At 33.9% G+C, this 72,089-nt stretch overlaps 8 protein-coding genes across 8 annotated transcripts; 6 read left to right on the forward strand and 2 right to left on the reverse strand.

Annotated features, from left to right (window-relative positions):
- The first annotated feature begins 15,555 nt into the window (after positions 1-15,555).
- On the forward strand, positions 15,556-17,777 carry LOC141684931 (serine carboxypeptidase 1-like). The gene is made up of 7 exons (XM_074490066.1): positions 15,556-15,919; positions 16,068-16,175; positions 16,278-16,549; positions 16,649-16,885; positions 16,995-17,107; positions 17,339-17,540; positions 17,628-17,777. The coding sequence occupies exons 1-7, from the start codon at positions 15,556-15,558 to the stop codon at positions 17,775-17,777; spliced, it is 1,446 nt and encodes a 481-aa protein (XP_074346167.1).
- Positions 17,778-23,702: 5,925 nt separating this feature from the next.
- Positions 23,703-24,422, forward strand: LOC141684932 (uncharacterized). The gene has a single exon (XM_074490067.1). It carries the CDS (start codon positions 23,703-23,705, stop codon positions 24,420-24,422), a length of 720 nt encoding a protein of 239 aa, XP_074346168.1.
- A 6,951-nt stretch (positions 24,423-31,373) lies between these two features.
- On the reverse strand, positions 31,374-33,599 carry LOC141683086 (uncharacterized). Its single transcript, XM_074487785.1, has 2 exons — positions 32,789-33,599; positions 31,374-32,683 (listed from the first exon to the last, which is right to left on the reverse strand). The coding sequence occupies exons 1-2, from the start codon at positions 33,580-33,582 to the stop codon at positions 31,618-31,620; spliced, it is 1,860 nt and encodes a 619-aa protein (XP_074343886.1). The 5' UTR covers positions 33,583-33,599; the 3' UTR covers positions 31,374-31,617.
- Positions 33,600-34,088: 489 nt separating this feature from the next.
- On the forward strand, positions 34,089-35,408 carry LOC141686951 (uncharacterized). Its single transcript, XM_074492062.1, has 2 exons — positions 34,089-34,693; positions 35,005-35,408. Exons 1-2 carry the CDS (start codon positions 34,291-34,293, stop codon positions 35,262-35,264), a joined length of 663 nt encoding a protein of 220 aa, XP_074348163.1. The 5' UTR covers positions 34,089-34,290; the 3' UTR covers positions 35,265-35,408.
- A 5,768-nt stretch (positions 35,409-41,176) lies between these two features.
- Positions 41,177-43,557, reverse strand: LOC141687344 (uncharacterized). Its single transcript, XM_074492586.1, has 2 exons — positions 42,767-43,557; positions 41,177-42,626 (listed from the first exon to the last, which is right to left on the reverse strand). The coding sequence occupies exons 1-2, from the start codon at positions 43,543-43,545 to the stop codon at positions 41,474-41,476; spliced, it is 1,932 nt and encodes a 643-aa protein (XP_074348687.1). The 5' UTR covers positions 43,546-43,557; the 3' UTR covers positions 41,177-41,473.
- Positions 43,558-45,692: 2,135 nt separating this feature from the next.
- Positions 45,693-47,738, forward strand: LOC141687345 (geraniol 8-hydroxylase-like). The gene is made up of 2 exons (XM_074492587.1): positions 45,693-46,717; positions 46,969-47,738. Exons 1-2 carry the CDS (start codon positions 45,716-45,718, stop codon positions 47,581-47,583), a joined length of 1,617 nt encoding a protein of 538 aa, XP_074348688.1. The 5' UTR covers positions 45,693-45,715; the 3' UTR covers positions 47,584-47,738.
- Positions 47,739-47,893: 155 nt separating this feature from the next.
- LOC141687347 (serine carboxypeptidase 1-like) lies at positions 47,894-50,244 on the forward strand. The gene is made up of 8 exons (XM_074492588.1): positions 47,894-48,337; positions 48,403-48,510; positions 48,586-48,857; positions 48,935-49,171; positions 49,271-49,383; positions 49,558-49,647; positions 49,736-49,841; positions 49,935-50,244. The coding sequence occupies exons 1-8, from the start codon at positions 47,959-47,961 to the stop codon at positions 50,082-50,084; spliced, it is 1,455 nt and encodes a 484-aa protein (XP_074348689.1). The 5' UTR covers positions 47,894-47,958; the 3' UTR covers positions 50,085-50,244.
- Positions 50,245-51,448: 1,204 nt separating this feature from the next.
- Positions 51,449-53,640, forward strand: LOC141684933 (serine carboxypeptidase 1-like). The gene is made up of 8 exons (XM_074490068.1): positions 51,449-51,827; positions 51,985-52,092; positions 52,199-52,470; positions 52,564-52,800; positions 52,901-53,013; positions 53,120-53,209; positions 53,292-53,397; positions 53,491-53,640. Exons 1-8 carry the CDS (start codon positions 51,449-51,451, stop codon positions 53,638-53,640), a joined length of 1,455 nt encoding a protein of 484 aa, XP_074346169.1.
- The last annotated feature ends 18,449 nt before the right edge of the window (positions 53,641-72,089 follow it).

Raw genomic sequence — 72,089 nt, forward strand, 5'->3', positions numbered from 1 at the left:
ACCAAGATTTTTGGTTAGAATTAATTTCTTGACCGAATTAGCTTCTTTTATCAGCCCTGGTCGAGGGAAATTCGACCTCAAACCATTCGACCAGGATTTCTCTGTGTTTTCTATTCGAAAGGGTCAAGAATATATACATATATTTTTTTTTGTATATACTTGGATTTAAGCTCTTAATTCTGGGCTAAGACTTGGGCCCATTTTAACTGGGCCTATTTTCTTATTTGGCCTACCCTTTTTTCTGGGCTTCAATAGAAAAACCTTGGGCCCATTTTTCTTGATCCAACTAGGTTTTTGCAATTGGCCCATTGTTTTAACTGGGCTCCCTTTCCACTCTTTTTTCTTAAACATCATTTGGGCCTCAAACAGGGCTTTTTAAACACTTGGGCCCTTAACCGGGCTTGATTTTTTCTAAAATTAGGCCCTTTTCTGAGATGGGCTTTTATTTTCTAAGCCCAAATTCCAAATCCTTCTAGGGTTTTTCTGGATTCTTCCAGATTCTTCAAAAACTCAAGTTTTCTTCTGATTTTTGCTAGAATTCTCTTGAATTTTCCAGGAACTTCCTGGATAATTCCAGAACCTTCTAAGTTTTGGGCCCAAATGGGCTTTTTTAAGGCCCATTATCCCCCTTCCTTGGCTATATAAAGGTGGGGTGAGAGTTTGATTTCTCCACACCTCTCACTTCACCTCTCTACTCATTCTACAACTTCTCCTCATCTTCCTCCAACTTTCTAACCTTTCCTCTCTCAAATCCCCTCCTTTAGTTTTCCAACCTCTCCTTCCTAGCTTCACTAATGGCTGACAAGAGTTCTGAGAGGGCGGCCAAGATAGCCTCGGCTTCAAAATGAGGTAAGGATATCGATATCCGTTCTTCATATATGTCTTTAATCGATATGATTAACACTAGGGGGGATGAATATCCCTCCACTGCACATCTCGACTCTTTTAATCATTGTAATACTTGGCACAACATAGATTTCAATAAAATAAATGCTCGTTATAACGTCCTTCCTCCCCTTAGATTAGTTCCAGTCTCTGGTGGTGATCGTACTTGCCACTGGAGACCCGATACTCTCTTCATTTACACAGATGCCCTTAATGCTGGGCTTAGGTTTCCTTTTCACCCCTTTATTCCTCATCTTTTGGATGATTTACAAATCAACCCGTGTCAGCTTCCTCCAAACGCCTGGAGGAACATTCTATGTTTTATGGTCTGCTGTCTTAGGGAGGGCTTTCCTCTTTCTGTAGCTGTTTTTAGGAAAGTCTTTCAGTGTTACAATAGTTCTTCCAGCATCTGCGGCTGGGTCTATGTCAAGCAAAGGCCCAAAAGCAAACATATTTTTAACAGTGCCTCTATTCCTGATAATAATCAAAATTGGAGGAATAGTTTCGTCGGGTTACGTTGGGAGAATGGTGACTGGGGCACACTTTTTCGATCTTCCTTTGGGAAGGTCAGTGATGGTAGCCTCAAATCCATTCACTTAACTCCTGAAGAAACTATTATTTATAATGGGCTTACTCAGGATGATGGCACGACCACCAGCTGGACTCTCTTAGAGGAGTTTTCCCTGATTCATGTGGGACTATCCTCTGTTTCTCAACAGGGTATTTTTCTTCCCTTCTCAATTTTACTTCATTTCATGCATTATTAACTTCACTTATTTTGTCCTTTGCTTTGTTTCAGCTGCTAAGGAGATTAACGAGGACAATGTTCCTTTGGTTGAGGAAATAGCTAGGATGAAGAAAGCTCGGCTCGCAGGCCTAGACACCCGGGGAAAGGCCACGGAGCCTATCTTTTTGAAGAAGCAGAAAGAGCCTATAGGGGAGGCTTCAACTGAAGGAGCTGGGGGCCATAGTGCTCCTATTAGTGCTGCTGCCCCTACTGCTGCTGCCACAGGAGCCTTCCAGCCTCTCTGGGGATTCCGCCGAGGGGACACCGTGGTTGGTTCCACGAAACATGCTTGGGATTGGTCCTACCATAGCGTGACTCCAAAGGACTTTACTGATGTGGTGGCCACCCCTGACCTTGAGAGGATTAAGCTCATGGGAGCCCAATCTCTGGCTTCGGTATGCCTTCTCTCTTTTAAATTTATCTTTCATTCTTGTAGCATTTTCTTTCCTTATACTTCGTTGGTTGCTTTGTTTCAGTCTAACGCCTATTTTCAAGGCGCCGTGAGGCAAGCCGAATCATGGAAGCGGGCTTCTGATAAGGCCGATAATGCCCTCAGGAGGCAACAGAAGAAGTATGCTACCCTGGAGAAGAAGCTCAAGTGCAAGGAGGAAGAACTCGGAGAGTCTAACGCCGAGCTGGTGGTACTTCGGGCGGAGAAGGATAAAGCTATAGACAACTATCTGGACTCGGAGGAGTTTGCCCAATCCATGAGGATTAGGGATGATTCAGTCTTTCCCGGGTTTTTTAGGACTGGTTGGGATACGGCCCTTGGGACCGTGAACGAGGCTTGTCCTGACATTAACCCGACGGACTATATCTGCCCTGATGACGAGGCTTTGCTACAGAGGTTTCGTACCCGAGTAGTTGTCTCGGATCATGTTCCTCAGGATCCACTCCTTCCTCCTCCCGAGTCTTCTTCCAGACCTGCTGAGGACGACAGCTCTTCCTCCTCCTCCAAGACGACGGAGACATCTAGCGAGAGCGGAGAGGATGATGATATGGACGCCGAGGGCACCTCAGCTCCTTAGAGCTTTTTCAGCCCTGCATGGCTTGTTTTATTGTATTGACTTAATTGTATTCAAAACTTATTACCCTTCGGGGCTTATATTTTATATGTTGCTTTTCTTGCCTCTTTCTGTTTAATATGCATTTGAGCCTTAAACATCCTTGGATTGAAATAATTTCAAACTCTTTAATATGAAGTCTAGTTTTTCAAAACCTTACATAGCATGGGTTCGACCCTAATCAATAATAACTAGACAATGTAAATTCTACTGGAATATAAAATCCTACGCAAGCAAAGCTTCCAGGTGCTTTTAAACCTACTTGTCACAATGACAAGTGAGAATCGTACTTCGCCTATCTTACACGTAGTAAACCTTCAGGTTTTGTGCGTGCCAGGTCCTCGGGACTTCAAAACCATCCATAGTCTCGAGCTTGTAGGTTCCTCTACCTTGAACACTCTTGACTCTGTACGGCCCTTCCCAATTTGGGGCAAGCTTCCCTTTTTGTCCTACACCAGATGCTTCTATCTTCCTCAAGACTAGATCGCCTTGTTTAAAAAACCTTTCTTTAACCCTTAGGTTGTAGTAGAATGAAGCTTTTTTCTGATATTCTACTATCTTTGCATGTGCTTTATCTCGCACTTCATCAATTAAATCCAGGGCTAATCTCTGCCCTTCCTCATTTTCTTTCTCATCGAAAGCCTGAATCCTTGGAGAGGAATGTGATATCTCCACGGGAACTACTGCTTCCGCCCCATATGCCAACATGAAAGGAGTTGCATCTGTCGTGACTCTACAAGTAGTCCTATAGGCCCATAATATGGAAAGTATCTCATCCACCCAATTATTTCTCGACTTTTCGATCCTCTTCTTTAGTCCATCCAGGATTATCCGATTTGCTACCTCCGCTTGCCCATTGGCTTGCGGGTGAGCCACAGAGGTGAACCGCAACTCAATTTCATTTTCTTCGCAATACTTCTTGAATTCCTCATTGTTGAATTGTGTTCCATTGTCAGTGACGAGGATACGGGGAATTCCATATCGGCACATGATGTTTTCCCACAGGAATTGTGCAACTTGCTTAGTTGTGATTTTGGCCAAAGGTTTGGCTTCGATCCACTTGGTGAAATAATCAATGGCTACAATCAGAAATTTCCTTTGTGCCGTGGCCATAGGAAAAGGCCCTAGAATATCCATCCCCCACATGGCAAAGGGAATAGGCGAGTTGATAGAGGTCAGCATTTCAGGGGGTTGTCTAACAATTGGTGCATGCTTCTGACAGCGGTCACACTTCTTTACATATTCTTTGGCATCAGCCATCATTTCTGGCCAATAGAAGCCTAAACGAGTTATCTTATGAGCCAAGGCCCTGCCCCCCAAGTGTTGCCCACAAATACCTCCATGCACTTCCTCAAGAGCTAAGCGTGCCTCATCGGGCCTGAGACACCTCAAGTAAGGAACCACGAAAGATCTTTTATATAGAATCCCATCTATCAAAGAGTACCTTAGTGCTCGAACAGTTAACTTCCGTGCCTCAATTGCATCGCTTGGCAACCAACCGGTCTGAATGTGAGCCTTGATGGGATCAATCCATGACGTCCCCAAGCCTACGGGAGCCACAAGCTTAACATCTATGCTTCGTGTCTTCAAAACACGGAAGTACACACTTCCTGAACTTTCTTCAATCTTAGATGAAGCAAACTTTGATAGCGCATCTGCTTTAGCATTTTCTTCCCTTGGAATGTGTTCAACATGGCATTCATTAAATTGGGTCATCACAGCCCTTACTAGGCGAACATACTTAGCCATCGTATCATCCCTTGCTTCAAATTCTCCCTTTACCTGGGATATGATCAACTTCGAGTCTCCACGGACCTTTAAGTTTTTGACTCTAAGTGTCCCAGCTAGACCAAGGCCAGCAATCAGGGCTTCATACTCTGCCTCATTGTTTGTGGTTGGGAAGTCTAGCTTCATGGCATACTCAATTAAGAATCCATCAGGGCTTTGCAAAACCAACCCTGCTCCACTGGAATTTGTTTTTGATGCTCCATCAAAATAGAGAACCCAATATTCTTTCTCCTTGTCCCCATTGTCGACTCCCTTGTCTTGAGGTATGGTATCTTCCTGCCCCCCGACTTCTTGGTTGGGTATGGTACATTCCACCACGAAGTCAGCTAGTGCCTGGGCTTTTATGGCCATACGTGGCTTATACTTGAGATCGAACTCTCCCAACTCTATTGCCCACTTAATCAGTCTCCCACTTGCCTTGGGACTGTGAATGATATTTCTCAGTGGCTGATTTGTTAGCACTTCATTTTGGTGAGCTTGAAAATAAGGACGCAGCTTTCTTGAAGCCATTACCAAGGCTAAAGCGAATTTCTCAATGGCTGAATAATTCAACTCAGCACCATGCAAAATTTTGCTGACATAGTATACGGGTTTCTGGACTTTCAGTTCCTCCTTAACCAACACCGCGCTCAAGGCGCTTTCTGAAACAGCCAAGTACAAGAATAAAACTTCACCCAGAACTGGCTTGGCCAACAACGGGGCCTGGCCCATATACTTATTTAACTCTTCAAATGCCTTCTGATTTTCCTCACTCCATACAAAGTCTTTAATGTTCTTTAATGACTTGAAGAATGACAAGCACTTGTCTCCTGACTTGGAGATGAATCGTCCTAGCGCAGCAACCCTTCCTGTGAGTTTCTGAACATCCTTGACAGTTTTTGGGGGTTCCATGTCCAGGATTGCCTTTATTTTATCGGGGTTAGCCTCAATTCCCCTCTTTGAGACCATCAATCCCAAGAATTTTCCAGATCCTACTCCGAAAGCACACTTCGTAGGATTCAACATCATCTTGTGGTACCTCAGGACCTCAAAAGCTTCCCTCAAATGGGTTATATGATCAGTCTTTACTAGACTCTTGACTAGCATGTCATCAACATAGACTTCCATAGTCTTCCCAATAAGATCCTTAAAAATTTTATTCACCAACCTTTGATAGGTGGCTCCTGCATTCTTGAGACCAAACGCCATAACAAGATAACAATAAACACCAAAGTCAGTGATAAATGATACCTTTGGAATGTCATCCTTATGCATTTTGATCTGGTTGTATCCGCTAAACCCATCCATGAAACTCAGCATCTCATGTCCAGCGGTGGCATCAATCAAAGTATCAATTCTAGGCAGCGGAAAACAGTCTTTGGGGCATGCATCATTCAGATCGGTGAAGTCTATACACATCCTCCACTTTCCATTAGCCTTCTTCACCATTACAGGGTTTGCTAACCACTCCGGAAATTGAATCTCCTCAATGAAACCAGCCTCTAAGAGCTTTTCCACTTCCTGCTTTATAGCCTCTTGTCTTTCCGGGGCAAAATTTCTTTTCTTTTGTTTCACTGTCTTCCGGCTTGGATCCACGTTTAACTTGTGAGTAATTAACTCCGGGTCTATGCCTGGCATATCAGCTGCTGACCATGCAAACACATCACTATTTTCTTGCAAAAATTTCACTAACTTCCCTCTAAGGGGCTCCTCTAATGTGGCTCCAATGAAAGCCATCCTCTCAGGATTCTTGGGATCTAAAGGAACCGAAACCAATTCTTCTGCTGGCCTTCCTCTATTCTCATCATTTTCTCGAACATCCATATCTTCAATAGGAAGAACCTGCCCCCCGACTCCATCTGCCCTCAAAGAGGCCACATAACAGCTTCTAGCCATTTTTTGATCCCCTCTCTCTTCTCCAATCCCGTTTCGGGTGGGAAACTTCATGACTAAATGGTAGGAAGAGGGGACTGCCTTGAAGGCATGTATCCCTGTTCTCCCCATGATAGCATTATAAGTTGAACTAGCCTTTACCACTACGAAATCCAGCATCTGCGTTGCTTGCCTTGGCTCCGTACCTATGGTGGTTGGCAACTTGATTATCCCTTCCACAGGACATTCTACTCCAACAAATCCATATATCGGCATGTCGGTTGGTGTTAACTGGGAGTCGTTATACCCCATCCTTAGAAAGGTGTCATGGAGCAAGATATCCACAGAAGCACCATTATCCACAAGGACCCTCTTAACCGGGCTATTTCCTATTATCGGCGTTATGACCAGCGGGTCGTCATGGGGAAACTTCACACCCTCTAGGTCGGAATCATCAAAAGCCAATGTTACTTCTGTCCTGGCCCTCTTCGGGGCTTCTCCAACAATATGCATAACCTCTCTAGTATATGCCTTTCTGGAATTTTTGGACAATCCAGCAGCAGTTGGACCTCCAAAGATCGTGTTTATCACAGGCCCTCGAGGTCTCGGCCCTCCATAAATGGTGTTTATAACTGGTCCTCTAGGTTGGGGATTCCGCCCCTGATCATCTTGGTCCCTCCTACGATCTTCAAAGTTCTTCCTTCCATTATTATTTCTGTCTCCTCCATCTCCAGTATACTTGTTCAATCTTCCTTTTCGAATCAAAAACTCAATTTCATCTTTCAACTGTCTACACTCATCGGTGTCATGACCAACATCTTTGTGAAACCTGCAATACTTGCCTTTATCTAGCTTGGCGGGATCAGCCTTCAAGGGCTTAGGCCAGCGAATATCTCTGTCTTTCTCAATCTCCATCAAAATCTGACTTCTGGGAGCATTCAGCTTAGCGTATTCAGTGAACTTTTGCCCAGGTCCTCCCTTCTTGGGGGTTGAATCAGGGTTTTGTTCAGTTCTAGGATATTTATCCTTAGCGATATACTCTAAATCAGTTTTTCGTTTCTTGCCTCCAGTGGGCTCATTACTTACTACGGTCTTCCTCATACTTTCTTCAACCTTGATATACTTCCCTGCCCTCTCTTGGAGCTGCAACATGCTCTCAGGGGGTCGTTTGGCCAAAGACATCTTGAAAAACTCATCCCTAGTTCCTTGTTGCAGTGCTATCATGGCTACCTTATCATCAAGGTCTGGGACTTTTAAAGCCTCCTTTGTAAAACGATTCAGGTAATCTCTTAAGGATTCCTTAGCTCCCTGCACAAGACTCATAAGAGATGCTGAACTTTTCTCATGGACTCTTCCACTGATGAATTGCTTAATAAAAGCCTGACTTAATTCTCTGAATGATCCAATAGAATTTGGGGGTAGGCGACTGTACCATCTTTGAGCCATACCCGACAGGGTTTGAGGAAAGGCCCGACATTTTATAGCATCGTTCACGGGTTGCAGCAGCAGTGCATTAGAGAATGTCCTAACATGATTAGCGGGGTCTCCCGTGCCATCATAGGCTTTGATAGTGGGCATCTTGAATTTCCTTGAGATATGGGCATTCATTATCTCTTCTGTGAAGGGTGGAGTTGGATCATCAGGATCTCCAAGGGGAAGGAGATTGCTTGGATCAGTTCTTGGGACAGCAGCCCTTCTTCTTACCGGACCATCCAGGTCTATGATAGGAGGAGGATTTCTCCCCCTAGGAGGTATGTGGGTTCTGGTGGCTTGGTGAGCCTCCAAGTCACGCCTCAGCCTTTGGATTTCAGCCTCATGAGCCCTGATCTTTTCCTGCACTTCTTGGGGATTCGCCCCTGGGGTGCTTTGGGGGCGTTGCCTTCCATCGGCCATTGGCTCTTTTCCAGGACGCCTCCTTCTCGGGGCCACTTCATCATCCGAAGATTCGGAGTCTCTCTCAGTGTATGGACCAGAAAATTCCCGATCCTCAGGGATAGGATCCAAACCTCGTATATAGGGGGGCGACCGCCCTCGTGCTTCACTTCGCCCAGCATATCCGCTTCCTCCAACCTCAGGGTGAAGGGTCATCCCATAAGGGGGTTAGTAGTAACAACAGTTGAATATTCATACCCGACGGGTCGAGAATTCACAGGTATATGTACTTGTTGAACTTGAGGATTCGTACCTTGAATAGTCGGGGGAGTTGTCCCTTGTGGCTGAGGTTGAGTTGCCCCTGTCTGGGCTTCCCCCTGAGTAGATGCATAAGTTGAATGGGGAGGAACCTCCACGGTTGATGAAATCACCTGGGTTGTCTCTGATGGTGTTCCTTCCTCTAGAGCTCCAATTGTTCTCCGTGTTCTCGCCATGGTTGTTGTTTTTCCCACAGACGGCGCCAAATGTTATGGATAAAAAGCTAAGGTTATTACTTGCTGTATTTATTACTAAGATTCGGGAGCTCAAGGCCTTTAATGGCTGCTCTCGTGTTTCGTAGCTTAATTCTGCCTTTACGAGATGCCTACGTATCTCTGTGAGTTAGAGAATCAAGCCAAAAAACGTAGTTCTGATTTGTGGGGTGAGGCCCCTTATATAGATGTGGGAGTCCTTGAATTGGACTTGGTATAGGAGACTTGGTGGACAAGCCTCTGAATTAGGATAGACTTAGGAGTCCTAGGAAGTAGGAAGCTGATCCCTTATCCTTTTAGGTCCCCTTGAGGCTAATCTATAAGGATTTATATCCTTATCGGGACTCTTCTCAATAGCTGATTTTTCCCTTATTAATTAATTACGAAATTAATTAATAATTAGGGCTTTTGGGCCTTTTTTATTCCATCAGGCCTGATCTGGTCCATCAGGCTTAACCTTTCTGGTCTGAGTTTCATATATCTTTTTATTGGGCCTAGCAGCCCACAGCTTGTACAATTAATGCAGTATTTAATTATACAATCATAATTTATTTATCCCTATCAGCTCTTAAGGGTCTAAATTAAGTTTCTAGTTTATATTTTAAATTTGATTTCTATTTGATCATTTTCCTATACAAACATATATATATAGGCCTATACAAACATATATATATATATATATAGGCCTTTACTCCGTGGGGAACCATCTTATATGGAGAACCGTGGAGAACCGTGGAGAACCATTGTTTTAATTATAAAATCCCATCACAAATTGTAAAATTTTACTTTAAAAAATATAAAATTCGATGTTTATCTAGAATAATAAATATAATAGAAAATTTAGCAATTAAAATTTGAAAAAATTAATTGATTTTAAATTTGATTATACAGTGGAATAATTTTTAATAAGTGTGATTCTACTATAGAGCCAATTTAAACTTTTTCAATAATTTCAATGATTTTTTAAAATAAAAAATTGTGTAACTTCGATTATTAATTAGATAATTAAAATTTATAAGTATATATGATATGATGAAAAATAAAATAAATTATATATTTTATATTTTTAAATAATGGTTCTCCACGATTCTCTATACAAAAGGGTGCTCCATGGAGTGCTACCCTAAATATATGGATGAGCTATTTTAATAGAAACCATTTTAGAATATAAACTAGAAACCAAATAATTTTTTTTAAAAAAATAATTTGAAACATAGCACATATGGTATGTAAATCGATCGTTGAGAGATGAAGAAAAATACAGTGAAGTCGAATTTAAAAAAAAACTTACCACTTGACGGGAAAAATCAAATTAAAAATGGAGGGGAAAAGTTGAGATTGGGTGTGGGAGGGTGTAGATTATTTGGGTGTTGTAATTTTAGGGGGTCCATTAGATTAGATTGATCTATAGTTTAGATTAGTTTGTAGTTTGTAGTTCCACACGGAGTAAAGGCATATATATATATATAGGGGAATGATCAAATAGAAACCAAAATTAAAATACGGAGAACCATCTTATACGGAGAACCGTGGAGAACCATTGTTTTAATTATGGAATCCCATCACAAATTGTAAAATTTTACTTTAAAAAATATTAAATTCGATGCTAATCCAGAATAATAAATATAATAGAAAATTTAGAAATTAAAATTTGAAAAAATTAATTGATTTTAAATTTGATTCTATAGTGGAATAATTTTTAATAAGTGTGATTCTTAATGTGATTTAGTTATAGAACCAATTTAAACTTTTTTAATAATTTCAATGATTTTTAAATAAAAAATTGTATAACTTCGATTTGTAACAATATATGATGAAAAATAAAATAAATTATATATATATATATATATTATATTTTTTAAATAATGGTTCTCCACGATTCTCTATATAAGAGGGTACTCCATGAAGTGCTACCCTATATATATATATATATAATCCATATTTGGTACGCGTTCGATTTAATTTTCGGATCCAGTTCGATTCGGGTAATACAAAACCCATATCCAACCCGAAATTTATTCGAATTTCTAAATTAATTCCAAACTCAGACCCAAAATTCAAATATCGGATTAGATTACACCATCCAAAATCCTTTAGCATGGTGTTTTGTGCGGGTGATTTGTGTAACTGTTTTTTAATTTTAATTTTAATGGGCAAACTTAAAGGAGCTGTTTTTGTTTTGGGTTGGGCTGGTTATTTTGTATTGGGTTGAGCTGTTTCTAGTTTTTATTTTAAGGCAGTTTATATTTAAACATCCCCTATATATACACACATATATAGGGGCTACATGCTATGCTCCTGAGTTAAAATTAAGAGAAAAAAGAAAAGAACGGAAAAGAAACTTTTATAATTTCCCTTCATAGACGTACTCCCGAGTTTTTTCAGGAGAGAAAAGAAGAGATTGAGGGAGAAAGTTTTCAAAATTTTTCACCCAAAAGTTTCTGCCCAAAAATGGGATGATTTGGGCAGAAACTCTCACGTACTTTTTAATATATTTCCCTCCAAATTAATATTTTCAAATTTTCTCTTTTTTACAAGAAATAACTTGGGAACATCTTAAAGAAATTTTTTTGTTTCTCTTTTTTCCTTTCTCTTCTCTTCCGTTCTTTTTTTTCATAAAAAATTCGGGAACACAACGTAATAGAAACCATTTTAAATTCAATTTTCGGGTCCAGTTCGATTCGGATAATACAAAACCCAAATCCAACACGAAATTTATTCGGATTTATAAATTAATTCCAAACCGAGACCCAAAATTCAAAATATCCGACATCCATACATATATATTTTTAAGTCACACGGCCATCAGGCACATTGAGGCGATTTGAGACGATTTCAATCACAACCACTCCGCTCATTTTCTTGTCCATCAGGTATATAAACGATTTATAGCTATACACACACTTATACACACGATTATACCAACACACACGATTATACAATGAGTTTGAGTGCAATAAACAGAAAAACACTTCATCTGGTTTTATTTTGAACGCACTGGATTTTGTGCAATTTTGTTCGATTACTATTCAAATTTTTTATATGAATGTGATCGTTGTTCGAAATTGTGTTGATTATGTGATAATTAGGGTTCGAATGAGGGGTAAATTAGTTAATAATTAGGTTAAATTAGGGTAATACTTGTTTCGAGTCCTGTTCTTTGTTTGTTTTTAGAATTATTGCCATTGATGAATATTGTAACTTCCGAGGAATGTGTCTGTTGTTTATATTGCGGAATTGAATCGCTTGTTTGTGGACTTGTGTATATTGGCGGTATTGCAGGTATTTACCATGGTTAATACTAGAGCAATGTCCGGAACAACTAAGAAAACAGATACCATGTAAGCTTTTCTCAATTTTATTTTGATGAACATAAGAAAATTTGTGCTTGTCTGAAATGAAGAGAACTGTGCTTGTTGTTTTGAGTACATAGGCTTCCAAAATGAGTAAATCATGAGTACAGTACTGTTGTAGCATAAACATTTGGTAACTTTTAAACTTCCTGTCATGAGAATAACAAAATATATAATTACACAGGACAGGACGCCCCCCACGTAACGCCCCCGTAGGGGAGAACGGAGGCTGTAACCATATGGAAGGCCTTAGGCCGTAACCATGGGGAAAGAAAGCGTTAGGTTGTGCTGATGGCCTTAGGCCTTATCCATACCGCCGTATCTAAGTCAAGACCATAACAATGAAACTGATGATACTACGATCAGTTTAAAAATTGTTCTTTGTTTAAGGCGTGAGTGTATTTTAGGATCTATCAGTTATATATTATTACATTGCATGAATATTATATTGTATTGCATGAATATTATATTTTACATTGTATTTTCTTTAACAAACAAATGCATATGCTGTGAAACACAAAGTTGTTGAAAGAGTAATATCAATTTATTATGATTTAGGGGAGGCACAGCTCTACGTCGCTGGACAGTGAGGGACGATGCTTATTGCTTTTTCATGTAACTTCTTACCTCATTTTTTTCTCTTTGTAGTCTATGCATTGTATATTTTGTCGTGATTTTGTTTGTTTAATTATAGGAAGGACTCTAAGGTAAAATATTTTGAGAAGCATGCAAAATATTATGAGACGCATCAACGAGGCCCACTAGTACGATCTCCATTTTTCTTGTTAGCATTTAAGTATACCTTTCTAAATCAGTATTAATTCGTCTTTTCGTGCTTTTTTCATCATAGATACCTGAGAAGCTCCGACAAGCTATCAGGCTAGAATGGAGGGATATGAGTGATACTGTAAGTATTTTGCTGAAAAATGATATAGATATGGTGGGACACGAGATCTTAAAATTTTCCTCCTATTTCAATTTTTGCAGGACAAAGCTCCGTATGTTGAACTTGCTGAGGAATTGAGGGCTCAAGGACGTACCTATCTGTAAGTTATCTCTTCCTTGTTTCTTGCATTTAGTAGTAGTATTGGCATTTTATGCTCCATCCAGTGTATTAAAGGATGAGCCTCTGATATGCAACTTAGTTTTCAGTCATTGTCCTCTGATATGTATTCTGCACATCCTCAAAAACAATTTAGAGAGTACCCAAAAGAGGTCAATGGCTAGAATTATAATTGGACGAGTCATGTGATGTCTTGGTTTTAGTTTGTGCCCCTTAAAAGCATGATTCTGTATGATTTCTTACTGGCCATTTAAAGTGCCCAACTCAAAAGCCAATTTTTGCTGGTCATTGTATCAATTCTCAGAGACATTGTTTACAAATAGGTAATGTCTTATGTTGTTTTGTTTTATCTTCTTGGATCTTGTTTCTAATAGTGTAAAACTTTTCTAGTTTCCTGTCAGTGCAGATATTATGTATTTATCTGCTCTACCAACTATAAAATTATCTGTCAGAAGTCACAGGGAAAATTTTTTTAGTTCTTTTTTTTGGTAGTTTCGAATTTAATAGTTATCCAGCTGTAATAACAGTGTTCTTTATCCAGCTTATTATAAAATTGTTAATAATATGCATGTTATGCTTGGTGAGCTATATGGCAGACTATAGTGATTCATGGAATGAGTTCATGCAGTTTTGAGTCATTTTGACTTGCCAAAACAGTGACATTCTTTATTTCGAACATTTAGTTCGTTATTTATGATTGTTTTTTATACATTTGTGTTTTGACCGCTACTGGTTTAATCTTTAATAGCATCTAATTTTATCATCTTCTGTGCAGGGACTAAGAAGACTTTTGTGGGATAAGAAGACTTTTGTACCAAGACTGATATGATTGTGGAATTATTTTAAAATTAAAGTGAATAAATTGGACAAAATGTTAGCTAAATATGAAATTATTTGGTTGTAAATATGCAACTAGCATTGGAATGCAAGTGCAATTTTATCACAAAAAATCACTTTTTAGTTCTATATTATATTAATGGCTATAGTCGTTTTTCATCTAGTATTGGACTTACTCTCGATATCTATGGTTGTTACTACAATATTGTTTATGCTAATGCTTAGCATGCATGGACCAAAGAGAGATCATGAGTCTAAGAACAACTCCAGTAGAGCTGCCAAAAGGGGGTGCCATGTCACATAATATGCTAATACTTTGCATGCATGGATCAAAGAGAGATCATAACTCGTCAATATAGGCAATCCTTGGGGTGCCTATATTATGCTTTGCGTTTGTTTATATGAACAAGAGCTTTAATTTCTATTTAAAAGATAATTTAAATTCTATAAAATGTTTGTGAAACTTAAAAGTGACGTGTTAGTCAATAGTTGTGGTACTATTTTAAGGGTGATGACCCCAAATGTCACTTTTGGAGGACAAATGACCCTCAATGTCATTTTTTGAATAATTGGCCCCAAATGTCATTCCAAAACAGAGTTTCGGGTGAAGTTTTCCTTTTTAATGAAAAACGGAGTTGCGTGTTCTGTTTTGATTTTTTTTTCAAAAAAAATTTGAAAACGCAACTTCAATTCGTGTTTATGGGGGCAAAACGGAATCTCAGAATGTGTTTCTCATATTAACTCATTTTGGATCTGCATTTTGAATTTTTTTTTTTGCATCCTGAGAAAAACTCGGTTATAGACTGCGTTTTTATGAAAAACTCATTTTGAAACGCCGTTTTTATATCCATAAACTCAAAACGAGACTGCGTTTTTTACCGAAACAATTTCTGAAATTGCGTTTTCAGCAAAAACTCGGTTTGAAACCTCGTTTTTACACAAAAACACAAAACGAAACTACGTTTTTCTTTTATTTAAAAAAAATAAAAAAAATTGTTATAGAAAAACTCAACACGAGACTGCGTTTTTCGTCTATTTTTAAAAACTTCACCCGAAACGCCGTTTTCAAGTGACATTTGAGGCCAAAAATTCAAAAAATGACATCGAGGATCATTTGACCCCAAATAGGCCTTAATTACTATTTCAATAGCTTGAGTTTGAAAGCTTGCAAGAAACAGGTGCCAATACTATTATAATCTATAAGTACTAGCTGTAAGGTTTTGATGAAACCTAAGAAATTTAACAAGTTTTACATAATGTTATCTCTAAACCTCCAGGATCTTGCATGTTTCAATTCATCACATAGTGTTTGGAAAATGTTCATAAGTAAAGCTGATTGTTTACAAAAAACCAAACATGTCAAGGTTCAAGCTTTGTTTGTAAACTCAACCAGTATAAAAAAGAAGCAGTGTTTTGAACACAACTTCCAATAGCTTATTACAAAAGTTTACATGTATAAAAGACAGATGATTTATCTATCTTACAACATCGAAACATCTATAATTTGCATAGCTAAAAGTTAAGCATGGCAAGGATGGTAGCCCTGTTATCACTTTCTTTGTTATGCCTTGTGGCTTCTGTACAATGTTATGGTGGAAATGGATATAACCCTCTTGCCAAACTTATCGATGCTCAGAAGTCGAAGAGGTTATCTACTTTCCACAATGAGGTTCTGAATGTTGAGTATTCCCCTGTGTTTGTTGGATCTCAGGATGGATTGAAGGAAGCTGACAAGGTAGAATCATTGCCAGGGCAACCTGATGGGGCAACTTTTGATCAGTACTCGGGCTATGTCACAGTTGATCCGGTTGCTGGAAGAGCACTTTTCTACTATTTTGCACAGTCTGAAAATTCTTCTACCGATCCTCTTGTGCTATGGCTTAATGGAGGTAATTGTGGAATCCTTTTGAATTATGGCTCAATTTTAAAGGTCATACAGCAGTGCATAATGGAAAATACTAACCTTAGGCTTTTAGCTTTTAGCTCTTATTTTAAATTGAATGAAGAATTTATAAGTTTTTAAAATCGGAATGACAGGACCTGGCTGTTCTTCATTTGGGAATGGAGCAATGATGGAACTTGGACCATTTAGAGTCAATAGTGATGGTAAAACCTTATCCCAGAACAAGTATGCTTGGAACAACAGTAAGTTTCAACTTCTTCAAATTGCTCTTTTTCTTTTTTTCCCATTAATCTCTTCTAAAAATATATTGTCTGGTAAATCACACTATCTGGTTGCCAATGCAGAGGCAAATATGTTATTCTTGGAATCCCCAGCTGGTGTTGGATTTTCATATTCCAACACAACTTCAGATTATGTTACCGGGGATACAAAAACAGCAGAAGATGCCTATACATTTTTAATAAACTGGCTAGAAAGATTTCCAGAATACCAAACCCGAGATTTCTTCATTACTGGAGAGAGCTATGCAGGACACTATATTCCCCAATTAGCTCAACTAATTCTTCACAACAACAAAATTACTAACCAGACTGTCATTAACCTTAAAGGAATTGCTGTAAGTTTTCATCAACCAATATTTCCTTGAAGCAATAACACTTGGCACACATAAAATAGGAACAAAGAGAAATAACTTCAATTATTATTTGATTAACAGATTGGTAACGCATATGTAGACAAGGAAACACAGTACTCAGGATCGTTTGATTATTACTGGTCACACGCCCTATTATCTGATGGAATTCACGAAGGCATCACTCTGAACTGCAACTTTTCTGCAAATGCAACATTTTCAGAAGCATGTAGAAATTATCTTAGGCAAGTAGACCTTGGCGATATTTTTCCTTACGATATATATGCTCCCTGGTGCGGTTCTTCAAGTGGTTCACCCTCCGTAAGTTTTACTAGTACTTTTATATTCTTAAACCTAATTTTTTTAGCAAAAAATATATATTATGTTTGCTTGTCTCATGGTACTTGTGCATTACTTTTACTTGAAACAGACATCAGGATTTGATCCATGCACAGATAGTTATATCGACACGTACTTGAATACTCAACTAGTTCAGAGTTCACTTCACGTCACTGTTCCTCCAAGGTCATGGGCATCTTGCAAGTACATTTCTAAACTCAGCTAAATGTCTGCAATGCATGGACAATGAAAATTGGACAATCTCTATTACTGGAGACATATTACTATTAAGACGCCTTCTATTATGAAAATTGTACAGTCTATGTTACTGGAGATATATAAACTAATCAGACACCTTCTATAATATATAGTGACAGATATATTAAGTTAATGGTTACTAACGGTATTTTTATAATTTGTCTGACCTTGTTATAGCGATGAGATCAATGATCAATGGAATGATTCCCCTGCAACAGTCTTGCCTGTCATTAAGGAACTCATGAGCAGTGGCATCAGTGTTTGGCTATACAGCGGAGACACAGATGCAGTAGTGCCTGTGACAACAACACGATATGCGATAGACTATCTTCAAACATCTGTTGAAACTGAATGGTACCCCTGGTACACTCAAGCTGAGGTACACATACTATATAAGCCACACACAGATCTTTTCTAAACTGTTAATCACTAATTATTAATTTCCTGAATGAAATTTCTGTTGAAGGTGGGAGGGTACGCGGTTGGATATGAAAATTTGACATTCGTGACTGTTAGAGGATCCGGACATTTTGTTCCAAGTTATCAGCCTTCTCGTGCTCTTGCTTTGTTCTCTTCCTTTTTGGCCGGAGAGCTTCCTCCTTTCATCGAGAGCTAAATCTAGACTCAATGCAGTCCAGAAAAGGAGGCGTTTTAAATAAGATGTTCAGTTACATTTTGGACTAAGTAGATGATCATCGTTCACCATTGCTTTTTCAAATTCTGATTATCCAATGTACTGTAACTAACATGCTATCCATAGATATTTAATCATATTATTATCTTCATTTTGCAGTTAATAGTTGATTAATCCAATTGAGATATACTACTAAGATAAGAATATTTACTTAAGTATCTAACAAACAATCATGACAAAGGTTCCGTCACTTTTATGACACTGTACAGCATTATGCAGAATTATGCAGGACACTGTACAGCATTCCCTCTAAAAGATCAACTAATCCTTCACAACATCACTAACCAAACAGTCACTAACCTAAAGGAGTTATTTCAAGTTTATACTGATCAATGCTCACCGAATTGCAGGCTTGCACCATGGTTACAGATTTCGGAAATCAGAAATAATTGATTGAGGTACCGATTTGTTATTCATGGGTCGACTTCTATAACAAAGGCTTGCACAATGACAACAGTACACTCAAGATAATTACAAATAGACTAATTTGCACTTTGCACCCCATAACTTTCGCTGAATCTCACTTTGGTATCCGAACTTTGGGACCTTACAGTTTGCACCCTAGACTTAGGAAACGCTGACAGTTAACATCCCTTTGACAGATTAAATGTTAACCCAGACGTTAACGTTATCTTCCACAGGGGTATTACTGGAATTTTAAATTTCAACGGATATAATTGTAAAATGGGTGTATATGTACCTCAAAACTGATCTATTCTTTTACTCTTGCATATTCAGCCATTTTATTTCATTTCTGTTAGTAAAAAAATGTCAATTAAGTGTAGCTGTAATCAATGGACGGTAGAGAGGACGGCTTGGACTGATGCAAATGCGGGACGTCGTTTTCTTGGTTGTGCTACATATACCTGTAATTTTTTCCGGTGGGTGGATGCTCCTCTATGTGGACGTGCAAGAGCTATCATCCCGGGTCTAATTCGACGAATCAAGGCGCTTAAAGGTGAACAAAGGTATCTGGAGGCTTATAATGTTAAGTTACAAAATGAATTGCAGTAAAAAAAGGGGTAGCAAATTGGTTTATGTGTTGCTAATATTGTCATGGGCAATTCTGTTGATCTTGAATTTACCCGGAGGTGGGGATAACCAAGACAAAGTTGGGGATCTTTCATGTCTGTTACCTCATTAAATTCAGGATATTGCATCTCCTCCTCATCACATGAACTCCAAGCCATTCTTTCATCTGCACTGTCAAACCCATCAGAACTACTATCACCATCTTCTACATTATTTGGGAAATGTACCTTCTTGGCTTCTTTAGCATCTTGTCTCTCAAATTCTTCTTCCATTTTCTTCTTTTCTTTTTCTTGCAAATCCTTAAGCATATCAGGCACTTCATTTTCATCATATATATCATCATGATCAACATCTTCACCCTCTCTTTCATCATCTGCATAATTATTTCTTATTGATATATCAGTTTGAGAGAGAGAAGGAGCTTCATTGTCATCACTGTCCAAGATAACAGGAGTTTCTTCAGTATTTTTGAACAAACCCTGCAAATACAAAATATTAACCACACAATATAGAAAGTTCAGAATAATATGAAATTAAGCTCAGTGGCATTCTTACTCTTAGTATAGAATATCTCCCTCTTCTCCTTGTTCTGTAGGGAGGGTTGGGAGGTGGAATTCTTTTAACTCTTCTAGGTGGTGTAGTCACCTCATTCTCACTTGAGTCTAAATTAGAGCTATCTCCATGGAAGCTAGCTTCATCAACATCATCCTCCCTTTCCCCCTCACTATCATTATCAAGAATTGTCCTCTCCTCAATTTCTTCCCTTATGTCATCAATCCTAACTTCTTTCTCATCCAATAACATTTGAGTGAAGGAGAAATCATTGTAGTCAATATCACCACCATAACCACCAGGACAACAGTAAATAACTTGCAATCTACTATATGCAACAAGCTCTAGCATCATATCAACATCACCATCTACTGTAATTGGAAGTAAAGCATCGGGCAATTCAGAATCTGGTATATGCATATACAAGTCAAATGTCCCTTTTTGTATCCCTAATTCTGATAACATTGCTTCCAACTCAAAGATACTAAGCTCACTCTAACTACACATATCAAAATAACTCACCACACCTCCTACATACTCTGTACTGGTTTCATTTAGGGAACCACCATGATAGATTTTAACACTTAAATATGGAGAATCATCTGTATAATAGACAAATTTGAGACAACAGTCAATATAATTGCTATAATACCAATAAACAATTGTAGAAGGTGACAATCAGGGGACCACAACCATATTTTACTATACAAAATATTCATATACATGTATCAAAATCACATAAACAAATAAACCAAGTAACATGCATGCAGCAATAACCTTAAACATATTCCTCATCTATTAAACTCATCACATGAGGTAGTATCAAATAAATAAAACACATGTATCAAACACATACTAATAGATATGTATATTATAGAACCTGGATATGGAGGTATTTGGTCCCCTTCATCAGCGGAAACATCCCTTAAACGACCTCTCATCTTCGATCACAAATTTTAGTATTTAATCAAGAACTTAAAAGCAGCAATTAGGGTTTTTGTGTTATTAGGGTCTGTAAAATTGGGGGAGACGATGCAGATGTGCAGATGTTATTTTAGCGCCATTTTGATGTAAATGGGTGAATTACCTATAACGCCCCTGTCAGATAACGTTAACGTCTGACTTAACGTTTAATCTGCCAAAGGGATGTCAAATGTAAGTGTTTCATAAGTTTAGGGTGCAAATTGAAATGTCCCAGAGTTCTGATACCAAAGTGAGATTCAGCAAAAGTTATGGGATGCAAAATGCAAATTAGTCTTACAAATATTATGTAGGGGACACACTTGCTTAATTCTAATATTAATTACATGCTTTACCGCTTATAAAATTATCGCAGATTTTTGTTTTATAAATGTTATGAAACATATGATTAATAAAATAACATAAAGAAGCAAAAGGACAATATTGCGTACTGTCAATTAATTAAAATGAATTTAAAAGGACTATTACGGGTTTGCTTTTTTTTTTGTTGACAAATATGACTTATAACATTACAAATGAGTATCCGTTCTCATAAATTTTCGGGATAAGCGAGAGTATCTAAACCAAACCAAACCAAACCAGTATATCCCGCTTAACGCAGGGTCTAGGGAGGGTAAGATGTACGCAGCCTTCCACTCATTCCGAAAAATGAAGAGACTGTTTCCCGAAAGACCCGCCCCGGCTTGTGTGTGCGTGTCAAAATACGTAAAAAGTGAAAATAACAATTTAACATATACGCAAGAATCAATACCAACTTCAAAATGACAAAAATCCGATCACTTAAATTGAAAAGAGTCGAAACAAATCTTAGCCTATGGTATTATTCACATGTGATTTATCTAATTATTTGTTACTTATTGCTTTGTCTCCCGCAAGTTGCAGATTTCAGATTTCGATATCAGGAATCGAAACTCAACCACAAAGTTTAGAAAGACCCTGTTGCATGATTCTTGGTTCCACACAGACTAGAAGGTTCCACCGGTATATAACTGCAAATAAATGGTTGAAGCAAGTACAAAGTTGACCGACTTTGTATGTAGTATACCACCCGGCTGCATTGTCTCCATTGAAATGTATTTGAATTAATTTATCTACGTAAGCGGGAGTATTTGTTCTCATAAATTTATGGGGTGAGTAAGAATTTAATCCAAGACCTGTGACGACATATAATAAACTATTACCCACTTAAAATATTCAACCGTGCTTTATTAATTTTTTTAATAATAAGGAATCTTGATGTAACAACAAAACATGAGTCCTATCATGTCCATCAAAGCTGTTAGAAGACAGGAACAACAAGAAAACAAGAAAATGTAATTAGGTCTATGAAATCAGTCATTAGTCATGCATGTTTAAAATCGAATTCGGAATTTTGGACCAAAAACAAAGAGATTCCGATTTAAAGAACTGAGTCAGCAGGGGTGTAGGGGTGACTGATACATTATTTATATGTGCACTATTATAATATATTTAATATTTAAAATTTGAGTGCGATAAGATACCTCAAGTGGTTAAGGGTTTATATGTTGTCGTTTCAGGTTCTGGTTCGATTATCTCTCACCCCGAGATTTGATAAGTCAAAGAAATATTTAAAGTTTAAATAATTTTTAAACGAGCCAAATCAAAATATTAATAAAATATTGTGAGGTTAGAATCAGAACACAAGATTTGCATGTACCTTTAACAAATAAAAAACTAAATACACATGTATGTACTAAATCATACTTACTGTAAATTCCAGAAAAATCATATTTATTTGTCAAAATTAACAAACACCACATTTCGAATACAGGACTACAGATACGTTGTATGATATACCTAACTCCACACCGTAAAACAATCAAATTTATATAGCTGAATCAAATCTTCAAAATCCCAACAAGCTTATTTTAATAATTCGAGATGATTAATAAAATGTAAACTATAATCCTCTTCTAAATATTGCAAAAATAAAGTAATCGTATTCGACTGAATTTAGCAGTGCACTTAAATTCGACCGATTAGTCCCCATTAATTTTATCCGGATATATTTAATCTTGTACTTTTGTAGTGGTGAAATTGAGATTTAGGCTCTGTTTGCTATTACTGCTACAAAATGTTCTGCCGTTAGAAAAAGTGTTGGTATCAGACAACAGTTTGGTAATATTTTTAATTTATATATGTTTTGATGTAAAAAAATTATAAAAAATAATGTTTTAAGGAGATTTGATGGCGGCGAATTCAGTATCGAAAAGTAAGGGGACCTTATTTTTTCTTAACAGTTTTTACGCCAAAACCACTTTTCAAAAAAACAGTTTTTTAATTTACCAAACAGTATTTTAGCTGTTTTTTTTATTATTATTTTTTATCGTAGGTAACCCGCAGCCGCTACCCTTCGGGTGCGCACTGAGTAAACCCTACGGGCTCACGGGCTCTGGCTGAGGAGGCATAATCATTCTCCTCCCGTGGGATTCGAACTTGTGACAAAGAGGATAATTTTCCCCTCTTTAACCAACTGAGCCAACCCTTGCGGGCGTATTTTAGCTGTTTTTAGTGAAAAGTTGTCAGAAATGCCAAATAGACCCTTAATATTTGGAAATAGTTTTAATACTGACATTTGTTAATTTTGAAAAATATAATAAAGACAAGATTAGTTTTAATTTCTTTTATAATACAAACATTTGTCAATTTTGAAAAATATAATAAAGACAAGATTCTAAACAAGATTTGATACATATTTGCCAGATAAAAACTGTCGTACATCGGCATCATACATTAATCAATTTCCATGACTATCATGTTTATATTTCATCTTAATTAACGTACACATACATAATATTTTTTAATAACTTTTTTTTTTTTTGAAACAAAACTGAATATTTCATTCAAGAAGCATCAATAGTACAAATCTCAAAATAACTTTGTTACGGAACATTTCAAAATTCAAAATAGTTTCTGTATAAAACAAATTGCATTACTTAGATCACGTTTTAAATTAAATTCTGATTGCAGAATCAACTCCACTTACCAAAATAGTAGTATAACTTAATTAGTGACCAGTATAATATGCTTAAAGTCAAATTAAGGCATATATTTGCCATATCAAAATAAATGAAATTGCATAATATACTCTTAATTAGCTTATGTCAAGGTGCTTATTAGTTGTCTTTCTCACCTTTTTCCTCTATAAATATTTCCTGGTCATCTTACATTTCAAATGTTCACAGCCTCTTTTTCAGTTTCGGTTTCGATTTCGGTTTTAGTTTTTTTAGTATACTTAAGTTTTGTAGTCTCTACAGAAACATGAAAACAACTAACCAAGAAAACATTAAACCAGTAGATGGAAATGATCATAGTAGCGGTTTCGGTTTCGGTTTCGATTTTGCTTTCGGGTACAAAGAGCTGCACGAGGCTCCTCTGTTTGTTTACGCAGATGAACTTTTCGACAGTGGTATGATCAAGCCTTTGAAGGTTTATGAAGATTCTGATCCATTGATTGTAAAAGGAAAAAACGAGAAGTTCTTGCTGAAAAAAGGCTCTGATCATCGAAAAGATTCGAGAAGCAGTTCATCTTCGAGAGTATTCGAATTATCACCAAATTTTTCCGCTAATATTCAAAAAGAAAGAATGGAAAAATCTTCTTTAGGTTCGAGGTCATGGAGTCCGAGTTCAAGCGACTGGTGCAAGAAATGGAAGCTGAGAGATTTATTATTGTTTCGAAGCGTATCGGAAGGTCATGCAAGTACGAAAGACGATCATGGCAAAAAATGCCGTGAGACTGTAGGTTTTGGGTTCAGAGATCGGAGTGATTTTAGTGAAGTAAAAAAAGGCGGCGAGAGACGGAGGAAGAAGGAGGGCATATCTGCTCATGAAAGGCTTTATGTGAAGAACAGGAGAGCAGGAGAGGAGATGAAGAGGAAGACATTCTTGCCTTACAGAAAAACTCTGTTGATTGGTTGTTCTGATCTTGATCCTGGTGTTTATGAATATTGCAAGGGACATGCAGTTGAGTTGAAATGCTGATTTGTTAGTGATTTTAGTTGATGATGATTTGGTTTTAATTTTGGATGTAGAGTGTTTGCGGTTTTGATTTGTTATCGATATCCTTTTAAGTTGACTTGACTATTGTTTTTCGAACGTAAATTCTTTCCGACATCCTCTTAAGTTGACTTGACTATTATTTTTTGAACGTAAATTCTTTCCGACACACTTTCCTTCATTATAGATTTCGGAAATAGAAACTAATCGGTTGAAAAATTGTTTCTGATCGATCGGACGATTTTTAAAAATCTTGCTTTTTATCGACAATTTTATAATTCAGTCAAATATTTTTGACCGATTTTAAGTAATTTTTGAAAAATCGGCCGATTTCTAAAAATTATGCTATTGTGTCCTGTGTCACTATCTGCTGCAAGTCACTGGAAGACTGCTAACTAATCTTGCAAAAGACTATGCAAAAGACTCGTCTTTGTCAGCGAGTTCAATTTCTTAAAAAAATCCAAGGAAGACGATTTAAAGAAATCTAGGGCAAAGAAGAAAAAAGAACGAGAAGGCTGTGGTAGCATTGTCAGCTCATGAACGGCATTATAAGGTGAAACGAGCAGCCGCGGAGGAGGTCTGTTATCAGAGTATTCAGTATCTGGCACGGTGAACATGAATGCTGAAGGGGATTCGTTGTCTGGAACTATACCGATCGAGTAGGTTGAAGCTCAATGTCATGAAGGTTGTTCCTGCTCATGTTCTTCGACAATGCCAGCATCATATATCAAGTCCAGTGGGTGAGGATCCCACCTGCTTTTGTATGTTATAGCCTTTATAATACATTTCACACATATAACACTTACAGAGGTAGAATGGTTCACTATACTTCTTCGCGTATAGCGTTTTACCTGGCTGAAGGTGGTGCTCAACCTCTCTGGGAAATTCTGCGCAAACTTTTTGTATTTGCAAGGAACACAACCATAGAAAAACAATAGAGTTAAAAGCATTTTGTCTATCTGAACTATGAAAAATCCACACTTTGTGTACCTGAACTATCACATCTAGCAAAATGCATACTATACTATCCATTTTGTAGCAAAATGCATGCTACTGCTAAAAGGGTTTAACTCCGTAAGGACATTTCCGGAAATACATATAAAAGTCGAGGGCGTGGAGCTAAAAACACATATGCAACTCAAACCAATTGAAAAGCTAATTTCATATTTCAATTTCTTCTTTCACTGTTTTTGTTTGGCTCTGATGGATGAATGATGTGTGTGTGGTATGTTGGTGGTAGAACGCACTGCGTGAACGGAGATTTGTTAGTTGTGTCAATGGTCGAAGGGATTGTAAGTATTTCCGATCGGTTGATTTTATCAAGAGAAATGAAGAGAAATTGGAAAAATTGATGGTGTTGCACTTGCAGCAACACAAAGAGAAGAAGATCAGCTCTTCCAAATTTAAACTTAGTCCATGTGTTTGTTTGAATGTTGTTGTTTGTTTTGGTCCCAGTGCATCAAAGATATAATGTGGTCTGTTTGTGTGTTGTTTTTGACGGGTTAAAGTCATGTACTATGTGGTTCATTGGATTTAGGGAAATGTTAAATCCAAAATTGGATTTTAATTTCCAAGCAAAAGTGCTCTGAAAAGGCTGAATTATCCTCACTTTAATTTTTATTAGGATTATTGATGTACATCTAGGTAGGGCATTTTAGTCTTTACACATGATTTTTGCTCTGGAAATTAAAAAGGAGATTACATTTTCCTTAAGTTATTGTCCATCCTATTTGTAATGCATTTTTGAAATAAGAACTGATCTAAGTGAAGAAATTTATGTGATGTTTCTTGTTTTTATTGACATTGTGGGAGTTAGAATGAACATACATTGACAAATTACACAATAATAAATATTAAAATTCATTCAATCAGTCTCTTCCATTATTAAACTAGATAAAAATATAACAAACTTGCTTAAGAAGGATAAAAACACATTAGACGGATAGTGAAAAACATAGGAAAGGGATAGAAATACAACAATAAACTCTAGTTCGACTAGAGTGCCTACATGAGATCTGCCACAAGGATGATACTTGTTTAAACAAAAATGGTACTTATTTTTGGTCATGTCTACTAGTTAACTTAACTGACTGCTCACAGATATGTCCTGCAAAACATGGGCCCAAGATTAAAAACCTGGATTAATATTTGTAGAGAATTAAATTCATAATCTGTGCGAATCACTGATTGAAATTAATATATTAATATCAAATATTCAATTCGTACTTGAAAAGAATAATTATGTGGTTTAAATGAATCGAATCACTTATCTAATATATTAGTTTTATTTTTATGAAACAAATTGTATATTTATCTTAGAAACCAAATATTTGTTATTTTTGATAATTTAATATTAATTAATATTTTTGATAATTATCTTATAATTAGATTTTTCATTATAGTTTAATTAAAATTACTTAATTATTAATAAATATTATTTTTCAAATTAAAAGTAAATAGTTGTTATTAGACTTAATTTAATATTACTTAATATGATCTTAAATACAACCCATAAATTTGTTATTGTTAAAAAGGGTTTTTTAACTTAAAAGTACCATAAATTTGTTATGGTACAGTTGAATCTCGATTAATAAATACTTTTGGGGCCGAAATATTTTATTTATTAATCGAGATTATTCATTTATCGAGATCAAAAATACACTATCTATATTATATTGGGACCGAAAAAATAATTTATTTCACGAGATTATTCGTTTATCGAATATTCATTTATCGAGTTTCTACTATATTTTAAAGTAAATTTGTTATTGTTAAAAATATAACAAAGTACCATAAATTTCGCTTCTATACTATTTATTAATAAGCGAAATCATGTATAATTTGGTAATAAAAATATCAAAGTACCAACGTACCAAATTTTGGTACTCACATGATATAAGTTGATTTTTTTTATATAAACTTTGTTTTCAACACAAATAGACTTCTATTTTTCATAAACTTTATTTTCTATCAGTTAGTGTTATCTAAAAGTGAATTTATTAATTATATCAAAAAAAAATTAAGTAACATTAATTAAGTAAAATAACATATATGTACTTTTAATTTGAAAAACTACAAACTACTAAGTAAACTACTAACACAAATTGACTTATATTTTCTGTAAACTTTATTTTCTACTAGTTAGTGTTTATTCTAGTGTCAGTTTACTTTGAGATTGGATAATTTTATTTTAAAAATGATTAAATAATAGTAAATGATTTTAGTGATATTTATTAACTTTTAAACTGAAAATTATTGATTTAACGAATGTATTTGTTACTGATCATCACATCGTTTATTTACTTTTGAGTTAAAAAAACTTTTTTTAACGATAACAAATTTATGGTTTTTATTTATATCATATTAAGTAATATTAAATTAAGTCTAATAACAACTTTTTTCTTTTAATTTGAAAAATAATATTTATCAATGATTAAGTAATTTTAATTAAACTATATTAAAAAGCAATTATAAGATAATTATCAAATAATATTAATTATTATTAAAATATAAAAAGTAACAAATATTTGGTTCATAAGATAAATATACAATCTGTTCACAAAAATAAATTTAATATGTTAAGTTTCTCTATCAAGCATAAGTGATTCGATTCATTTTAACCACAAAATTATTTTTTGCAAGTACCAATTTAATATTTGATATTAATTGATTAATTTCAATCAATGTTTCGTATGAATTATGAATTCAATTCTCTACAAATACTAATTCAACGTTTTTAATCTCGGGACCGTGTTTCGCACGAGATATCAACTATCTATACCAATAAGCCAAATCATGTTTTTTTCAAAACATAGAAGTACCAAACTTTAGTACCCATCTAGAAAATTATACAATTATTTTTTAAATTTTATATAATTAAATCTCAAGTAACACAAATTAACTTCTATTGTCTTTAATCTTTGTTTTTACTTATTTTTTATTTGTTAGTATACATTTAATCGCCGATTTACTTTTAAATAATCATATTAGTAAAAGTTAACATGTTAGATTTATATAAATAAATAACAAGATGCATAAATAGAACCATAGGGTGAAATTTCAGAATTACACTTAACTTCAATTTTTCAACTACATAATTTAATAGTATTTATTTATTACATTTTGATCTATATTTTATGCGGATCTTTAGGTCCAATTTTATGCAAATAATAACTTTATATTATATTTAATTTCGGACCCGTGCTTCGCATGAATTAGAAATTAGTTAATAACCTTTATTAATAAGCGAAACCTCTTTTTAAATAGTATTTAGTTTCACTTATTTTTTGGTACCACCACCTTTTGGTTTCACTTTTTATAATTCATGTAAGCGAAACCTCTTTTTAAGTGGCACTTGGTTTCACTTATTTTTTGTAGCACCACCTTTTAGTTTCATTTTTTATAATTCATGTTATAACTCTAACCGTATTATTTTATCATTTTTGATTCCTATATGACTTATAATTATATATATTATTTTTACCCGTTTTTCATTATTCATAAACTTTTTAAGTGATACTTTGTTTTCACTTATTTTTTGGTTCTATCCCCTTTTATTTTTAATTTTTATGATTCATGTTATAACTCTAAGTGTATTATTTTTATCCTTTTTGATTTTCATATGACTTATAATTATATATGTATTTTTTACCCTTTTTCTTTATAATAAACGAAACCTATTTTTAAGTGGTACCTTGGTTTCACTTATTTTTTAGTTCCACCACCTTTTGGTTTCACCTTTTATGATTCATGTTATATGTGACAACCCGAGTCAAATCCCGATCATTTTTCGAAAACCGGATCAAGTCCCGATTCCGAAATAAGCCGAAGCCTACTGTCTCAAATGCAACAAACTTGGGTAACGACTAGCCCACCACAGACCCCCAAAAGATCATGATTTGTTGGTGCACATAGTAGTAGTAGTTTGCCTTATAAACTGAACAGAAACCCAAATCTCCTTGAATGGGGTGTTATATTATAACTCTAAGAGGTCATTTGTTAACCCCTGTACTGTACCAAAAGTACTGAACAAAGGCGTTCAAATTGTTTGATGAAAATTTTTGTTAGCGGGACAAGTCAAGAATTTAACTAGACGACTCTTTCAAAAAAATATAGCTGGACAGTTCATGTAACCTCAGGATATAGCAAGTTTTCTCAAGTAATATCAAGCCATTAGAACAAATGCAAAAATATAATATATTTATATTTAATACATACGTGATTTCTAAAAAAAATTAAAATTAAAATTCCATACCATTTATTAATTTTATTTAACATTTATACTTGTATTTTTAGTTTTTAAATATGTTTATATTGGATTTTAATATGAATACATTTGTCTTAAATTTGTTTAATAATTTTAAATTAAACTTACAATTATATATTTTTTATGTTTAAGACTGAAAAATATTGTTTACTCTTTAAATGGATAATATTTATTCAAAATAAATGTGGGTTTTGTATTATTAAAATTTTAAAATACGTGTAAATTGTTATTTGATTTTTAGGATTAAAATACATATTAATTTTTACATATACCTAAGGATATGATCAACAAATATTTGCGTTCAGAAATTTTCATATTTATTTACCAAACAAGATTAACCGTCCAACATTCAGATTATCAATCTTCAGAATTTTAATCGTCCATAAAAAAATGATTCAGATTTAACAAATGACCTCTAAGTGTATTATTTTTATCCTTTTTATTCCTATATGACTTATAATTATATATATTTTATTTTTACTCTTTTTTTAAATTTTCATAAGCCATGATTTTTTATAGGTTTGAATCCTTTTTTTTAATTATATTTTAAAATAAATAAATTCATAAATTGGCTCAACTAAATAGGTTCCGAGAAATATAAACCACGACCAAGTAAATAGGCCATGTATTTAAATTTGAATTTTTTTAATTTAGAATTTTTTAATTTGTTGGTGGAATTCCATTTTAACAAAATGGTATGAATATTATAAAAACTGTTTGGTTTCACCACTAGGAAATAATAAAATTGTTAAAACCGCAATATGATTACAATTATATTTTCGTAGAACTCTAATTTATTTCTTAATAAGGTACTTGGTTTCATACGGTTACACCATATTTTAGTTTTACACCTATATTTCTTTTTATGTAGAGTTCTATGTTGTTTTTTAACAAAATATAGGTTGAATCATATTATAATTACGATATTTCTATTTTTCGTAGAATTCTTTTTTATTTTTATTAAAATAATAAAATGGAATCCCTGAAACAGTGTTATTATTATTAATTAATAAGGAAACCATCTTTTAAAGGATACATTTGGTTTCACCCCTTTTCGGTTTTACGAACTTTTGGTTTCACCTCTTTTTAAATCTTACTATAGCTCTAAATATACCCATTTTATTCCTTTTTTATTCATATATGACTTATAATTCAATATGTAATATTTTATCTATTTTTTGATTCTTATATACCACATATTTATATTATTTTTATATAAACGAAATCGTATATCTATACTATACTATAATAACCAGAATGAGGTATAATTTGGTTCAACGGTTATTCCCTAATTTTGGGTTTTAAAAATAAATAAATCGTGTTATATATCTACTGAACTACTAAATTATTAAACTATTACACATATAGTCTACTTATTATCCTACTAAACTACAATCAGAGCTTATCCTATTATTAGAAAAATAAATAAATAGTGTTATATATCCGCTAAATTACTAAATTGTTAAACTACTAAATATAATATATTTATCCTACTAAACTACAATCACGTGTTATCCTATTATTTTTATTATAAATTTATAATTATTATACATTTATATTATAAATATTTTAAAATTATAATATAACAGAATAAATAAAAAATTTAAATATTAACCGAAACCAGTGCATGACACGAGCTAGTACATTGTAACTAGAATAGTATACAGAGGGACTATAAGATGGCCATAATGCGATTACTGTTTGCATATTTTGTAAACAGAATATGTCTGCAAGAACTTTCATATACAATCTAACTAATAAACAATACTTGGCACAAGTATTACATGTTTTACATATCCAGTGACGACATAATAACGATATTCGAGAAATATTTTATACCACATACAATTTGTAAACAGGAAATATAGGAATCAGATGTAGCAAAAACTATAGGAATCAGGGAAGGGGCAACCTTCATTCCCAGCACCACTTGCCCCAGCATTGGCAGAATATGGTACTATTACATGGTGCACATTGGAGTACCGTTTTACCACGACTTTCTTCCTTACAGTTCCGGCAGGGACGAACCTTTTTGTTGAAAACAAATGTGAGTCCGTGGGGATGCACTTTGTCTTTAATTATATCGGTAGCCCCAAACTTTACATTGTAGTACCGATCAGATGACTTTAAGATACAGTAAGTATGAAATGAAAGATCACACTTACTGCAATGATAGAACCATCTGTTTGTGTTTATTTCTTGAGAGCAAAACTCACAGTCAAACTCATGCTCATGTTTTTCCACCATGCCAGCATCATATATCAAGTGCAGGGGGTGAGGATCCCACCTGTTTTTGTATGTTTTTACCATCCTAATACATGCTCCGCAAATATTGAACCTGCAATCTTTACATTCGTACTTACATTCAACATACTTATATCCGCAGGCATTACAAGCATGCTTTGTGTCTTGATGAAGTTGAAGTTGGTGACTGTGAGCTTCGTGTTTGATAACTTCGGGTAAGGTCACACATCCAATATGAAGACGGATTGTGCGGCGCTCATTGGGTAGTATCATACTAAAGAATATACCATTGCTATAAATTGCACAACCATCACAGTAGAAAACCTCGAATGACTCACTATACATATATGCAACTAGCGTTTTACCTGGCCAAAGGTGGTGTTCAATCTCTCCAGGAAACTCGGCGCAGAATTTGTGCATAAAGTATTTGCAAGGAAGACAAGCATATATTTGACTATCACAAGTTCGAACCGGTTCCACACAACCATCACAAAGCAATAATATTTCATCATCATTTTTCCGATCATACAACTCATCAGTTGTTATGAGTTTAAGATCATGTTCTTCATGAGACCAATGTTTAATATAATTTGTTGCACCAGAGATGCTACTATTGTTAGAAGAATCAGATAGAATAATCTTATCCTTTATAAATTGCTCAAGCAATAGATTTAGGGATAATTCATCGGCTGCGGGCAGGTGCACCAAATTAGGAAATGTTTCGTTCTCACCGGAGCTGAAAATACCAAAAAACATACAACACCAAAAAGATGATTAATGGACGTGTATATCTATATAAAGATAGATAGATGTAAATATCGATGCTTACGTAGAATAATACCTCAACAGACTTGATCTTGATCTAGCACACTGAAAATGAGTGAAATATCTGCAGCTGCGACAACAGTAAAGCCATTCTATCCAATACAGTCTTTCATGGCAGATTCTACAGAACTGATAAAATTTCAGGTAGACTTTAGGAAGAGAAAATGAGAGGATAAGAGGGTGTTTATGAAATTGAAATTGGAAAGAGGGAGGTGCATCACCACAACTTTTGTGGATCCAGAACTGACATTTGGTGCATCTATAAGACGAGGCTAATATATTATCAATTACTTTGCAAGCACAACATCTAAATGAGGACAGTTGCTCGATTAAGGCTAACGGATGACTATGACCTGGATGCACAAATATAGTGTCCTCTTTGGACTGCTGAACTTGGATTCCAGCACATTTGACGCAAACACAAATTTTAGGATTGAAACTACTGCGATAGGTGAAATAAGTTCGTCTCCTCCACAAGCCACATATTGTACAATTTTCATACCGCGGACGGACCCAAGAGTGAAAAGAGAGAACCTCATTCGGGTCAGTTGGGTTTACAATCTCTCGGGGTAACTCTGCACAAGTTTTGTGGAGTAAAAATATAGCACAAAGATATTTGACACCACTATTACTAGTACTAGCGGTGCTAGTGAGGTTGATGCAACTATAAATAAATGATGATTCACATGAATCTATTTCTTCACAGCAGCCACGACAAACATCACCCTTTTTAGCAATGTAATTTTCATTCAGGATTAGCAAGTGATCGTGGCCAGGGTGCTCCATTACTACATTAGTTTTCTCTTCCATCTTTGGTTGTACAGGAATGTGCTATGAAAAAGAAAAGAATATATCATTGTTAGCTTGGATTCTTAAATTTTTCCACAAGCTAGGACTGAAAAGCTACATACAAACATATTCGTTCAGTGAAAGTCAGGCAATGATATTTCTAGATCTAATTGGTGTTAATGAAGAAAAAAAGAATAAATACCTCCCTTTTGGCCTTTTTCTTTTCATTTTTTGCTAATTAATTACACACTCGCACACACTAGGAGGAACTCTTGACAACCCGTACGGGGAACAAGTGTTGAACCACTGCACCAACCCTTTGATGACGCTTTTTGGCCTTCTTCCCTAACTAGGAGATGAACAAATCGTCATCACAACGTAATCACTTACATTGTGCACTAGTTGATTGCAACTAATCATACCATATAATTAACGCCTGAAAACATCAATTTACCAGAGACCATATAATCATAAACAATTAAGGTGTGTTTATGGAAGACCCAAAACTAAGTAAATTCAAAATTTAAAATGTCACACCAACCCATTTGCTTAAGAATTAGAAAACGCTTCAATATTCGGCCAAATTGCACTCATGACTCATCTCCAGGTCTCCTCTTCTAGATTTAATGAAGTGCTGCTATATAAAGCTCATTAATAAGTCCTCAGTTCATCACAAACCGTCTAATTATTCGTTAACGGGTTTTTTCATTTTTGATTAACCTAATTAACATGGCTTCCATACATGCACAACTGTTCATTCTGTTGCTTGTAGCAGCTACATTATTAGTAGTTAGTGAGGCCAACAGAAACTTCACTAAAGGGCCACAAACTTGGAATTTTGGCTTCAATTTTTCCTCTGGTTGGCCGTGGAATCGCCCAAATATTCCACAGATTTACAGCAGTCCTCCTGGCTTCAATTTCACAGCCGGTTGGCCATGGAATTCACCAAACATTCCACCCAAATACAGCAGTCCCCCTGGCTTCAATTTCACCGGTGGTTGGCCTCCGAAACGCCCAAATGTTCCTCAGACAAGAAAATTTGTCGTTGGTGATGACGAGAAATGGCATTATGGTTTTAACTACACTGACTGGGCTATCAAGAGCGGCCCCTTCTATCTCAATGACACTCTAGGTAAATTTATACTCAATATATTTTTTACTATAACACCTACTGCTAGCACTTTTGTTCCAAAATAGAAATTGCTAATTAAAGTCGAGGATCAAGTACAACTGGCACTTTCAGTTCCAAATAGAAATTACTAACTAAAGTCAAGGATTACGTACAATTAGCACTTTTAGTTCCAAAATAGAAATTACTTATAAATTAGTCAAGGATCAAGTACAAATGTGGTGATTATAGTAGGTGAAGCCTCGTACAAAAAATCTTCAAGTGCACTATGTATTTCGATTATTAATGCATTTGCTTGTTTATTGTGATTGCAGTGTTCAAGTATGATCCACCAAGTAATAGTACATTTCCTCATAGCGTCTATCAACTACAAAATTATCGAAGTTTTGAGAATTGCGACCTACGAAAAGCAAAAAGATTGGCTTCAGTGACACAAGGCGGAGGAAATGGATTTGAGCTGGTGCTGGAGAATTGGAAGCCTTACTATCTGTCATGTGGTGAACACAATGGCATCCATTGCAAAGATGGCCTCATGAAATTCTCTGTCATGCCCCTTATTCGTTGGAATTACTAAAGAATGTATACAAATCTACCATTTAAGTAGCCATTAAAGGTTTCTACTTTGATTTCTGCTAAATTTTAGTATCTTGTCAAAGCAATAATAAAAGTTTTGTTCATTTAGATTATCCTGCTAATATAATAGTATGACATTTCTACTCATGAGTATTTTACTACGGTTTATTTTCTATGAATTGTTTTAATTTAATGACTGGTTATGCAAGTTTATAAAATGTACAAAGAAGTTCTTATTGCATTGATTTATTATTTCAGAAGCTTAAATTATTAAATATTAGAGGAAACTTTTAATCGGTTTAATGTACAGTCAAACTCATGCTCATGTTTTTCCACCATGAGCATGTACTGGTTGAAGTTGGTGATGGTGAGCTTCGTGTTTGATAGCTTTGGGTAAGTTCACACATCCAATATGAATCATGTACCGGTTAAAATGATCACTAAAGAATATACCATTGCCGTAAGACCCGCAAGCACAGCACTCGAAAAACTTGAATGGTTCACTATACTTGTCGGCAAATAGCGTTTCACCTGGCCAAAGGTGGTCTCCAACAACCTCTCGGGAAAACTCTGCACAAACTTTATGCATAAAATATTTAATGTCAATTATTTTATTACTCAGTATAATTTTAAAATTTTAAAATATAGATATATTTAAAAACTTTATGATTATATATATAAACATATATTTTGCTTAATAAATATATTTAAATTATTTAGCATTATGATTAATTTAGAGTATTACTAATAGAAAATAGCTATAATTTTTTTCATGTAAAAAATTTATTAAAATAAATATTTTAATTAATTTGAAATTTTAGTTATTAATATTAATATCTCAATTTCAATTTTATAACCGTAAGGGATGCATGTTGTAGTTGATATTGAAAGATGGGGTTGTAAAGTGGAATTAACTCAAATATTTGCAAGGAGCACAACAATAGAATAGGCTGTCAGAAGTTAGAATGGGTTTGACACAACCAACGCAAAGCAATAATATTTCATCATCGTTTGTTCCATCATACCACTCAGTAATTGTAATGAGTTTAAGATCATGTTCTTCATGAGACCAATGTTTAATACAATTTGTTGCACCCGAGATGCTACTATTGTTACAAGAATAAGATAGAGTAACCTTTTCCGTGATAAATTGTTGCATGAATAGATTTAGGGATAATTCATCAGCTGCTGAGAGGTGCACCAAATTAGGATATGATTCACTTTCACTTGAGCTGAAAATACCAAAAAATGTATACAGAGAATTAGTGTATATATGTACTCTTGATAGATTGATTGATATACCTCATAATTGTACTTGATCTTGATCTAGCACATTGAAAATGGGTGAAATATCTGCAGCTGCGACAACAGTAAAGCCATTCTATGGAATGCAGCTTTTCACTGCAGATTCTACAGAACTGAGGAAATTTGCGACTGCAGGAAGAATAAATAAGAGGATAAGAGAGTGTTTATGAAATTGAAATTGGAAAGAGTGAGGTGCATCTCCACAATTTTTGTGAATCCAAAACTGACATTTGGTGCATCTATAAGACAAGTCTGATATGTTATCATATACTTTGCAAGCATAACATTTGAATGAAGACGGCTGCTCGAGTAAGGCTAATGGATGACTGTGAAGACCTATCACAAGAAGAGTTTGCACCACTACTAGTAGTGCTAGTGATGTTGCTGCAACTATAAACAAATGATTTACATGAATTTAGAATTTTTTAATTTGTTGCTGGAATTCCATTTTAACAAAATGGTATGAATATTATAAAAACTGTATTTTAACAGTTTATCTAAAGACAAAAATACTCTGGGATAGGGAAGAAATTCGAGAACCTCTTTCTGGTCAGTTGGGTCTACAATCGTTAGGGGTAATTTTGCACAGGTTTTGTGAAGTAAATATCTATCACAGGAAGAGTTTGCACCACTACTAGTAGTGCTAGTGATGTTGCTGCAACTATAAACAAATGATTCACATGAATTTATAATTTTTTTGTAGCAGCCTCTACAAACATCACCATCTTTAGCAATGTTATAACTTTCATTTAGAATTAGCAAGTGCTCGTGCGCAACGTGCTTCAAACCTATATCATTTTTCTCTTCCATCTTTAAGTTCTTGTGAAGCCAATGAAATAACCTATATATAGAAAAGGCATATATGATTTCTTCTGTACAAGAAAGCTTTTGCATGCATAGAGACATATGCCTGTCATCAAAGACACGCATCCAAACTTTTAATAAAGAGAGAGAATATCTAAATACTTGCTCAAAGTTATAACAACACGAAGGAAAGTTTGTTATGAGCACTTCACAAATTCTAAAGAAAATGCAGGAGACACGACTTTCTCAGCGAGTATTAGTATTAGTGGAGAATCAAATTGCTGCATTCGAAACATAAATGTCTAAAGTCACAGTAGCCAAAACAGTTATTTAGCCCTCTTATTTAGGTGGTGTGCAGGGTGCACTTAATATTGTTATCAGAGTATTCAGTATCTGTCTTATGGCAAGGTGAACATGAATGCCGAAGGAGATTGGTTATATTAGAACCGTCAAGTAAACAACTTATGGAGAACCTTAAGATTGTCAGAAGATCTCGAATCTTATATTACCTTCACGATATCATGTTAAATAATCAACTCATCTAAAATCTTAAAATGTTAGAAAAAGACTAAAATTTATTGCACTGCAGCTCAAAACCATCACATGTTAGTTCACTCAGAGAAGAGGTCAATCTGATTGGTTAGTGTAGTAGAGACTATGGTAATTAAGCTAATTGTATCAGCGTTGAGTGTGATCGCAATGTTAATATTAACTTAATTGTTCAGCTGCTGGTACCAAAGTTTAATTCAGTTTGATCTCCAAATGATACTCCATCAGTCCCAGCCACACTTTTCAATGCTTGTTAAAGTATAATTACATAATTTTTAAAATTTTTTTTTTTCGAAATAAAAGTTTTACATTTAAACTTTTATTCAAAATTTTTATTTTTTAAAAAACATTATGAAACTATACTTTATAGAAGTCTCGAAATGCGTGCAAATAGTGTAAGTAAACTTCCCAACGGGACGGAGGGAGTACTAGTTCATGATTCAAAAAATTAATCTTAAATTATAATTAAAATATATAACAAATAAAATTATACCATTATTGCAAATTTTCTTTTGAAATTATATTTTGTTTTCATTAACTCAAATCTTATTAAAACAACAAACTCACATGTTGTCCGAAAAGACATAAAAATGATTCATTTTTATTATTTTAAAAATAATAATAATAAAAAATCTACACAAAATATAAATATCGTAATTATACTATGATTACAACAATTTGTATATCGTTAAAAAATAACATAGAACTCTACATGAAATATAAATCTACGAGAGAAACAAAAATATGGCGTAATCGTACTAACATGGAACCAAGTACCCTATCATGAAATAATTAGAGTTTTACGGAAATAGAATTATAATCATAATATGGTTTGAACAAATTTATTATTTTATATGGGTGAAACAAAAATACATTGTCTATAATATCCATATCATTTTATTAAAATGGAATTCCACCAACAAATTAAAAAAATTATAAATTAAATATTCCAATTTAAACAAATGGCCTATTTAATTGGTTGTGGTTTCTATTTTTCAGAACCTATTTAGTTGATTCAATTTATGAACCTATTTATTTTAAAACATAATTAAAATTAGGATTCAAAACTATAAAAATAATAAAAAGTATGGCTTTTAAAATTCAAAAAACGGGTAAAACTAATACATCTAGAATTATAAGTCATATAGGAATCAAAAAAGATAAAAATATTGTACTTAGAGTTATAACATGAATCATAAAAGGTGAAAAATGAAACCAAAATACCACTTAAAAGAGGTTTCGCTTATTAATAAAGGTTATTAGTTTCACCAATAATTTTGACCAAAAAGTCTAATCGAAATCTAGGTCGTCATTCCTAGTCGAGATCAATCGACGATGTCAATATAACCATAAATTCTACCATAAAACCTAGTCAAATCCTAAGTCGTGATTCCTAGTCGAAATCAATTGAGTAGGATGTTATAGCATACCAAAATTTCGACGAGGATCCTACTCGAAATCCAAGTCGTGAATTCGGGTCGAAAACCTTCGACTAGGATGTTAAAGCACACCAAAAGTTCGACCAAGATCCTAGTCGAAATTTAGGTCGTGGATCTGGTCGAAAACTAGCTGAAAATTTAGAAAAAAATAGAAAAATTGGAAAATGGCAAAAATGTTTCGTGAGAATGTTTTCTAGTTATTTGCGATGGTAATCCGAACAATAAGAATAATTATATTAGGGGAGCTGAAAAGATCAAGGAACTCAAATCTGTTCCGCTAAAAGGATAAGGAACCCTCTCTAAAGAATTTTGACTGTCTTAAAAGAAAGTGTGATTCAAATTGGGATAAACACAGCTAGCTTCAGGGAAAACAAAATCGATGTAAATGTGTAGATCGCTGCATACACTTTACGCTAAAAATGATACTATCTTGCAAGGGCAAAGAGAAACTTAACTTCTACGAAATCTTATATGTTTTCCTAGAAATTGGGGGCAAAATGATAGGGGATAAAAATAATCCTGATTGTGTAATAAATAGGCGCATTAATTAAATCTGATTTAGTCCAAAGATGAAGCCCGATTATTAAGGTTAAAGCAAGTAATATAGCATTAATTAAGCTTCAAGGGCCCACAGACCAAAGATTTATTATTAAATTCGTAAATCATAAATCAGCCCAAATTATGGTTGAGAAAATAAGTTCGAATCTTAGTCAAACTCTCAGAAGAATAGTCCCTAAGCCACATAGTCCCCCAAAAAAGTAAATCCCTGCATTCTAGTACTCCAAAATCCATTCAAAATATGAGACTTGCCCACCAAGTCTCCTAACCCTAATCTAATTCAAGGCATCTCATTATAAGCGGTCTCACCCTACAAATCAGAACTACGTTTTTTACTTGATCATTAACACACAGCAAGGTACGTAGACATCTTATGAACACAGATTGAGTCACGAAACACGAGAACACTGAAATAGAGTTTTGAGCTCATGAACCCTATCATTAAATACACCCTAGTTTTTTTCCCATAACACTAATCATACAACAATTGACTATGAGAAAAGAGGAAAATTATTATAGCAAACTACATTTACTTTGTTTAAAAATGGAACTTTCAAGCTTATACCTCCTCCGTCCCATCGAATTCTTTATATTGGGGGACGGGACTCGATACATACTATAGTCTCTTATAAAATACAGTCGTTTAAAAAATTAAATTTTTTCTTCTAAATAAAATGTAATGTTCAAATTTGTATACCAATTTTTTTTTAAAATTATGGAGCTATACATTATATTAGTCTTAAAATACGTATAAATCATGTGAAAAAATTATAAAAATTTAATGGGACAAATGGAGTATTCATTTATTTAATAAAATTAATATGCACATATCGTGAATAGCACGGGCCTTAATCTGAGCGGAACTACGGTCAGACCATGGTGGCCATGGTCCCCCAATTTTTTACTACCTCACTACCATATTATCTATTTTATCTTCAAGCACCTTGTTAAAGGGTAAAATGACCCTCCCAATATGTGGTTATACCATACATATAAGAGTGAATTTTACAAGAGTCTGACGAACAAGATGAAAAGGAGACTAAGAAACTTAACTTTACTTCCAAAATGTTGAGAGCAATAAGCAAGTAGCACATGGTTCTTATGATGCACATGAGAAGCATGAGAGTAAAACTTAAGTTTGTTACAAGAAGCCAGCTGTACTTGCCACATCGGCAAGAACTCAAAATAAATATCCAAGTGCTGATATTGGAGAGTTAGTTAGAAAAAAATCCCACACTCTGTCTTTCTCTCATTCCTTCTCTTTCATCTCATTCTTCATGAATAAATCTTGTATCTGTGTTGTATGTTTTCAGAATGAACAATTACTGTGAATTCATTCTTGTTTACTAGTAAATGATATGTAGAAATCAGTAAGCAACAGTTTGTAGTATATGGAACTTGTATGATCAGACTTTGAAGCTTTGCAATGTTTGTTAATGGAGATTTTCTGATTCTTCAGTTTACAATTCAGTAAGTTTACTTTTCAATCTTGATATTACTATTGTATTACAAAACAGAAAAGACACTAAAATTGAACAGTTAAGTATAGCTTACTTCACGTTTCTATCTCTCTCTGAGCATACATTTTCAAAACCCAACACCAGTTACAGCAGGTCATGCAGAATATGGTATTACATGGTGCACATTGGAGGACCGGTTCACCATGGCTTCGCTCGCCACATGAATTACATCTACGAACCTTTTTGTTCAAAACAAATGTGAGTCCGTGGGGATGGAGTCTGTCCATAGTTATATCAGTAGCCCCAAACTTGACATATTCGTACTGGCGGTAAGATGACTTTTCAAGACAATAAGGATCATATGAAAGATCACATTTACTGCAATGGTAGAACCATGTGTTTGTGTTTATTTCACGAGAGCAGTACTCACAGTCGAAGTCATGCTCGTGATCAGTCACCATTCCAGGATCGTAGGTCAAGTCGAGAGGGTGAGGATCCCACCTGTGCTTCATTGTTCTTGCATAAGTAATACATCTCGCACATATATAGAAATTGCATTTTTCACATCTGTAGTTGAAAACAGAGTTCAAAGTCGAACGGAATGTACCGTCAGAACTTCTGTACCCATATTGATCACGAGACATTCCGCATGCATTACAAGCATGACCGTCCTTCCAAACTTGTTCCAGTTGGTGAGGGTGAGCTTCGTGTTTTATAATTTTCGGTAAGGTCACACATCCGATATGAAGACGGATGATGCCCTTGCTAGGCAGATCCCAAGTAAAGAATATACCATTGCAGTCAACTCCACAACCATCACACGTTTCGAACAGAAATGGTTCGCTAGACATCTCTGCAGATAGAGTGTTACCTGGCCAAAGGTGGTGTTCAATCTCTCTAGGCAACTCCGCACAGAGTTTATGCATAAAAAATTTACAAGGAACACAACCATAGTAGGATTGACCATCATCAGTTCGGATGGGCTTGACACAACCATCGCAAATCAATAGTATATCATCATCATCGTCATGTTTCCCATCACACAACTCGCTAATTGTTATGAGTTTAAGATCATGTTCTTCGTGTGCCCAATGTTTGACATAAGTTGTGCTAAAGATGTTACTGTTGTTATTGTTACATTCCTTCGGCATAATTTCCTTGATAAATTGCTCAAGCAATAGATTTCGGGATAATTCATCTGTTGCCGGGAGTTGCACCAAATTAGAAAATGTTTCATTTTCACCGGAGCTGAAAATACCACAAAGTGTCCACAAATTAATGTCTTTACAAGAATAAATGGCAAAATATCCGCAAAATCAATGTCTTTACATTGCAAAGATGACAAAGGGATAGATGAAAGTATATTGTTTGAGCAAAGTACCACGTACCTTAACATTAATGTTCTTGATCTAGCACATTGGAAATGGGTGAAAAATCTACATCGTCTGCAACAGTAAAGCCACTCTATCCGGCTGAGTGCCTCATTGCAAAGTCTACAATGCTGAACAAATCTGTGATCAACTTGAGGAAGAGAAAAGGAGAGGCTAAGAGGATGTTTATGAAATTGAAACTGGAAAGAGGCTGTTGCATCACCGCAACTCTTGTGGATCCAAAACTGACATTTGGTGCATCTATAAGACACGTCTATTATAGTAACATCATTTACCTTGCATGCATGACATTTAAATGAGGACGGATACTCGATTAAGGCTAATGGATGACTGTGACCTGGATGCTCAAATATCAGGTCCTCCTTGGACTGCTGAAATGAGAACAAAGCACATTTGAAGCAAACATAAAACAAACTTACACTGGAACTACAATAAGAGAACCATTTCCATGGCAAGCCGCAAATCTGACAACAGGTATACGGTAAATAAATTGAAGTCACTTGAGTTTTGTTAACTGAGTGAAAAACGAGAGACTCATTTGGATCAGTTTGGTGTACAAGTGTTGGGGGTAATTCTGCACAGGTTTTGTGGAGTAAAAACTTTGTACAATAATCAACATGACTGCTAGTACTAGTAGTGCTAGTGATGTTGCTGCAACTATAAACAAATGATTTACATGAAACTATTTGCTCGCTGCAGCCACAACAAAAATCACCCTCTCTAGCAGTGTAATCTTCATTCAGGACTAGAAAGTGCTCGTGAGCAACGTGCTTCATGCCTATATCATTTTTTTCTTCCATCTCTAATTCCTTGTGAAGCCAATGGAATATAACACACTATATATACAAAAAGAATGTATGATTTCTTCAGACTGGTAAAAGAAAGTTTTTACATAGGTACAGACATATGCTTATCATCAAAGACAGGTATTGCATAATTGCTTTGTAATGTACTCCTGCAGGATTAGCATAATTGCTTTGTAAGCAAAATGCTTGGTTTTAATTTCTTGGTCGGTCCTACTATTGATTCTGCTTCTTAAAATGTTCTACATGCTGGTAAAAATGCCTCCAAATACGTAGTAACACATGCGTGTTATCAAAGACATTGAAGGTTTTATAAAGCAAAGACATCTAAGGATATGAACCTTTATGTTCAAAACAAATGCAAACAAATGCGAGTTTGTGAGGATGGAGTTTGTGTTTAATTATACCACAATTAGAACCATCTGTTTGTGTTTATCTCTTCAGAGCCAAACCCAAACTCACTGGAGAGTGTACTGTATACAGATGAGTAGTGTCAAATGCATGTGTCTGTGTCAGTATAAATGTCAAAAACTAAACAAATTCAATCAATTACAACAGCATAAATCTTTAATCTTCATTGAAAACGAAGTATATGCAAGTTATGGTGCCAGTACCAGCTGTTGATTTCAGTTTCGACATTGTACACTCTGTACTGGTTATTAGGCCACAAGAATCGAGAAACACTTCTTCAGTGCCCCTACAACAGCATATGCAAGTTATGATCGTTGTTTTGGCGGAAAATATAGTGACAATGAAGCATTTGCGTTTAGTACTGGTCGTGATTTAGATTTATCTCTGCTTACTTCAGCTGATGAGCTATTCGAAAGTGGGAGGATTAAATTCTGTGAACCATATCGTAAGAAAATTATCCAGAATACGCCGTCTTGGCCAGAACAACAAAGTTTGTTCTGAGCACTTCACAGTTTCTAAAGAAAAGGCAGAAGACTGCACTTTGTCAGCGAGTTCAAGTGTTGGTTGGTTAGGCAAGAAATGGAGACTAAGAGATTTCTTGTTGTTTCGTGCTCCAAGCTAGGGTCATGAAACCAACAAGGAGTACAATTTTTTAAGAAAATTCGAGGAGGACGATTTAATGAATTGAGTGCACAGAAGAAAAAGAAGAACGAGAAGACTGTGGTAGCATTGTCAGCTTATGAACGGCATTGTAAGGTCAAACAAGCAGCCGCGAAAGAGATGAGAAAGGGAACTTATTTACCATACAAGCAAAACCTGATGATAGGCTGCATATATGTTTCTGCTGCTGCTGTTAGTGATCCCTCTAGAGTAGCGATTAGAATTCGTTAACAGAAACAGTTGTAATCATCGTGCATTTGTAGTGATGAATATTGGCTCATTTGGTGCTAGAAATAAGTATGTCGGCCCAATCTTTCCTGTTAAAGTTAATCCATAAATTCACTTTATTACATATCATTTAAACAGTTCTGATAAAATTTTAGGCTGCTTCATTACTATTAGTGAAGAATCAGCTCAATTATATTTGATGAGCCTTCCACTGGCCTTCGGGCTATGAAGGATGTTTCTTAATGATTGGTCCGTCAGGACTTCGATCTTGTGTGCCTGGAAGTATGACCTTAATTTCCTCAAGGTTGTGATTAGGGCAAGCGTGAATTTCTCAGTAATTCAACTCTGCTTCATAGAGTACCTTGCTCACATAGTAGACATACTTCTGAAATTTCTGTTCTTCCTTTACTAGGACTGCACTCACGGCTTGTTCAGATATTGCGAGGTATAAATAAAGGGTGCACTACGGACTTGGTTTGGCCAACAACAGGGCCCCAGTCATGAATTTTTTCAGCTATTCAAAGGCCTCTTGGGTCTCAACTGTCCACTCGAAATTCTTCACCCAAAAAAATTTCAGACCCAACACCAAAAGCACTGTTAAAATATAGTTCATATTTTTACCAAGTAAAGGGAAAAAAAAGATAAATAATAGGTTCAATTGTATGGTCAAGGATGGTCTATAACTAGAATGCAATATCCAGCGTCCCAGCCAAGACAATGAGAGGTTGAGGCTGTTGAGCCTCAAATTTTTTTTATTATCAACAATTTTAACAACCTCAAGATATACTAAACAACTTGTGACGTTTATAAAAGACCTCATATCTCCCTCGTTATCTTTACGGAAATGTGGAGAGTTCAAATCTTGTCACATTATATGCTCTCACATCTGTACATCTGTGTAAACTTATCTCCTTTTACTGTCACTAGTTCTGCAACCACAGCTCCATCAAAAAACATGGACATAGTTACAATCAGTGCAGTGTGCATACTGCTTGCCTTTATTCTGCTCTCACTTCCAAGATCTAGAGGCAAGTCCCCTCAAAACATTCCACCAGGACCTTACCTGTTACCAATCATCGGAAATATACACAAACTTGGCAAGCACCCTCATAAATCCTTAGCCAACCTCGCTCAAGTTTACGGTCCAATCATGTGTTTAAAATTAGGCCGCATTACCACCATAGTCATTTCTTCATCAAGCACAGCTCAACAAGTCCTTCAGAAGCAAGACTTGGCATTCTCTAGTCGTTGTCAGCTTGACGCTGTACAGGCTTCGTGCCATAATAAATACTCTGCAGTATTTTTGCCTGTTGGCAGTCGGTGGAGAAGCCTCAGAAAAATTATGAGCTCGTATATTTTTGCAGCTAACAGGCTCGATAAAAATCAGCATCTGCGCAGTAGGAAGGTGCATGAGCTTGTTAGATTCTGTGAAAAGTGTTGCCAAAGTGGTGAGCCTGTAGATATTGGCCGCGCTGCTTTTCTGACTTCGCTCAATCTTTTGTCAAACACTATTTTTTCCAAGGATATGATAGATTCATACGAAAATTTGGAGGCTAAGGAGTTTAGGGACTTAGTGTGGAACATTATGGTTGAAGCTGGGAAGCCTAATTTGGTCGATTACTTTCCTATTCTTCGTTGGATCGATCCACAAGGTATAAGGCGGCGAATGACAGGTCATTTTGAGAAGCTAATCAAGTTATTTGATGGTGTACTTAAGGAACGGTTGGAACTGAGGAGAATGGGGAAGGCTAGCGATAATACCAGTACGACAGACGTGCTTGAAGAACTGCTAAAGATGTTACAAACAGATGAAATCGATGAAGCTCAAATCCATAACCTATTTATTGTGAGTTATTCTTTTCATCCTCGGTTTTAACTATTAAATAAAAATTTTATGCTACAAAAGTACATCTTCAGATAATTTTTTTGTGTCATTGTGTGCGTTTTAAGGATAAGTACCATCGCAAGAACCTGCAGTTAAATATATGCTCCTATTGGGGTCTTCCTCTAACACCTTAATGAGCTGGTTACTCAATGGTTCTTGTACCTAGCTATGCCAGGATTTAAAATATTTCAGTCATTAAAACAAATAGGCAGGACTTATTTGTTGCAGGAACAGATACAACTTCAAGCACAGTGGAATGGGCAATGTCTGAGATATTACGAAATCCAAAAACAATACTGGTAAAGGTAAAAACTGAGCTGAACCAAGAGATCGGAAAAGGCAAGATTGTACAAGAAACAGACATTTCCAAGTTGGTTTATTTGCAATGTATTTTGAAACAAACTATGAGGTTACACCCCCCAGCCCCCTTCTTAATACCACGCCAAGTAAAAGAAGAAGTTCAGCTCTGTGGCTACACCATTCCAAAGAATTCGCAAGTGCTAGTCAATGCATGGGCTATTGGACGCGATCCTAAGCTATGGATAAATCCCCTGTCTTTTCAACCAGAGAGGTTCATGGACTCTCAAATTGACTTCAACGGGCATGGTTACGAGCTAATTCCATTTGGTGCAGGTCGAAGGATATGTCCTGGAATGCCATTGGCTATGAGGATGGTTCCAGTTATGTTAGGCTCACTCATAAATTGTTTTGACTGGGAACTCGAAGGTGGGATTCTGCCAGAGAAGTTGGACATGGAGGAAAAATTCGGGATCACACTAGCAAAGCTTCATCCGCTTCGTGCTGTAGCAACTCTAGTTGTTCTTTAGCTAATTTTGATAGTATGCTTTTCTTTAAATTTGATTACCTGAAGTTGTTGTATCTTACTTTGTAGCCAGATGACCTGATCAAACTTTCATTTCTTATGAAGTTAAAATAATACTTTCTAAGAACAGCCGGCTTATTCATTGGCCAACAAAAGATTCATTGCTAGTTTGGACAATCGAAATGATGAATTGTAGTTTAAAAGTGTAGCCGCATGGTTTATAAACTATTTAAGCATATGCTGTGAACTCGGCCAGAAGAAGCAATTAGTGAAACTTCCAACAGTTTTAGTACAAAAGTTAGCATGTATAAAAGGACTGTAGTATGAATGTAGTTGCAGCAACCAAGCAAGCTCTAATTTGCACTCCTAGCAATCAAGAATGAAAGGCATTACATTGCTTTTGTTACTTTCTTTGTTATGCCTGGTGGTTTCTGTACAATGTTACGGTGGAAATGGATATAACCCTCTTGACAAGCATATGAAGGCTCAGAAGGCGAAAAGAATGTCTACTTTCCATGTTGAAGGAACTCAAGAAGACGTTCTAAGAGCTGAGTATTCACCTGTGTATATTGGATCTCAAGATGGATTGAAGGAAGCTGACAAGGTAGAATCATTGCCAGGGCAACCTGATGGAGCAACTTTTGAACAATACTCGGGATATGTCACAGTTGATCCCGTTGCTGGAAGAGCACTTTTCTACTATTTTGCACAGTCTGAAAATTCTTCTAGCCAGCCTTTGGTTCTTTGGCTAAACGGAGGTAAATATAGATCCCACTTAACTATACTTTCTCAATTTGAAGGTGATAATCGAATTGGATGACAGGGCCTGGCTGTTCTTCATTTGGAAATGGAGCAATGATGGAACTTGGACCTTTTAGAGTAAATAGTGATGGAAAAACATTATCCCAGAACAAGTATGCCTGGAATGATGGTAAGCAGAGTTTCTTTTTTGAAACTCACTAATCTCTTCTGAAAACTCACTAACAATAGTTTTAATCCCCTGCAGTGGCAAATGTGTTATTCTTGGAATCCCCTGCTGGTGTTGGATTTTCATATTCCAACAGAACTTCAGACTTTGCAACTGGAGATAAAAAGACTGCTGAAGATAGTTATACATTTTTGATTAACTGGCTAGAAAGATTTCCCGAATACAAAACCCGAGATTTCTTCATTACTGGAGAAAGCTATGCAGGACACTATATTCCACAATTAGCACAATTAATTCTTCACAACAACAAAATCACCAACCAGACTATCATTAACCTTAAAGGAATTGCAGTAAGTTTTGTACTTGAAGCAATTATGTAACATTAATCAAGAAAACTGATATAGACTACATATATTTTGTTTTTCAGATTGGAAATGCATATATAGATGAGGAAACACAAAACAAAGGAACAATAGATTACTTCTGGTCACATGCTATGATATCTGATGAAGCTCGTGAGGGCATTTTCCTAAACTGCGACTTTTCACCAAATGTAAATGTTTCAGAAACATGTGAAACTTTTCTTGAACAAGTAGATCTTGGAGATATTGATCCTTACGATATATATGCTCCCTTATGCAGTCCTCAAAATGGTTCATTCTCGGTATGCTTTTCTACCATCTCTCTACAGTAATTTAATCTTTATACAACATATTTGTTCACTTATCTCATTACATTATTATGCAACTTTTTCTTGAAATAGACATCAGGATTTGATCCATGCTCAGGTAATTACATCGACACCTACTTGAATACTCCGCAAGTTCAGGCATCACTTCATGTCACTATTCCTCCCAAGTTTTGGTCATCTTGCAGGTACTAAACTCTATCTTTCACGTAGTAAATAAGACTTATGATATATGCATTCAACAACTGTGCAACACATGAGCTATGACAATGTGCAGGATGATATGATTACCCTGATGAATACATGATGATACTAATACCTTAATGGACTTACAGTTGTAGTTTATGACCTTGTAATAACAGCGCTAAAGTTAACTGGACGGAAGCCCCAGCAACAGTCTTGCCAGTCATCAAGGAACTAATGAACAGTGGCATCAGTGTTTGGCTATATAGGTGAAAATTACTTTCTTTTCAATTACAGATACATTATGTGTTGATGTTTCGGATAAAAATTGCTAAGAACTTTCTATCAAATTTACAGCGGGGACACGGATGGTGTAGTGGCAGTAACAACAACAAGATATGCAATTGATCTTCTTCAAACATCTGTTAAAACACAATTCTACCCTTGGTACAATCAAGCCGAGGTACAGACACAATATAACTAGTACGAGCACACACAAACTCATCCATGAAATGATTCTCACAATCTGTTATTTTCTTTAACGATATTGTTTAAGGTGGGAGGATATGCGGTTGGATATGAAAATTTGACATTCGTGACTGTAAGGGGATCTGGACATTTCGTTCCAAGTTATCAGCCTTCTCGCGGACTTGCAATGTTCTCTTCCTTTTTGGCTGGAAAGCTTCCTCCGTCCAAAGCCAACTAATTAAAAATTCAAAGTAGTCCATCCAGAAGAGGAGACTTCAAATTCCCTTTACTTTAAAGTACTATGTAGTCTGTACTGATGTTGTCAATGCCAATTCCCTTTACTTTAAGAAATGTTGGGACTCCTAAAACAACTTTAATTAATTGATTCCAGTTAACAATCTGAATGTTTTTACCAGTATAGATACTCAAATATTCATCGTGTCTTCTTGTTCTTGTTGTAAACATACCAAAAAATCTGATCAATGTGCTCAAGTTCATGGTGAGTATCTCATCGAAGACTTTCTATCTAGTTCTAAAGAGTCTATTTAATGGTGATGCTGGTCAGAATGGGCCGCAAGGATTATCCATTTGTTCTCCTTAATGGTATCGCCAGTCATTGCATGAATTACCGATCCATGCATGTGTGCCTTTCACTAAAGCATCAGGACTGAATATTACAACAGAATGTGGGAACCAACTTGAATTTAGAAAATGAATTTTGAATCTGTTCAGTTGACATAAGTTCTAATATTGAATATTTATTATGCAGTTTTGAGATTAATTTACATATTGTATCATCTGTGAGATTCAGATCAGGCCTAGTGCTTAAACAAGATTTAAACTGCTGTGAGATTCATACCAGTTTTTCATCTCCATCTTTTATAATTTCTTCAACTTGCAGAACCATTCCTCAACAATATTTATCATGATCATTCTCTTTGAGAACAGTTTAAACTTGTCTCTGCAAGTGCCCAACAAGTTCCTATCCGTGGATGGAAAAGAAACAAAATGACTGCAGTTTAAACTATATTCATCAGAATTTCTGCATAATCGTATAATGCAATAATTACTGATGAGTTTTTATGTGGTTGGGTTGCTAGAAGGAATTTGATTTATCAAGTAGCTAGCTATAGTACCTGTCTTATTTGTAGTTCAGTTTTTCTTTCTAAATAAAAATTTATACATGCTCTTCAACTTTTCATTTTTGCCCTTTCTGTTTGGAATATTTAATGGGGCTTAATTAACAAAGGTATTTAAAATTGCTAGCTCTATGCTTGGATGAGAAGTAACCAATCTCATGTAGAAGCACATCTGAGGCACACCTCATTTGCCTCTAAACTTCCAAGTTTTGTAAGTTTTGACTCAGCAGCTTGTGTTTGGAAGTCTGGAAAGATTAAAAACGTCGTTCATAAGTAAACCCGCATGGTTTATAAGACCAAGCAAGTAAACTATATGAGCATAGGTTGTAAACTCAACCAGAATAAGAAATAAGTGATACACCCAACAATTTGTTACAAGAAACTACATGTATAAAAGGACAGCCATATTAATGTTGCCACCATCAACAAAGCTAGCTATAGTTTCTGTATCTAGCAGTCAAGAATGACAAAGATTGCACATCTTTTATCACTTTCTTTGCTATGCTTTGTGGCTTCTGTACAATGTTATGGTGCAAATGGAAATAACCCTCTTGAAAAGCTTATCAAAGAAAAGCTTATCAAAGCTCAGAAGTCGAAAAGGATATCTACCATTCGTAATGAAGTTTTAAATGTCGAGTATTCACCTGTGTATATTGGATCTCAAGATGGATTGAAGGAAGCTGACAAGTTAGATTCATTGCCAGGGCAACCTGATGGAGCAAATTTTGATCAATACTCCGGATATGTCACAGTTGATCCGGTTGCTGGAAGAGCACTTTTCTACTATCTTGCGCAGTCTGAAAATTCTTCTAGCCAGCCTTTGGTTCTCTGGCTAAACGGAGGTAAATATAGGATCCTAAAGAAGTATAGTTTCTCAATATAATGTGCATGCCATACTGCATAGTAGAAAATATGAAACTGAAGGCTTTTTCTTCAATCTAGTATGTAAATTAACAATGAACCTCACTCGATAATTACTATGATCTTTTTGAATGACAGGACCTGGCTGCTCTTCCTTTGGGAATGGAGCGATGATGGAACTTGGTCCATTTAGAGTCAATAGTGATGGCAAAACTTTATCCCAGAACAAGTATGCTTGGAACAATGGTAAATAGATTAGTTGTTCATAAATAATTTCAAAATTACTCATCAAACAATAATTTCTATTATGTACATTGTCTGGTCACTAACAATAGTTGAATTTGCAATGCAGAAGCAAACATGTTATTTTTGGAGTCCCCAGCTGGTGTTGGATTTTCATACTCCAACACAACATCAGATTATGTAACTGGAGATACAAAAACTGCAGAAGATGCTTATACATTTTTAATAAATTGGCTAGCAAGGTTTCCCGAATACCAAACCCGAGATTTCTTCATTACTGGAGAGAGTTATGCAGGACACTATATTCCTCAATTAGCTCAACTAATTCTTCAGAACAACAAAATCACCAATCAAACTATTATTAACCTAAAAGGAATTGCTGTGAGTTTCTTACTATAAGCAATTAAAAGATCACATGGTAGAACGTATAAAACATGAACAATGATAACTGACATGGAGTACCTTAATTTGCAGATTGGTAACGCATACATAGACGAGGAAACTCAATTTAAAGGAACAATAGATTACTTCTGGTCACATGCTTTACTATCTGATGAAGTTTATGAGGGCATCATCCTAAACTGCAACTTTTCAGCAAATGCAAATATTTCAGAAGCATGTGAAACTTCCCTTGATCAAGCAAATGTTGGCGATATCTTTCCCTATGATATATATGCTCCCTTGTGCGGTTCCTCAACTGATTCACCGTCGGTATGTTCTAATAAAATGGAATTTTTGCAGTACCATAATTTGCATACTGACTTATATTTTGTTTTCCTCACTGTTTTCTTATATTACTATTACTGAACAGATATCAGGATTTGATCCATGCACGGATAATTATATCTACACCTACTTGAACACTCAGCAAGTTCAGACATCACTTCATGTCACTATTCCTCCAAAGACATGGGAATCTTGCAGGTACACATATCTAGTAGATTGTTAAATCACAGCTTATCATCTAATCTTAAAATTATTTGACTTACAATTGGTACTCTGACTAATTATATAACGTTGTTATCTGTAGTGGTGTAATTGATTATACAGAAGCCCCATCAACAGTCTTGCCAGTTATCAAGGAACTTATGAACAGTGGCATCAGTGTCTGGCTATATAGGTGAACAAATTTTTTTCTCGAAATTAGAAACATTATGAACTGTTAAGAATTTGTATGACTAAAATGGAGTTTAAGTATGCAGCGGGGACACGGATGGCGTAGTGTCAGTGACAACAACAAGATATGCCATAGACTATCTTCAAACTACAGTCAAAACACAATGGTACCCCTGGTACACTCAGGCTGAGGTACAAATACTACATTATCAGCAAGCACACACAAAACCCTTCCTCTAATTGTCAAATCATGAATCATTAATTTCTTCGATGATGTTTTTCAAGGTGGGAGGATATGCAGTTGGATACGAAAATTTGACATTTGTGACTGTGAGGGGATCCGGACATTTTGTTCCAAGTTATCAGCCTTCTCGTGCACTTGCTTTGTTCTCTTCCTTTTTGGCTGGAGAGCTTCCTCCGTCTAATGAGAACTGAAAAAGATTCAGTGAAATCCGGGAGAGGAAACTTTAATTTCTTATTGTAAAGATGATCACAACTGCCATTTGTGCATCTGATTATTTGATGTATGATCTTCTTATATGTCACACTCGCTGAATCAGATTCGAATACATCCCAACAACACATGATTGTTTTTATTCGACAAGTTAATGTATGTCTTAGTATGAAAAATGATTGAATACCCGAAACTAGTCCTAATCTCTGCCTCTCCCAGAGACGATGGACTTGTACACTTTGATCTTCGTAATCTCCTCAATAACGTAATCTTCATTAAAAATTCCACATAAATTTAACAAGAAGTTGTTTCACGCGTTTATCTGCAGACTGTCTCGAGAATAACAGAATCTATCACTTTAGCACAGATAATATACACACCGGCCAGGCCAACAACATTAGTCCATGGAAATTATAGTTGTTTTTTCTTATTCACCTCCAGAAGCTAATAGTTTAATAGGCTCTTTCCTAGCACATGTATTAACTGGTTAAATATTCATTGCTTTCTAATACTTTGTTCTTGACCTCCTAGAAGCCAATTATAATATCCGAAAAAGGTCATTTTCAAAGACAAAATAAAATGCTAACAATTTCCAACATAAACGTTTATTAAATCTATATATACAATCACATTTTCACATCTCAGATAGTAGAATAAATTCATTCACTTACAAAAGGTTGCATTTAAGAACCTCGTACTCTATTATGGTGTCATCACTAGCCGGTTCAGATTTTAGCTTCGACAACAGAAACAATTTTCTTTACGACAGTGCTCCTGAAAGCCCGCGAGGATTTAACAACTACTTCAGTGCACCTACAAGTCCTAGCCACCAAATCTCTTTCTCCTTCATCCCTGATCAACATTTGAAATATGATCATCATCATGGTTTCGATAAAAAACATGATGACCATAAACCATTTATGTTCATTCCTGGCGATTATTCAAATCACATTCTTGTTTCTTCAGCTGATGAACTTATTGATGGAGGGATGATCAAACGTACCTGTGAGCCAAAACATAAGAAAATTATCCAGAGTAGAATGTCATTTAGCCGGAGTAATAAAATATGTTCTGAGCACTTCCCAGTTCGCCAAGAAAATAAAGACGACACGTCTTCATCTTGGAGTTCAAGTTTTGGTTGGTTATACAAGAAACTGAAGCTAAAAGATTTGTTGTCTCGTAATGCCTCCGAGGGTCATGAAACCAGCAAAAAATACGATGCTTTGAAGAAACTTAAAAACAGTGATCTAAAGAACTCAAGTAGTAGTACTAATTCAGTTTGGAGCAGAAACAGAAAGAATAAAGAGGGGGCGATGTTGTCAGCTCATGAACGGCATTATAAGGTGAACCGAGAAGCAGCAGAAGAGATAAAAAAGAGAACTTACCTTCCTTACAAGCAAAATCTGATGGTTGGCTGCATAAATCTTGATGCTGCTAGTATTAGTGACCCCTCCAAGGAAACACTTAAAATTCGATAACCACACTATATCGAAAGTTTACTGCAAAAACGAAGCATTTTGAAGACATCAAAGCCTACTGACTTGTCTCGGTTAGACCTTAAGCCGATCATTTTTTTGCCAGTATCCAACTGTTTCTTATTCTTATTCTTGAGGTGGTTGTCTTGTTTAAACCAAAGATTAGAACTTAGTACTTTTTATGTACTCTTTCACACTCTATGCTTAAACGCATAATATTTTGGTTTACAAAAGCTGATGATTTTTTTTTCTCTGAATATGACCTTTGTAGTAATGTAATGCAATATTGACAATCAGACTAGGAGCCAGTTCGGGTTTGTTATCAATTGAGATTAAACTTCTTTTAGTGAACTAAACTTTGAAATATAATCATCATCGTGGTTTTGACGAAAAATATGATGACAGTAAGCCATTCGTGTTTATTCCTGGCGATCGCATAGATTTGATTCCTGTTTCTTCAGCTGATGAGCTCTTTGATGGTGGGAAGATCAAACAATTTGAGCCACAACTTCAGAAAATAATCCAGAGTAGCCTGTCTTTTGGCCGGAGTAACAAAGTTCATTCTGAGCCCTTTACAACGGGTAAAGAACACGTAAAAGACTCGTCTTCATCTTCGAGTTTAACTTTCAGTTGGTTACACAAGAAATGGAAGCTAAAAGACTTGTTGTTTCGAAATGCATCCGAGGGTCATGAAACCAACAAGAAGTACGATTTTCTGAGGAAAATTAAAGACGATGATTCGAAGAATTCGAGCAGAAACAAAAAGAGTAAAGAGAAGGCGCCTTTGTCAGCTCATGAACGGCATTACAGGGTGAACAGAGCAGCAGCAGAGGAATTGAAAAGGAGAACTTACTTGCCTTACAAGCAAAACCTGACGATTGGTTGCATGAATATGGATGCTGCTGGTGTTCGAGTCCCCTCTAGGACAACAGATTCGCGGGGATCGTTTTTTATATCTGATAACCCTAAAGAGGGAAGGCACACAGATATATAATAAACAATTATATACATGATTATATCCAAAAATCAGCATATTTCATTTAAATGTCTACAACCTCATAACAATACTCATATTGTGATCTGTTCCATAAACATTCTACTAATATCATAATTTAGCAATCATAAATTCAGAATAATACCTTATAAGTATCCTAGATCACCTATGGCTGTCAACCTGTCTTGGCTCTCCTTCCCTTCTCGCTTCCTTGCTTTGGGATATAGCCTGACCTTGGGATCGCCTGGGATATCCTCTAAAATACTTAATAAAATATTATATCTGTCTTAACAATTACTAAACATAGACATAGTATAATATTTACTTCGATCTCACAATATTTTCTTGTATAGAGATTGTAGAGAGAAAGGTTTAGCTACTCATAGAAAATTTATAAACAGCTATTTCCATTGATGAAAATTTTTGATATATCTTAATGATTTACAAGATGGCTTTTATAGAGTTTTCCAATCTCTGTTGATTCTACTAATTTCTATTTCTAAGATTCCCTTTTAATTTCCTCCGTTCTTTTTCTTTCCTCTTTTTCAAAAGCTGAATCCACTTTCTGTAATTTGTCTGCCATTCCACCTTCTTTTTGACTTTAGAGATAAAATTTCTGGTAAATGTCCTTGTCTTTTCTGCTGCTGTCTTTTTCTTCTAGTAACCTTTCTTCTTTGTTGCTGCTGTCTTTTTCTTTTTCCTGAAAATTATTATTATTTTTTTTTTTTTTTTACAGTCACCAATATAATTTGGGCCGTAGCGTCATTTGTAATATGTTTTCAGTCACCAATTCTTATTGGGCCGAAATATCATTTGTAATATGCTTTCAGTCACCAATTCTCATTGGGCCGAAATATCATTTGTAATATGCTTTCAGTCACCAATTCTCATTGGGCCGAAATATCATTTGTAATATCCATAGGTCACCAATTCTCATTGGGCCTATCAATTCATCGTTATTATTACATTGTTAGGTCACCAAATTCTATTGGGCCTAACTTTCATCAAATAGTATTACATTGTATTATATGGTTAGGTCACCCTTTCAGGGCCTAACAAATATTTATGCAAAGGGATCAGAACATCCTTCTTCTTTTGTTGCTATATTCTTTAGAGTTGCCACTGGTCTCCGTCTTTGGCCTGATAATAAATTCTGATAAATTTCCTTTGTCTTCTGAGCATGATTGTGCTTTAAATCTGATAATCTTGCATGCATTTCGTTCAAAGCTGTAGTATCCCTGCTAATTATATCATTATTATAATAAATGGTTAGTATTTCTTCTGCTAATCCACCTTTACTTGTGCCAATGACACATGCCTTTCCTCCTCGTATCATATCTTCAAGTTTAGACTTCAATGTTGCTATGCCGATTGCTCTTTTGTTACACAACCAGTCGCCAAATTGCTCTATTGTACATGCCATGTCCGTCTTTAGGCTAGTATTTTCACCTTCTATAGTAGTATTCCTGCCATACTTAAATATTTGACAGAGTAATATGGGTTTTCCTGTTAAGTCAGTACAGGCATCAAAAACCTGTATACCATAAATTCCTCCTGGTCCGTATGAATTCATGTAAGATTGAAGGCTTTGTGTTATAGTTGATGGTAGTTGTGCTATACTTGATAAGGTTTCATCTACCATTATTTTGTCAATAAATCCTAAGAGTAATAGGTTTTTTACTACAGTTGAATCTGCGTTTTCCCTACAGATATACCTTGGGTATTTTCCAAATTTCCCATTTCTCAGGATTGTAGTATTGGTTTTATAATCATAGTACTTTTGTATTTTTTCAAAGGACTCGGTATATTCTTTGGTAAAGGTTACACGATCTTTTAGGGTAATGGTGTTGATAGTATTTTCTGGTATGGTTATTGTTTTGATAGTAGGAGTATTGGCTAATCTTGATACAAAGGTTTCTGGGGTTTTTTGTAGGTTGTTTAATATTCTGAGTTTTCCTTCTAAAGTAGTAGTGAGTTGGCTGATTTCCTCGTTAATAAAGTTTATCTGGTCATTCTTTTCCTTTATCTTCTGAATTACTTCTCCCACCTGTATCATAATACTGCTAATACTTTCCATTTTCCCTGCTAAGATAGTTTGCAAGAATATTTTTAGTACCTGATATGTTTTTTACAATAAAATCATAATAACTAAAAAATGCTTGCCAATTTCTTCTTTTATTTAATTCTGGTAAAGGGTCAATTTTATTGAATATAAATGATCTTACTTGAGTATTATCTGTTCTAACAACAAATTTTACAGGTAGTAAATGATAATGAAATCTTTTAATCCCTAATTTTACAGCTAATAGTTCCTTTTCATTAATATGATAATTCTTTTCATTGGGTTTCCATGTTCCAGCTGCATATTCACATATTAAAGGGTTTTCTTTATCAATATCATCTTTCTCAAAAGCTACTAATACTGCTCCCCATCCTATATCACTAGCATCTGTAAATAGTTCTAACTGATCACTATCTTTGGGTAATCGTAGTTTAGGTAAATTTTCTACCTTTGTTTTTAATGCTCTTATTGCATTTGTATGATCTTCCTTCCACTCAAAAGTTTTATTTTTCTTTATTAAATCTTGTAGTGGTTTTCTTAATTTTGGTAAATCTTTTATATAATCTGAAGCGTAATTTACTATTCCTAAGAATTGTTGTACTTCTTTTTTATTTTCTAAAATTTCTTTAAAATTCTTTATTTTTGTTGATATATGTTCTTGTAATTGAATTCCTTCAGAGTCTATAATATATCCTAAATATTCTATTTTGTGTTTAAATATTTCTGATTTCTTTTCTGATAATAATATTCCATGTTTTCTAATAGTCTGAATAAATATATCTAGATGTTTTGAATGATCTGTTAAATTATCACTAAATATTAATATATCATCTATATATACTAGAATAAAATCATTCATTTCTCTAAATATTTTATCCATTCTTCTTTGGAATATTTGTGGAGCTGTTCTTAATCCAAATGGTAGTACTATCCATTCATAATGTCCTTGTGGAACGCTAAATGCTGTTAAACATCTAGATTCCTTAGTTAATTTTATTTGCCAGTATCCACTTTTACAATCAAATTTACTAAACCATTTTTTATTACTTGTTTGGTTGATTAAATTTCTTTTATATGGTAAAAAATATCCATCAAATATAGTCTTTTTATTTAGTTCCCGATAGTCTATTACCATTCTAGCTTTTCCTCTTTTTACTTCATTATGATTTCTTACTAAAAACGCTGGGCTACTATGCGGACTTTTACTTTCTTGTATTAGTCCTAAGTCTAATAATTCTTTTATTTGAACTCCTAACTCCTTTTGATCTGTTGGACTATATCTTATTGGTCTGTTTCTAATTATATCATTAGGGTTTATTAGTTTTATTTCAGCATATATTTTTTCTTTTTCCCATAACTTCATTGGATGTTCTCCAAAATTTATTTTTAAGGCCTTTAAATATTTTTGTTTTAATAGTTCTAAATTTATTTTTCTTTCTGCTTTAATATTACTTATTTCTATTGATTTTACAGGTATTATTCTTTTTAATACTATCCATTTTTCGCAAGGTGTTAACAAACTTATCCTATCTTGTTTTATTATTTGAGTTTTAAAAGAATCTAAAAAGTTATTTCCTAGTAACATTTGTTGTTTCATATTATTTTCTTGGTATATTATAGGTAACCTAAATCTTATTTTTCCTAATATAAATCTTACATTTTCTGCTATTATATCTATCTCTTTTTTATGGTTATTGAATCCTGTTACTATTATTCTATTTTTTGTATGCTTCCATTTGTGTTGAGTAAATACTTCTTCTTTAGCTAAACAAATATCTGCTCCACTATCTATAAATATCTTTTGTTTTATATATTTCGTAGGTTTATATTCTACCTGTGCTTCAATATATATAGCTACCATTTTATTCTATTCAGTAGTTAAACTTTCATTATTACTATCATTTTCATTTATATAATTTATTTCTTCTGGTTCTGTTTCACTTATATAGAATACTTCTTCATCATACCAGTTATTATTATCTTCTCTTATGTATTCTAGTTTCATTATTAATTCGGTGGTATCTATGTATTTTACTCCTTTTTGCTGTAATTTAGGACACTTATTTGCATAATGTCCCTTTTCATTACAATTCCAACATTTACAATCTGCTATTTTTATTTTATTTCTTTTTCTAAACTTTCTCTTATATCTAAATCTCTTTCTATTTTCAGGAGTATTTCTATATTTTTTAAATTTTCTTCTTTTAAATCTTCGATTAAATGGTTTATAAGGTCTATAGGTTTTATTTTGTTTTCTATAATATTCATTTTGATTATTATAATCTAGTTTCCTATATTTCCTATACTTCTTTCTAGTTTTATAATCTTGATTATCACATCCAAATATTAATTTTTTCTCCGTAAAATTACAGATTTCTCTTAATCCTTGTTTTTTATCCTTTTTAATTTTCTGTTGAATTCTATATTCTTCACATTTTCGAGTTAAATATGCTCTTAATAATCTAATTCTTTCTCCTAATGTATTTTCTTTAGGTTCTAGATTATTATATTCTTTAGTTATTTCGGTATTATAAGGTGAAGGTAGATGATCATAATACAGTCGTTGATATACTAAGCTTTCATTAGGTAAAAACTTAGCTTCATAAAAGAATTTAGTAAAACTTATAGTATATTCTGGTAATTTACTAATCCTACAACATTTCATATTATTTAGATACATTGTTATTTCTAATTTTCTTTCTACTGTTATATTTTCTTGAGCTACAAACCATCTTTCTCCTAGAAATTCTCTTTTTAATAATATATCAAATGCGTTTAACGTATCTTTCCAGCTTCTAGCATACGTTCTTACTTGTCCCTTTAATTCATAAATAATATTTTCTAACCAAAATGCTGCTTTTCCTATAATTGTTTTTGATATTAGTTCAAAAACATAATCCAGATCTTCTATATTTTTTGAATTCATTAAGGCTATATACATCCCTAAATTCCAGTCTTTTATTCTTCTACTTATTTCTTGATCGTCGTAGACATTATCTAAATCTAGAAAATATCCATTTATATTTATTCCTTGGTGTATTGATCCTATGAAATCTTGTACTTCATTTTGTTGTCCTATAGGTATATTTCCTGGCATTTTAATATTATTTTTAGTTATTATATGATCTTCTATTTCTTCTTCTGGGTATCCATCGTTATCCATTATATTATCTGATTCGGTTTCATAATTTATTTGTTTATGTGAAGTTTCTCTTTATTCTATATCACTTTCATCGCTTTTCTCTTCATTTGTTATTATTGCATTTACGGTTTTTCCGAGGGCTTCTAATATTTCTTTATTTTCTTTTATTACTATTTCCTTTTCCTCATTATTTGATTCCTCTAAGTAATTTAATCCTTCTTCTCCTAGATTACTATCTGATGTACTTGTATTACTGCTCTCATCTTGTTCTTTGTTCGTTTCTGGATTACTATCGTCAGACTTAATAATTTCCTTTCCTTTTAATTCTATTTTTAATTGATTAATCTCATTTTTTAAATTATCTATTTCTTTTAATACACTTATTACTTCTAACTTTGTTTCTTTTAATTCTTTCTTTTGGGTTTTATATTTTTTTTTATAAAATTTATATTTATTTAACCATTCTATATTAGTTTTAGTTTTTAATTTAGCATTTTCTTTTCTTAATTCTTTTAGTTCATCTTCTCTTATTTCTTGTTTTATAGGTTCATATTTTTGTCTTTCTTTTTCCAGTAACTCTTTTCCATGTTTTTTAAGAAATGTTATAGCACTATGTTCTGTTATAGACATTTTCCTAAAATTTTCCTGATTTATGAAGCTCTGCTAAACCATTTATTGTTCTTTTAACGCCTATAGTTATTTTCGGTTTTGCTTTGCTTATATCCATTAATATAGGTTCTTTAGTTCTTCCTATTACTGTTATAGGTACTAGTTCTGGTTCTTCTGTTTCATCTTTAATTACTTTCTTTTCTTTATTTTGTTCTAAACTATTTTGTATAATGGTTAATTTATCTAATATTTGTTTAAAGATTGGGATTTCTGATATATTCCATAACGCTGTTATTTCTTCCTTAATTATCTTTCTACTAATTTCTTGATTTTCTTCCATCTTTTTTAATATAGCGTTTAAACTTTCCTTTATAAATATTTCGTTCCAAATATCTTTTATTTGGTTTTCAGTATTATTCATATTTATAGACTCGTTTTCCTCCATTCTCCTTTAATTATCCATATTTTTCTTTTCTTACCTTTTATTTTCTCTAATTCTTTTACTTCTTCCTCTAGTTTTTCTTTTTCTTTTAAGTATTGTAGTTCTTTTTCCTGAGACATAATTAATGTTTCTTTTATTATCCTATTAATAGTTTCTATTTCATCTTTCTTTTCATTTATTTCCTTTTCAGGGTTCATATTCTGTCTATAAATCTTAATTTATTCTGATCATTTATTTCTATTCCTTCATTGGTTATATTATATTTTATTTCATTTAAGAAATCCATTCCTAATAATAGTTGATAACTAACGTCATTTTCTATTACTCCTAGGCTTATATTATATTCTAAGTCTAAAATTTTTAATCTTAATTTTATACTTTTTGTTATTATTGTTTCTCTCGAGCTATTTGGTTCAGTTATTATTTGAGGTTCTATTTCCTCACATTTGTTTGAGTCAACTTCAGTTATATGTATTTGACTTTTTGTTGCTCCGGTATTTATTTCTGTTATAACTTCTTTGGCAAATATTCCATTAAATATTATTGTTTTTATTCTTAATTTATCTAATTCGTAACACGGTAATTTTATTAAATCTAATTTTCTACTGGTCATACTCATTGATCTAACTAAATTTATAGGGTTGTGTTCTCTTCTAAAACTTAATCTAGATCCTTCTAATATTGGTTTAATTCTTTGTGTTGGAATTATTTGTCTATTACTAAAGTCTATTGTAAATTCTTCTGGGATTGTTATTTGAGATTCTTCTTTATGTTCAATTTTTTCTAATATATCATTATATAATTTTGGTACTATTATTCCTAATTCCGTTTGTTTCTTTACATGATGGTTTCCAGTCATAGCATATACTATTTTAGTTTCTATACTAATTACCTTACTTCCCTTTTGCATTTTTATTCCATCTAATTTATAATATAATGTTAAAGATCTTTCTTTATTTTCATCTCTTAATGATATGCTGAAATCAGGTTGTATTATAAATTTTAATTTCTGATATATTAAGTTTCCTTTTACTACTGCTATTAATGAATCTTGTATATTTCCTATTATTCTATCGTCTAGTACATATATTTGTATGGGAGTATCAATATTTTTCTGAAAATATGCTTTTATTGTAAATTCTATTGCTCCAAAATAAATATTTTTTAGTTTATTTGCTTCTTTTTGTTTTAATTTAGATAGTTCTTTTTTTATCAAACCATCTGTTATTAAATTTATTTTTGCTTTTCCATTTATTGTATCTATGTCTATTATATTTTCATGTTTTTGAGCTATATATCTAACTTCTTTATTTCTTTCAAAATATGATGTTTTGAATATCTTTTTTATTGTTAGTTCTTCTGTTTCACCTTGGATTTGATTATATATATCTGGTTTAAAACTTAGAGTTTGTGATGTTCCTTCTTCGTATTCATCCATTTGATAATATAAATCTTGTGTTTCACTTGATTTCTCTAATGACATTTTTTCAAACTGTATTATTATCCAGTTATATTACTCGATAAAATTATTCTTTTAAGTCCTTGAATTCTTAGTTTATTATTTCTAAATGTTATTATCATATTTCCAAGTTGTTGATAACATCTTATTATTTCATCCGTATTTTCTCTTGTCCATTCAATTTCATTTTTTCTTTCTTGCAATTTATCTAGTTCTATTTCTAGTTTTTCTTGATTTTTTATTAATTCTTTTATTTTTCTATTATTTCTAGTTATTGCATTTGGATCTATCCAATTCATTTTTTAAATTTTTTGCCTTAAATCATCTATTAATTTATATTGTTCAGTTAATACTTCTTTTAATTCTTTTATTTGAATTTCTAAATTAGTTTCTTTAATAAATTTTTCTCGTTTTATTAAAAGTTTTTCTTCTTCCAGTCTTCTAATTTTTTCATCTCTCTCTTTCAACATTGTTCGTAACCTAGCTATAATATCTAATTTTTCATTTATTATTTGCATACTTATTTTACAACTTTCAATATGTTGATTTATATCTTTATTAAAAGTAAAGTTTTTATCTGCTATTAGTTTAATACTTTCTAACTTATAGTCTTTCATATAATATTTATTTTATTTATATAAATATATTAATTGTCTATATAGATTTTTCTTACACATTTGTTTTGTTTCTTTATTCTCTACTATAAAATAAATTAATAGATTTGCTATTATTTTAGATTTATAACTTTTATTCTTATTTTTTAGTAATTTTGCTGGAGGTCTCATTTAATTTTTAATTTTTACTATTCATAATTACTATTCATTTTTTACTATTCATCGGTTACTATTCATTCCGAAATTTTGCTACAGTAATTTACTGTTCATTTTTTCCGGCCTATTTTCTAGCTCTGATACCAGATTCGCGGGGATCGTTTTTTATATCTGATAACCCTAAAGAGGGAAGGCACACAGATATATAATAAACAATTATATACATGATTATATCCAAAAATCAGCATATTTCATTTAAATGTCTACAACCTGATCATAACAATACTCATATTGTGATCTGTTCCATAAACATTCTACTAATATCATAATTTAGCAATCATAAATTCAGAATAATACCTTATAAGTATCCTAGATCACCTATGGCTGTCAACCTGTCTTGGCTCTCCTTCCCTTCTCGCTTCCTTGCTTTGGGATATAGCCTGACCTTGGGATCGCCTGGTTGCATGAATATGGATGTTGCTGGTGTTCGAGTCCCCTCTAGGACAACAATTAAATCTTAATTACTCCTTCCGTCCCACTGATTTTTTTTCCCTCCGTCCCACTGAATTTTTTATATATTTTTTTCTGCGCATTTTAATGCTACTATAAAATATAGTTCTATAATTTATTTTTAGAATTTTCTTTTTCTGTCTAAAAGATTAAATATTACTTTTTATTTAAAAGAAAAAATATTTAAAATTATTTAGGAAACCATATTTTACGAGAGTTTTAAAATACGTGCCGAATTCTGGTTCCCAAATGTAAACAACTCAGTGGGACTGTGAAAAGTATTGTTTATGTAAGATCATTATTCAATATTTATTATTGGGATTCTTAAATTTGTTATTCACAATCTTTTTGTCCATTGTTGTCCACTTTATATTTAGTACCTATAGTACAAATAAAATGATCTGGCCATGAAACCAGTAAACGAAGAAGATGACATTTTGAAGATTTTTAAAAATACCCATTTTTAAAGGTGCAATGGCTGAAAATACCCATTTTTAGAACACATGACTGAAAATACCGTTTTGATTATGCATTTTGTAATTGGGTAAGTGTAATACGTATTTGAGAATTGGATATCTAAGAAAATTACTAGAAATACGTATTTGTAGTTTGGGTATTACCATTGAGATATGCATTTGCCAAATGCGTATCTTAAAAAAAAATTGAATACCCGTTTGACAAATGCGTATCTAGTACAAAACATGATACCCAAATGACAAATGCGTATCCAAATTGATATTTTCAGTCATCCACTTCCAGAATGGGTATTTTCAGCAATTTGCACAAAAAAATATTATTTTTAACATTTTTTCTTTATATGTCTTGTATGTAACATCAAAACCGAAAACACCACCAAACTGTAGATCAAAAGGTTTTTATCTTTCTTCTTTTAAAAATGCACTCCTTAATATATCGAATTTAGAAGATCCATTATGAGGTAGTGATTGATATCCATGGAGTCTTATCTTAAAAATGTTTCATAATTTCATAACATTATATCCTACATTATTTGGACTCTTTAATCTCATTTAGTTGTTGCATTTGCTTGAGTCAATAACTAATTCAAAAGAGTCACTCACTACGCCATATATAGATGGCCAGATGCAATGTTGTCCTGCTGTTACATTAGAACCTTATAAAATGTTATATTAGGCCTAATACAACGCATATTGACCATTATACCCGTGAGTGTATGAGTGTTGTGTTTGATAGCTAATGCAATGGTTTTGGTGTCAAATGTAACCGTAAGTAAAGTATTGGATTAAGGCCCTAAAAATACTAAACTAAATTGATAAAATGTAACAATAAACTGCGTTGTATCAGCTTTCGGATAACCCGATTGAAATGAGTCGAAGTATGGGGCTCACAAATTCCAAGTATGCAGTGCAATGTCAGTAGTGGGCCCATATTGTGGGGCCCGCCGAGACCCACCGCTGACATGTCAAAAGTTATACTCTACAGTTTTAATGTAATAATTTTTAACAATCATTAATAACTGAAACTATTTTTAAGTGGTACCCAAGTATTAATTTTGGTTTTACCAATTTTTCGTATCACCAACTTTTGGTTTCACTTATTGCAACAGCCCGCACTTCCGGACTATTAACTCTAAATCAAAACTGATACAAAACAAATTTACTAATACGAAATTCTATTACAAAGATGACTATTACAAAAACGCAGCTAACGGTAGCGGTCCAAAAGTTAAACCACTCCAAACCTAAGGTCCTCGAACTCCAATGTTATCCGACTCGAAACTTAGACGAAACCTGAAATAAAAAGAATGAGCTGCGAAGCCCAGCAAGAAAACAATCGATCCAACTAGTAGGCCAAGTAACATGAATATATATAACAAAATACAATAATCTATATGATACGATATAGACATACGAAACAAATACTTTTGATACACTTCTTATTTTTATTCTTATTCGATACATACAATACACATAACACATAAACAACAATAATTTGAAATCCATAATTCATGCCACGACCACTACAACCCGGTGATAACGGTCCTAAATTTTCATAACTGTCACTACAATCCGGTGACTACGGTCCTAAGTTCTTATTCGATATTTTCACAAATCATGACACAAATCAGAGATCCAAAAGTATCGCCTAGACACCACACATACATCTCGATATATAGTCTATAACACATAATACTTTCAAATATATCATCACTTAACCCATGTTTTGATAATTAAAGATACCGACGTAACACACAATGTTGAAAACACTAGCAAGATCGATCGAAAACTTACCTCAATATCTGACCAGATCTGAATCTACTCTTTTTGACCCTCTAAACGACGTTTTCTTGGAAAACACTAAATACAAAAGTTGTAAAGAACGAAAAGACCTTTCCAAAAAGTCTAGAAACAACGAATTCTGACTTATGATGAATTTTCTACGAATTTTACAAGATTACTTATTTATGAGAGAAAAAAACCTACGAATTTTATAAATAAAAACGAGGAAGACGAATAGGGTGTATTTATAACGATATATAACCCTATATCTTAGCCTACACGTTATCCATATTAGAATCTGATCCAAATTCTAGGCCCATTACTCTAATTCAATTTTAAATCCCAGTCTTTATCTAATTTTAAAACTTTTTATTATATTATTCTATTATTAATCGAATTTTAAAAATTACGGGATATTACATACTACCTTCCTTAAAAAGAATTTGGTCCCCAAATTTACAACAAACTTATACGTCTACGCAATCTAATTTCCAATAGGTCCAACTTAAACTATGGTCCACAAGATCGAATCCTAGAAATTGTACTAGTCTCATGCATAATACACTCCGAAGGACAGCCTGCTCTGATAGCAACTGCAACAGCCAGCACTTCCGGACTGTTAACTCTAAATCAAAACTAATACAAAATAAATTTACTATTACGAAATTCTATTACGAAGATGACTATTACAAAAACGTAGCTAACGGAAGCGGTCCAAAAGTCAAACCACTCCAAACCTAAGGTCCTCGAACTCCAATGTTATCTAACTCGAATATTAGACGAAACCTGAAATAGAAAGAATGAGCTGCGAAGCCCAGCAAGAAAACAATCGATCCAACTAGTAGGCCAAGTAACCTGAACACATATAACAAAATATGATAATCTATACAATACAATATACGACATACGAAACAAATACTTTCGATACACTTCTTATTGTTATTCTTATTCGATACAAACAATACACATAACACATAAATAACAATAATTTGAAATCCATAATTTATGCCACGACCACTACAACCCGGTGATAATGGTCCTAAATTTTCAGAAAACTGTCACTACAATCCGGTGACTACGGTCCTAAGTTCTTATTCGATATTTTCACAAATCATGGCACAAATCAGAGATCCAAAATTGTCGACTAAACATCACACATACATCTCGATATATAGTCTATAACACATAATACTTTCAAATATATCATCACTTAGGCCATGTTTTGATAATCAAAGATATCGACGTAACACACAATTTTAAAAACACTAGCAAGATCGATCGAAAACTTACCTCAAAATCTGATCAGATCTGAATTTACTCTTTTTGACCCTCTAAACGATATTTTCTTGGAAAACACGAAACTCGAAAGTAGTAGAGAACGAAGAGACCTTTCCGAAAAGTCCAGAAACAACGAATTCTGACTTATGATGAATTTTTTATGAATTTTACAAGATTGCTTATTTTTTAGAGAAAAAATATACGAATTTTATAAATAAAAACGAGGAAAACGAATAGGATGTATTTATAACGATATATAACCATATATCTTAACCTACAAGTTATCCATATTAGAATCTGATCCAAATTATAGGCCCATTACTCTAATTCAATTTTTAATCTCAGTCTTTATTTAATTTTAATACTTTTTATTATATTATTCTATTATAAATCGAATTCTAAAAATTACGGGATATTACACGTATTCATTCATATATATATCTTATAATTCTACTATTTTATGTCTTTTAATTCTAAAAAACCTTTGGTTACACCTTTATTTTATTAACGTAGGTATATTTATACTTCTACATGTCTTATAATTCTATTAAGTTCGATTTTATTTTTGTTATCTTGTACTTCTGTATGACTTATGATTCTAGTTTTATTTTTGTATTTTTATACTTCTACACGTCTTATAATTTTATTAAATTTGGTTTTATTTTTATTTCACTCTTTTGGCTTTAACATTTGTGTTCGTAATTCCCTTATGTATTTCTAATTCAATATATTATACATTCAATATATTATAAATTTTTTTATAGTAGGTAACTCGCAGCCGCTACCCTTCGGGTGCGCACTAGGTAAACCCTACGGGCTCACGTGAACCTAGGTAAACCGCATTTAAGCGACAGACTCTGACTCAGGAGGCATAATCATAAATTCTCCTCCCATGGGATTCGAACCTGTGGTCAAGAGAATAGTTTTTCTCTCTTTAACCAACTGAGAAAAGCCTTGCGGGCTATTATACATTTTTGGTTTCATCAATTTTTTATTTCACCCCTTTTTGAATTTCATTATAACTATAAATGTATAATTTTTATTTTTTTTACTTCTATGTGACTTATAAATTATATATATATATTATTTTACTTGTTTTTTAATTGCATTTCTTATATTGATTTCAACTCGATAACGTTATTTGTCATATGACTCAATAGTATATTTTAATAAGATATTAATTATATATCTTTTTATTATAATCATTACACAGATATCGTACTCAACAGTTTGGGATGCGTTTTCTGAGTAAAAATTAGAAATTTTGACATGGCGCATATATTATTATGATTTTTAAAAATTATTTAAATAAATTAACTCGGCACGGATTATCGACTAGTATGTAATAGTTTTGCCTTATATTGTTACAATAGATATTATTTAAAGGTAATAAAAACATTTACTTTTGCAACACTAATACTAGAAGCAAATGTAACATTAGTGAAAATAAAATTGGAATACATTGTTTGTAAATATGCAATTCCCATTAAATTCAATCATTACTAAATCAATTCACAATCCATTTAAAATCCAACCACCAATTCAAAACATCATCACAATCAACCACCGTTTCACCGATAATAGTCACCATTTCACCAACAATAGTCACCACCTCAACAATAAACTACCACTTCACTGCTTAACTACATCATCAAATAGCAAACAACCCAATACAAAGATCAAACTACATTTCCAATCAATAAAGTTTACATACTATGCATGTTTACGTATTACACGAGTTTAAGTAATGAATTATTGAATCAGGTTTGAATAATTCACGGTTGACGAAGCCTCTATGATTGATTTCTAAACCAACAAAACTTATATATAGTCTCAGCAAAATTACAACTAACCTCAAATTTCAAATCAAGCACAAGCACATAAATCTGTTTCGGCGCTTGAAAGTATGTCATTATCATAGTTTTGGGTGTAAGTCCTTAGCGAAGAGTGATGACGGGGATAATGTCAATTTTTACAATAAAATATAAACTCCAAATTTTATACTTGTGCATTCTGGGCCCCCACTTGATTTTTCTAATTTACTTGGATAATTTGATCATTTGGATTTACGTTCTTGTAAACTGCCACAAACTGAGCATGCCCCACATTCATGTGATTGTAATGCATTTGGTCTTATTGGAACTTCTGATCATATGTGTGACGATGCTTTTTAAACATGTGATAAAGAGTTCCTACAAGACCAAACGCATTGGAAACACATGGATGTGAGGCATGCATAGTTTATGACAATTTACAAGAACGTAAATTCAAATGAGAAAATTATGTAACTAAATTAGCAAAACTAAGTATTGGGCCAGACTTCATAATAGTAAAATCATTTCCTCACTTGAGTAAAAAATTATTTTAAAAATTATAAAAATATGTAGAGTTATAAAAACATGTAGCTAACTCTGAATTATCCACCACATAGAATTTAATTCAAAATAAAAATAAATTTTTAATATAAAATTACGGTAAAGTATTTTAAATTTAAAAAAAAACTTATTTTTGAATTTTTAATGATATTAATAACTTATTTTCAAATAATTTAAAAGAGTTATGTAACTTTGAAATTATAATGGTGAATTAAGCTGAAAATACAAATTTTTGTCATATTTGGAATTCTACAAAATAATATACTAAAATAAATCCTAAAATATTACTTGTTATCCCATGCTCCCTGATCCAGCGGGAGACTCCTAAAATATTTAGTTTTATATTTTTAGTGTTAATTTATGTCTCTATAATACATGTGCATATCCCATAAACATGAGGTGTTTGGGTGTTATTTTCAATTCACTCCCAACCCTCAAGGGACGCCTTTGTATGAATATTGTTCGGTAGCATTAAATAAAATATGAATTAATTTGTAAGATTCAATCTTAATAATTACTTCATATGAACTTTTATCTAATAGCATCGCAAGTCACTATATTTTGTCGATAACATATTTTCTCGTAAACTAGTCCACCCACTTTCGAATTCTTTAATAGATTTACTAAACACCCATTTAGAATATATTTTCTCAGTATACCAAACACAATATGATTAAATATTCTCAATAACATGCTTGTAACTTGCCATACTCGAAACAGATGATATGTATTTGAAAGACTTTTTGTAATTGAAATTTTCATAGGTTCATCTTAATTGATCATAATTGCTTTTGGTGTTTTATTAATTATACGTGTCAAAATTGATCAAATAATTATATAAAATATTTTCGTTTCATCTTCCAGTAATACTCCTTTATATAAAATGTACTGGTCATGATGACTGACACCAATAAACGGAACAACTGCTATTTTAAATTTATTTTTCTTATTGGTGAGGGTGACATCAAAACCTAACACCGCCACCAAATTATAGATAAGAAGTTTTTGACATATTATCCATAGATCGAAGATACATAATATCCCGCTTTCAAAAAC

This window comes from Apium graveolens, chromosome 9 (genome assembly GCF_009905375.1).
Source record: "Apium graveolens cultivar Ventura chromosome 9, ASM990537v1, whole genome shotgun sequence".
NCBI lineage: Eukaryota > Viridiplantae > Streptophyta > Magnoliopsida > Apiales > Apiaceae > Apium > Apium graveolens.

Bases quoted from the DNA above. Each gene is read 5' to 3' on its own strand.
- LOC141684931 (XM_074490066.1), top strand. From the start codon at position 15,556: ATGGCAAGGATGGTAGCCCTGTTATCACTTTCTTTGTTATGCCTTGTG. The intron at 16,176-16,277 runs GTAAGTTTCAAC...TTGCCAATGCAG, and splicing joins CAAGTATGCTTGGAACAACA to AGGCAAATATGTTATTCTTG. The intron at 17,108-17,338 runs GTACATTTCTAA...ACCTTGTTATAG, and splicing joins AGGTCATGGGCATCTTGCAA to CGATGAGATCAATGATCAAT.
- LOC141684932 (XM_074490067.1), top strand. From the start codon at position 23,703: ATGAAAACAACTAACCAAGAAAACATTAAACCAGTAGATGGAAATGAT.
- LOC141683086 (XM_074487785.1), bottom strand. From the start codon at position 33,582: ATGGAAGAGAAAACTAATGTAGTAATGGAGCACCCTGGCCACGATCAC. The intron at 32,684-32,788 runs GTATTATTCTAC...TGGTATTTTCAG, and splicing joins TCAAGATCAAGTCTGTTGAG to CTCCGGTGAGAACGAAACAT.
- LOC141686951 (XM_074492062.1), top strand. From the start codon at position 34,291: ATGGCTTCCATACATGCACAACTGTTCATTCTGTTGCTTGTAGCAGCT. The intron at 34,694-35,004 runs GTAAATTTATAC...TTGTGATTGCAG, and splicing joins CTATCTCAATGACACTCTAG to TGTTCAAGTATGATCCACCA.
- LOC141687344 (XM_074492586.1), bottom strand. From the start codon at position 43,545: ATGAAGCACGTTGCTCACGAGCACTTTCTAGTCCTGAATGAAGATTAC. The intron at 42,627-42,766 runs GTACGTGGTACT...TGGTATTTTCAG, and splicing joins TCAAGAACATTAATGTTAAG to CTCCGGTGAAAATGAAACAT.
- LOC141687345 (XM_074492587.1), top strand. From the start codon at position 45,716: ATGTGGAGAGTTCAAATCTTGTCACATTATATGCTCTCACATCTGTAC. The intron at 46,718-46,968 runs GTGAGTTATTCT...ACAAATAGGCAG, and splicing joins AAATCCATAACCTATTTATT to GACTTATTTGTTGCAGGAAC.
- LOC141687347 (XM_074492588.1), top strand. From the start codon at position 47,959: ATGAAAGGCATTACATTGCTTTTGTTACTTTCTTTGTTATGCCTGGTG. The intron at 49,172-49,270 runs GTATGCTTTTCT...TTCTTGAAATAG, and splicing joins CTCAAAATGGTTCATTCTCG to ACATCAGGATTTGATCCATG. The intron at 49,648-49,735 runs GTGAAAATTACT...TCAAATTTACAG, and splicing joins ATCAGTGTTTGGCTATATAG to CGGGGACACGGATGGTGTAG.
- LOC141684933 (XM_074490068.1), top strand. From the start codon at position 51,449: ATGACAAAGATTGCACATCTTTTATCACTTTCTTTGCTATGCTTTGTG. The intron at 52,471-52,563 runs GTGAGTTTCTTA...CTTAATTTGCAG, and splicing joins TTAACCTAAAAGGAATTGCT to ATTGGTAACGCATACATAGA. The intron at 53,398-53,490 runs GTACAAATACTA...ATGTTTTTCAAG, and splicing joins CCTGGTACACTCAGGCTGAG to GTGGGAGGATATGCAGTTGG.